This window comes from Mustela nivalis, assembly GCF_964662115.1.
Source record: "Mustela nivalis genome assembly, chromosome: 4".
NCBI lineage: Eukaryota > Metazoa > Chordata > Mammalia > Carnivora > Mustelidae > Mustela > Mustela nivalis.
Genome location: NC_139023.1, coordinates 7,860,961 through 7,933,049, shown reverse-complemented (window position 1 = coordinate 7,933,049; position 72,089 = coordinate 7,860,961). Strand labels below are relative to the sequence as shown.

Here is a 72,089-nt window from a genome sequence, read left to right as displayed (position 1 = left end):
CAGGGAGAAAGTCTCTCTCCTGGACTTTTATCCAGTATGAGCAAGGTGCCCAAAGCTAGAAGCCTCTGGAGGGACCCCAAAAAGGTTTGAGACTAGAAAATTTACAATGATACCAACACACAAACATAAACATCTTACTAAATCAAAATTGCTAACAAGCTTAGCTAAAGAGCTACAAAATATAATATTGTGTTGGAGTGGGGTGAATGGTGGTCACAAAGACTTCAGAATCTCTGGAAGCCTTTAAATGTTACCTTATCTAGAGAAAGGATCTTGGCAGATAGAATTCAGTTAAAGATTTGGAGATGAGGTAGTCTTAGCTTATCTGGGCGGGACTTAACTGTCTTCACTAGTGTCCTTATTAGAGAGAAACAGAAGGAGATTAAAGAAGAGAATGAAAAGAAGAGAATGAAAATGGTGACGTGGCCACAAGCCAAAGAGTGCTGGCAGCCTACAGTAGCAGAAAGAGGCAAGGAATGGATTCTTCTCTAGAGTCTCCAAAGGGAGCTCGACCCTGCCAACACCTTGATCTTAACCCAGTGAAACAGATTTTGGACATCAGTCCTCAACAATTATGAAAGAATGCATTTCTGTTGTTTTACGCTGTCCGATGTGTCATGGCAGCTATAGGAAATGAATGCATATGCCAGCTTATCGTCTGCAGCTGAACTCATACAAATAACGGCAAAGTTTACATCGAGAACCATGCGTCCTTGACAGCACTCAACTTCATAAAAGACCTTTTATGAATGTTACAGCCCAAAATAATTTATAATATGCATAGTGAGTGTTTTTTAATATATATGATATAGTGAAGAATGGAGCCTTTGGAATTAAAAAAAAAAAATTACTGGATTTTTGGGTCCCTAATTCCTCAGGACCGCTCTGTGGCATCTCCCCGAGTAATGGGGATCAAAGGCTATTTTATTATTTAACTGCAGTTCCATCACCCTCCCTCTTGAATACCAAATTCAGGAAATCAAGTACACAGCTGGAGAAAAAATACCTGTACTTTGTAGGTGAATAACTGTTTTTTTTTTTTTTGGTTTGTTTTTTTGTTTTGTTTTGTTTTGTTTTGTTTTGTTTTGTTTTGGTCTGGCTTCACCATTAACTTTTTTATAAAGACTTTGTCCAAGCTATAAAATGCATTTAGGTAATCCCGGTTAGACAGCTCAGGCTTTGACCATAACTCCGAATAGAGGTTTGCTTTCTGCAAAGCTGCTGTTTTCTCCAGGATTGGAAGTTTTAATGGATGGGAAATCTTGAGGATTGGAAGGTTTAATGTTCTCCCTGAAACACTTAGAAGATAAAATAATTGAACATGAGAGGCAGCGTGGTGCTGGGCAGCACATCCTGGATGAACAGTCTGTGAGTGTGGGTGCGCTCAGCTGGATGAGCTGAGCCCTGGCTGACTCCCTTGAATACAGTCCTCATCTATAAACCCAGGGGCTGGCAACCCGACTTTTAAAGATGCATTTTCCTTCTAAAAGTCTGTCTCTGGTGCATCCGGAAAATGTCCAGATCAGCTTGACATCACCTCTGGCTGGTGATAATGGATGATGTTTCCCTTACACGTTTTTGTACATCTTGGGATTTTCAACAATAAGAGATAGTCCCCTTAAAAATCAGAAAATAATAGGAATAAAGGGATGCCTTGAGTTACATTCAATTTGTGTCTCTATTCTAAAACAGAAGACTGAGCTCTGGTTTCCTTGCCTTGGTGTTTACCTGCCATCAAAGTATGGTGTGGTCTGAGTCCCAGACCTGGTCCAACAGTCATTTGAAGATGAACCTGGCCACATGAGGTGACTTTGCATGTCTCCTCTAGAGACTCACTGGGGCCGCAAAGCATACCTGACAGGATGGCTTATGGAGGTCTCCATCATGGTGAAATGGAGTGAACCAGCACTGAAACCACACTTTCTAATAAAACCTGTCATTTATACAGCAACGTCTTTTTACCTGAGACCAATTCTCACTCACCATTTGACTGGTGAGATGGCCCCAAGAAACTTGTTTAGACTCCAGATGAATTTTAAATAAGTACAAACCCTTCTTAGTCTTATGGAGCCCTTGCATGTGGTTCGGGCAGAGACAAGTCCACAAGGTTTGGCGGCTTACCTATGGAAGAGGCAATTTACCTTTCTAAAGACTCTCAGGTTTATCATCCTGAGCACCTTTTAAGTTCCCCTCCGAATAGAATGAAGTTAAGATTCCCCCAGCTGATAATTCAAAGTCCACATATTCAGCTTCTCCTGCTTTCTGTTCCTTTCCCTCTCACCAAGGTAGTCATGAAAAACAAACCTCAAACGTCTTCAAAAGCTGTCACAGATCACTGTTGTAGCATAAACTACCCTTAAAAGCCCTGTTGCCATGGGGATAGATTCCTATCATGTCTTTCTTTTCAACTAAAGCCTGACTAGAATATTTTTAGCACCGAGCAGTAAAGTCTGTTTATTAAAAGTTGGTATTAATTTGTGCAAACAAATTTCTGTAGGTTTGAATCAACTGTGAATCACACATACCCATGTTGGCTAGAAATTTTTTTTTTTTTTCGAATCTGAGTTTCTAGATCATTTTCATCATGTGAGTGATTTCTTTCCAAAACTAATTGGTAAAGGAAGTAGGGCAGGGTGAGAAGGGAAACAGCCAAGCAGAGTGAGGAAAAAAAGAAAAAAAAAAAAAAAGGTTAAGCATTTTTCTGGGAATCAGAGAAATCCCGATCATATAACAATGTTTTTTCACCCTGCTCTGAGCAAAACCAATTCCCTGACTCAGATGCTTGAGGAAAGAACTGGATTTGTGAGCCAGTAAATCATGACTGCCTCCGGCACTCGGTTCCCACAGCTGTAAATGTGGCCTCTGAGCAGCTCTGTGTTTTCTGGGCTGTACTCACAGGAGTCTGGAGGGCTCTGAGCATGTGCCTTCAGGGCAGCCTGGAGTCTCCGTCCTACAAAATTTATCTAGTGGGTACACCAACCCAGATAAAACTTTGTTAGAAAGGAGTAAGATCTTGGGTGGTATTATCTGCTGAAGAATTGAAAAATAGGACTGGTTAAGCGCAGCTCTAATGGTAGCTATAACAATAAAATGTGTTGTTTTTATATTTTACGATGCCTGAGCCTATCAATGCTTTACATCAACATCCATCACTTCTAGTCCTCATGACAACATTGCAGCACAAACAGTATTATTTCCTTTTTACAGACGAAATCAATGAGCTCACACGCGTGCCGTTCCTTCCCTCCTTTTTTTCTATTCAGAATATACAGGCGATAAGAGGTGAATTGCAGGGGCGCCTGGGTGGCTCAGTGGGTTAAGCCACTGCCTTCGGCTCAGGTTATGATCTCAGGGTCCTGGGATCGAGCGCCGCATCGGGCTCTCTGCTCAGCAGGGAGCCTGCTTCCTCTTCTCTCTCTCTCTGCCTGCCTCTCTGCCTACTTGTGATCTCTCTCTGCCAAATAAATAAATAAAATCTTTTAAAAAAAAAAAGAGGTGAATTGCAAGAAACCCGTTCCCATGATCAACACCTCTATTTTCGCCACGTAATTTAATATTTTTTTCTCAATTCCAAACCCCTTACATATTTTACTACTTTCTCCTTCTCAAGTAACTTAGGACACATTCTCCCAGGACTTATTCAGGAAACCATTCCCTAGTTTAATGCCCTTCACTAAATAAGAATCAGTGACCTAAACCAAATCCCTACATAACACAAATTCTTCTGTTTGTTCAAGGCCCACTCATTCCAAAAAGATGTCTGTTGAGCCTTCTCTGTGGCAGGCACAGAGACAGGCCCCACCCCCACGGGTCTCTCCTCTGTGCCCCTGGAAGTACCACCAGTCTTCTGGTCATCATGTCAGGAGCCTTAATGCTGACTTCCAGGAGCCAAACAATCAAGTCCAAAGCTGCCCTTCATACCTCCCCAGCAGGCCCTTGGGTTCTCCTCACAGAGTTAAACTAGTGGGATGCTTATTGAGCCATTGATCTTGTAAGTCAGTCACCAAGTAGCATTGCCGTCCAAAACAGCATTCAGAAGCAAAAAAGAGTTTTGAAGTAATTGGATTTCGCAAATCATGGGGAGGGAATACTGAACCATGTTTCTTTCTTGCTTTGGATTGTTTCCTTCTTTCTTTCTTTTTAAAAGATTTATTTAGTTATTTGACAGAAAGAGATCACAAGTAGGCAGAGAGGTGGGGGGGGGGGGGGAGGCAGGCTCCCTGCTCAGGGGCTCAATCCCAGGACCCCAGAATCATGATCTGAGCCAAAGGCAGAGGCTTAACCCACTGAGCCACCCAGGCGCCCCGACCATGTTTCTTAGCGCACCTTTTCTCAGAGCTGCATCTGTCGGCGGTTCTCTCTGCTGTGCCTCTCTTACCCAGACTCCCTGGAAAATTCCTTCCACGGCTTAACCCCATCCCACTCTCCTTCTCCTGCCTCACATTCTCTCTGTTCTTCACCACAGAGACCAAACAACCCAGAGATGCCAGGAGGGGGAGAAGACCCAGGTGAAGAGGAGAACAAAGGCCAAAGAAATGTAGACAAAATTTTATTCCTAACAGCCCACAGCCCATAGACAAATATTAGAGACAGGCAGAGTAGGACATTCCTTAAGGAACTCACAGCTGCCTTAACGTTAACGCTTTGCTAGCAACCTTCTTTGACAATAGCCAGACCTCCAGGATCCTATTAGTCTTCTTTCTTTTGGAAACTTCCTTTATCTCTAGCCTTTCCCATCCCAGCCAGCTTAGAAGTTACAACCCATGCTCTTCACAGTCCCAGTGCATGCAGGTTTTCCTGCCCGGGGGTCCTGTCCCTGCGCTTTAATAAAAACACTTTTTGCATGGAAAACGTCTCAAGAATTCTTTCTTGACCATTGGCCGCTGGCCCACCTCTCATTGTAGAAAACATCTCTGAGTTAATCACATCACCACATCATGAAAATACAGATTTTTGCCACCTTCTTATATGTCACATTCTGAAGAGGGACATTCCCATCTGTTTGATTTTTTTCTCTTCCTGGGATATAGCTATCTAGCTAGCTAGATAATAGAGGGATAGATCGATCTACTGATATGGACCGATCCCAAGAGGAGAAACACATGCTGATATTTAATATACTTACTATTAAATAGATTAATGGTAATATAATTATTATCTATAAACATAAGTGTATAATTATATTTAAACATACAAAATAAATATTTCTGTACTTATTCCCTATATCTTTATATAGATCTCTCCGTAGAGATGGAGATATATAGAATAGATAGAAATAGATATGTAGGGGTTCCTGGGTGGCTCAGGGGTTTAAGCCTCTGCTTTCAGCGCGGGTCATGGTCTCAGGGTCTGAGATCGAACTCCGCATCGGGCTCTCTGCTCAGCAGGGAGCCTGCTTCCCCCTCTCTCTCTGCCTGCCTCTCTGCCTACTTGTGATCTTGCTCTCTCTGTCAAAAAAAAAAAAAAAAGAAAAAGAAAAGAAATAGATATGTATACATACATAGACCTACAAATATAGAGAGAGGATCTGCTTCCAAATTCTATTTAACAACCTCTTCTCTCTCTCTCTCTCTCTCTCTCTCTCACACACACACACACACACACAGCCCTCTGGTATGTGGCCATGACAGGAAATAACGCCTCTTGAGATGCCACCTCTTTTCCAGCTTACAGGAGCAAGCCAGCTCTGCAGACCTGAGCACTCCATTTATGAAATGGCCTTCAGTAGATCATCAAATAAGTCACAAGTGTGAATAGAGGATGACCTGAAACTCCTTCCTAGTTCAAATAGCTAAGTATTCTGTGGGATGTCTGGGTGGCTCAGTCTGTTAAGCTTCTTCCTTTCGTATCAGGTCATGATTCCAGGGTCCTGGGATCAAGCCGCGCATCTGGCTCCCTGCTCAGTGAAGTCTACTTCTTCCTCTCCCCCTGCCTCTTCCCTGGTTTGTGCTCTCACTTTCTTTTATTCACTCCTCTCAAATAAATAAATAAAATCTTAAAAAAAAAAAAAAACTAAGTATACCCCTTTTATCACAAACAGTGGGTATATATGTCCAAATAGTATGACAAGCCACCAGGAAAAAAAAAAAAAAAAGCATGTATCAGAATAGCTATCTGCCCTCAGGCTCACTGCTTTTCAAAGCAAAACCCTCAAGGAACTCCATTATTACTTCCTGGGGGTACCTGTTAACAGGCAGAATCCTAACCTACAACTTCCTTTGCCTAAAAAAATCAAACTGTTGGCTGGCCATTTTAACAAGCTCTCCAGTTTATTCTTTTCCACACTAACATTTGAGAACCACTGGCTAGCTAGGCTCCAAGGAGAGTTAATTTACCTTCAAATCGCAAAATTTGAGATCATATATTCTTTCCTGTTTTCAGATCACAATGAATAAGGAAATAAAAAAGAGAAGGGAGTGGAAAAGAGAGGGAGGCAGGCAAAGAGGGCTGGGGACAGAAACACAATCACCAAAATTTGTCTTCCAGAAACTTCAGAACAGACAAAAGACCCCACAATGATGGAAATATGTTAAAGGGACACAAGTGTCAACTGAAAGAGCTCCCATGGCCAGAGTGGAAACAATATAAGCAATAAATAATTAGCATTGGACTAGAACACAAAGCATAAAATCAATATTCATAAATCCATACTAACATAAATAAATGCTAAAAGGAAAGAAGGAAGGAAGAGAAAGAAAGGGGGAAAAAATCTCCCATGCAGAAGAATTTCAAACAATTTGACATTCTACCCTCTAGTTGATGGAGCATAATTTCCCAGTCTTTATGTGTGGAATGCACATAGTAACTTCCTTCTACAAAACACATCATGAAAAAGGTAGGAAAAAAAAAAAAAGAGTCCCTTTACTGTGGAGAAAGCTGACCAACACTACCTAGGCCAGATGATCAAGGTCAACATCAAGACTGATAATTCAGGTTGATAGTATGTATCCCTGACATGATATAATAAAAATGTCTGTATACTTCCGTGGTTGTCTTCCTAATAACCCACAATCACAGTCTAATCATGAGAAAAACAATGGACATATCCCAACAGAGGGACATTTCACAAAATACTCCTTGAAGTATTCCAGGTCAACAACAAGGAAAGGCTGAAAAACTATCCCAAACAAGAGGAGCCTAAGAAACTGTGAGGACAAAATATAGTGTGGTATCCTGGATGGGAACCCGGCAAAAACTAAGGAAATCTGAATAAAGTATGGTCTTTGGTTAATAAGAACATTTTAATATTGGTTCATTAATTTTAACAACTATACCATGCTAACATAAGACGTTAATAATAAAAGAAACTGAGTGTGAGTGCATGAGAATTCTCTGGACTATTTTTGCAATTTCCTTATGAATCTGTTTTGTTCTAAGAAATAAAGTTTATTTTAAAAAGTGGGATTATGGACATTGGGGAGGGTATGTGTTTTGGTGAGTGCTGTGAAGTGTGTAAACCTGGTGATTCACAGACCTGTACCCCTGGGGATAAAAATATATGTTTATAAAAAATAAAAAATTATATTAAAAAAAAAAAAAAAGTGACTTAAATGCAGCCAGTGCGTGCAGGCCGGTTGCACGCCACGCTCTTCCTGCCCCCAGAACCAGGACCCTTTCCTGGGATTGTGGACATTTATGGAGTTGGAAGTGACCTTCTGGAACATCGAGCTAGTCTGCTGGCTGGCAAGGGTTTTGCTGTGATGGCTCTGGCTTATCATAACTATGAAGACCTCCCCAAAGGCCTGGAGATCCTCCACCTGGAGTACTTTGAAGAAGCTGTCAACTATCTGCTGGATCACCCTCAGGTAAAGGGTCCAGGAGTCGGGCTGCTTGGCAGCTCCAAAGGAGGTGACCTCTGCCTCTCCATGGCGTCGTTCCTGAAGGGCATCACCGCCAAGGTCTTAGTCAATGGCTCCGTGGCCAATGTTGGGGGAGCCTTACACTACAAAGATGAGATCTTGCCCCCTCTGGGCTTAGACCCAAATCGAGTAAGGCTGACCAAAGATGGCTTGGCAGACATTGTGGATGTCCTGAACAGCCCTTTGGAAGGAGCTGACCAGAAGAGTTTCATTCCCGTAGACAGAGCTGAGAGTGCCTTCCTGTTCCTTGTAGGTCAGGATGACCACAACTGGAAGAGTGAATTCTATGCTAATGAGGCCTCTAAGCGCTTGCAGGCCCATGGTAGGAAGAAGCCCGAGATCATCTGTTACCCTGAGACAGGACACTACATTGAGCCTCCTTACTTCCCCCTGTGCTGGGCTTCCCTACACACCTTGGTGGGTGGCCCTGTCATCTGGGGTGGGGAGCCCAGGGCTCATGCCACGGCCCAGGTGGATGCTTGGAAGCTGCTCCAGACTTTCTTCCACAAACACTTGGTGGGGAAAAGTTAGGGGGACTCTCCTGAAAATATAGCCCACTATATGAAGGTTAGGAGAGTGAGACTAACATACGCTAGCAGCAACAGCTAAAGACAGTTCACCTGGGGTGCCTGGGTGGCTCAGTGGGCTAAAGTTTTGGCTCGGGTCGTAATCCCAGAGTCCTGGGATTGAGCCCCACATCGGGCTCTCTGCTCGGCGGGGGGCCTGCTTCCCTTCCTCTCTGCCTGCTTGTGATCTCCCAAGAACCCTTAACCCTAGTCTCGTCATGAGAAAAGCTTCAAGCAAGACCAAATTAAGGGACATTCTGCAAAATACCTAACCACAATACTCACAACTGTCAAGGTCATTAAAAACAAAAAGTCTGAGAAACTGTCATAGCCAAGAAGAGCGTAAGGAGACCTGACTAACTGTAATATGATGTCCTAGAGGGGATCCTTGAACAGAAAAAGGACAATGGGGGAAACTAAGGAAACAGGACGGAATATGGAGTTTAGTTAATGCTAATATATCAGTATTGGCTCATTAGTTGTGACAAATGTGCCATACTAACAAAAGGGGAAAGTGGGTGCTGGGTATACAGAAACTGTAATTTTGCAACTTCTCTGTAAACTGAAAACTATTTTAAAATAAAAGGTTTGGGGCATCAAAAAAAAAAGTGACTCTAAATGCAGAGACATTTTAAGAATAGTTTAATTAATTAATTTTTGCCTTATTCTTAAAGAGCTCCTTCAGTAGGAACAAAGTAAGGATTTAATATTAGAAGGCAAGAAAGAAGCTTCTGAACAACAATAATACCTCCTCAACCTAAAAAGCAGGAAAGGATAATAAATTGAAAAAAATCAGATAAAAGTATGTCCTTTATATTAGACACCATATTGTAAGTGCATTTAAAATTAGCTATGCATAACATTTATTCCCTTGACATTTGTCTTCCAAAGAGTTCACCGTGTTTGAGTGTCAATTAAAAAATGATTCATGTGAAATTTTTATTAAACCAAATTTACTGTGAAATTACTGCCCAGAAAATACTTTATTCCAATTTTATTGAGTTCCTTCTTAATCACTGAGCCTTTTAGTTAGAGCTCTCAAGTATAGCAAATGCCTTAGAAAGCTGATTTTTAAGTTGCGATTACAATCCCCTAATGGAATCTCAGATCATTTTCCTTCGCTCAGATATGGCGCACAGTAGGCGCCTGGTGAAAGACTGAATGGACAAAATTGCTTTCATCATTTCATTTGGCAATTTCATTCTTCTCTTTGTCCATTTCATGCACTGATGTTTATCAACATCAACCCAAGGAAGTTGGGGATGGATTAATTTATTAAATATTTGGTGCAGACCAAGTGTGTACAAGGTGCTAGGAATGCCATTCCAGCCCGACATAGAGGCAGCCCCTGTCCTTTCTGGTGGGAGAGATAGAAACTTTGTGTCAAACAGCGACATAAAGACACCTGAACAAGATTATGGTCACCACGACAAAGGTTAACACACAGCTTATTACAAGTCTATATACAAGAAAGCTCAGCCTACAGGGACCTCAGGGAAGATGACCAGAAGAAGCAACACTGATATTGAGACTTAGAGAAAGGAGAAGGTAAGTGGTAGAAGGAGAATATTATGAGGGGAAGGAACGTTTCTCCCTGGGAATAGTAGGGCTTTGGGTAATTCCGTTGGGCTTAAGCTCTGTATCTACTTCCTTCTCTGCCCAGTGGGGACAGTAGTAGTGCCTGTGTCATAGACTTCGAATGAGCAATGAGCACTTTATTTATAAAGTGCTTAGCCCAGTACCTAGGACATTAGTAAGTGCTTAATAAATATTTTCTGGTGACCGTAACAGCCCAGAGCCACACTTCCCAAGTTTGAATCCTGGCTTGGCCACTTAACTAGCTGTGTGACCTTGGACAGGACCTTCCCTTCCTGTCCTTCTGTTTGCTTATCATGATACTACTATGTACCTGCCTGTAGGGTTGTTGGAGGATCCCATGAGTTCTTATGTGAAGCATGACACAATTCTTGGTACATAATATGGTACATGGACTAAGCTACATGAATGTTAGCTTCTATTAGGAATAAAGAAATCTCACAGCAGTCCAATGAGGCATTTAAGAAATTATTTTATGGCTTTTAGAGAGATTGAGACTCAAAAAAAGGTAAGTACAGGCCAAGGTTTACTTAGCTAACCAATTTCATGAACAAACTCAAGCACACAATTTTTTATTTTAACCTCACTCCATGAGGCCTCCCCAAGCCTGAGCAAAAAAATCGCCTTTTTGGAATCTCAAGGAAGAATGCTTGACATAATAATATGACTATCGGTAATAATGTCCTTTGGTTCTTTCCAAATCCACAAAGATGCATTTCCTGACAAGTGTCTGAGCCGTGAAGAAACAGATGCGAATTCTCGTCCCTCTGAATGACTTGTGTCAGGATATTTTAACGATAGCACTAATGAAAGTATCCTTATTAACAGAAAATACAGTCTCAGATTTGAATCCGAGCAGTAAGATGCGCGGAGGAAAAACACTTTGACCCCCTCTTCACCTCTTAAAGACAGACAAGAGCTTTTCTAGTCAAAAAATTAGTTGTCACAATCGCCCTATGGAATATGAATCTCCAGGGTCGAAATGCTGCTGGGAAAACACCAGCGCCCAGAGGGGACGCGCACACCCCAGGTCTGTCTGATTCCAAATCCCCTGGCCTGTTGGTCACGCCACTCCCGCCAAAACGTGCAGCCACCAGAGGTCATTTGCCATCGCTCTTTGATGAGAAAGGGGGCAAAGAGGTATAGGAGTGACTGGTGGAAGACACTAAAATCTCAGGAACTTATTAGGGATGCCTTTAGTATTCATTTAGTCTATCTCGGAAAGGGACCTGTGTGGTTTATGTTTTCATAGATCGAACAATTTCAGATCTGGGGGAGAAAAAGTCACTGAGGCCAAACAAATCCTTAATATTCAGCCTCATCTTTCTATTCTCTTTTGGCTCGGTTTCCATGACAACTCATATTTATTGGGCAATTCTGTGTGTATTCGCTGAAGGCAGGTGATTGCTTTTGCTCAGCCCAGGGGTTGGGGAAGGCAATCTAGAGAGAGGTCTTTTAGGAGAATGTATCTTGTTTTATTTTGTGGGAACTCTCAGGCTAAATTCTTTAAAAATGACTTGAATAAATTTCTTAAAACTTTGTGGTAGATTATCTGAAAGATGAATTAAACTAAAACCAAATCAGTTATAAGTGGAGGAGGAGGAGGAGGGAGAGAGATGAGAGGGGTGGGGAAGGGAAGGAGGAAGGGAGTAAACACAAGCACGGTGTGTGGACTTCCTCTGATAACACCGGCTCAATTATTTCTTCTTATTATTATTTTATTTATTTATTTGAGAGAGAGAGAGAGAGAAAGCACGAGCAGGGGGAGAAACGGGAAGTGGCAAGGGGAGAGGCAGGTCAAAGTGTTTTTCCTCCGCGCATCTTACTGCTCGGATTCAAATCTGAAAGTCCCATGTGGGACTCGAACCCGGGATCCTGAGATCATGACCTGAGCTGAAGGCAAACACTTAACCTGACTGAGCCACCCAGGTGCCCCAACACCAGGTCCATTCTGGCCAGTTTCATGCTTGCCTTCATACTCCCTGGGCATTTTGCCAACATCCACACCTCTTTCATCTTCCTGCATTTGGATTTCTGCTCCTGTCGCTGCAGCAAAGCAGAAGAGAGAGGCTGGATGACTTAATAGAGAAGCCAGGTGCTGACACGGCCACGGCCACTGGACAGCAGGGCCACGGATTTAGAAACACTACCTTCCCCTTCCTTGGAGCTTCCAAATCTCTGCTTCTTGGCCCGAGGGCTTTCTCTATCCTAAGCGAAGGTTTCTTTACTTCTCTGCCCAAAAGTACAGAGGATGTAATGCCATTTCCAGAGGGGACCTTCTGTCAGTGGAGGACCACTGACTGTGGATAAGAGATTCTATCTTGACCCAAATCCTGGTGGAACCCTTCTGAGGGGCATTCTATGGCGCTCTTCAAATGGACACAAGCAGGGTTAAGCTCAGCTGTCTACAGCAATAATTCCCTCACTGACATGCCCTTCTGGAGCTTCTCTCCATTCCTGCCTCGGCTGCCTCACGTCTGCACTTGTGTATCCTGAAGCTAGTTCCCAAGTAGACAGGTGCTCCCCAGCTCTCCTGTGAAAGTCTGCTTTTAGGTGAGTTGGACCTAAGGGGCTCAGGTATCCCCTTCTTGGAATCAATGTATCTGGGAAGTAATAGCACTAATTTAAATTATTAGTAGTATTCATAATTAAAGCAAAAGGAAGTTGAAGCTCTTTCTTTGGTTCCATCAGAGAAATAGAACCTCCCCCGGGGTTTCACACAGAGAGTTTCACTGTAGGGAATTAGAGGCCGACACAGCCATCGGAAGAACTGGGGAGTCAGAGGTCAGGAAAGCTATGACTAGAAGCATGTGATTCCCAAGAATACACCTGAAAAACTATGCAAAGCTTCTATCTGCCATCTAGCCAGACATTGGCTTACAACCGCCACCAGAGAAAGGCAGCTTTTCTTTTCTTGCACCTTGCAAATCTTGTGCGGGTCTGAAGAGTCTCATCTGGGACTGGAAGAAGAGAGGGCTCCTGGAAAACAGGATCCCAGGTCTCTGGCCTGCAATGCAGAGGGGAGTGTAGAAAAGGAGGTGGGAAAGCTGAGATTACAGCAGAAAAATCCGGCACACACAGGTAGAACACCCCGCAAGCCCCACCTCGGGCAGGGCCAGATAAACACTGACCAATTCTTGCTCTTTATTTTTTCTTTCCCAGACTCCACGAGGATCACCCCATCTCATATCATTTGATATCATCTAATCATGCAGAGAGGTGCCATGTCAACCAGTTACCTCAGAGGCTTCTGTAACAAGAAGCCTGTACTAAACCTACATACCCCATTGCCTTGACTTATCTGATGCCCCAAGCTGGGCTTGCAGCCAAGTATTGATAAAGCATCTTAGCCTTTACAAAGCCTCTTCTGGAATCAGCAATCATGTTCACCACCTTACCCCACAATGGCCTCCATGACCACTAATACCTGAACCCAGCTCATGTTCTCAGATTCTTTATTTGAGTCCGATCACTGTGTTGAGTATACAGTTGGGTGAAGACCCTCAGTCATCTACTAAGAGCTGACTCTTCCAAACGTTACTCTGAATGGGTTCCCTGCATGTGGGTTGGAAAGGCAACTTCCTATATCGTGTAGAGTAGAGATTATTGCTCTGACTGCTTGAAACATGACTTTTTCTTAGCTTTATCCCAGTGGCAAACGTTGCCACTGGTCACCCACTCCTGATTATGCCCTTTCTCTTTCCCCTTGGGTTTCTTTACAATGCACTTTCTTTGTTCTCCTCCAATCTCTGGTCACCTGCCTCAGAGTTCAGCCTCTGAGACCAGCAGAACACACAGGACAGGAGGATGCCCCCCAGACAACATGGGCAACCTTCCAAAACAACCCAAGGACCCACATGAGGCTGAAGTCCTGTGCCTCACCACCTGCCCACCATCTAAGTGAGAGAAACAGGAGGAGATAGAGGGCCTCTGAGAGCCTGATCTTTGTATTCTGAGGGGCCCAGGAAATTTCTGGATGGAGCTCCTTACCTTACTCATCTGGGCTAAATTTAAACCAGATTGGACATTTAATTAGTTTGTTTTCTCACTTACTAGCATATAAGCATTCAGGAGAGAAAAACTAATTAGTAATGAACCAAATTAATTTATTGGATTTTTTTTTTTCCTACACAACCAATCTGGAGCGTGAGTAGCATTTTTTTCTACTAAAACACTCAAATTTGCATTTCTTTTCAAGGACTTCATAGCACCTTAGAGAGCTAAGACTGCCACTCCACATTCCTAGCTTCAGAAATACCAATCACTTGTGATTTTACATCTTGGCAAAATCTGTAAGTTCAATCCTTGTGTATAATTTATATATTGCACCCACTAGCCAGACACTTTAGCTGAGATGTCCGGTAAACAATCTGAAACTCAGTGAATGCACGGCAGAGCCTGTCTTCTCTCCCTAACCTCAGCACTGGTCTCACTTTGCCCTTGCAATCGTGAGCGGGGCATTTCCACAGCCCAATCTCCCTTGCGCTCCCTTGCTCACAGCATCAAAGGCACCTCTGTCTCCTCTCTCTCTCTCATTGGTCCCCAACTGCTTCTAAGGCCAGATCTAATGCCACGTAGATCTCTCTATCCCCTTGTTGACATTATTACAGCACCCCAAGCTACTGGACATCAACATGCAGGATTCTCTTCACGACCCCAGCATCTTCAGTCCGTCTCCAACACTCTTGGATGATACCTCCTGAACCTATTATTTCATGATGGTTTTCTCCTGCTTCAGGCTCGTCTTTTTCTTGACATGGACTTGCTTTGAACTTCGGGTCTACTTTATTTGCTAGCTCCTCTACAAAGATGTTCCCAGAATCCCCAGTCTATTTTTTTTTAAACGGAAGCTGCCATCTCAACTGCTTTTTCCCCCAAGCCTCCACCCCTGCCCGCTCCTTCTCCTCGATCCAGATTTCAGCTCATCACATCAAGAGCCACCCCATCATTGTTGTGGAGCTCTCAGTCCTCTGCCTCTTCCTACGCTCACAGCCCCCAATTCAAAGATTACGAGATCATGTTGATTCTCTTACCAAAATGCCCTCAGTATATCACAGCCTTAATATTTATACCTCCCCAATCCAGCTCCTGTCATTTCTCCTGTCCTTCTGTTCTCAGCTTTCCAGTGTACCCTTGACAATGCCTGCAGAATCATCTTCCTAAATGACATATCTTACCTTGTCACTTGCTTGCCCAGAATGTGTTATCCTTCCTGTCCGGTAAAGTTCACGAATTCTTAGCATGTCATGGAAGGTGCAGTATTATCTTGTACTGTCCCTACCCAACAGCCTCCTCTTCAGGTGTACTCCCCTCAACACCTCATGCTCCACTCTACCACGCTAGGGTTGTCAGACTTAGCAAGTAAATACAAAATGCCCACATTGATAGCATGTTCGGAAATCCTTACACAAAAATGTTATTTTTTTTTGGTTACCTGAAATTCAGATTTGTCTTTCGCTTATACCTCAACATTGTCCCATACAGCCTTCTCCAAATGCACCCCCACTCACAAACCTGTGGGATCTTGTCATAACGGTTGTTCTCCTCAAGTGGAATTCTTTGCTCAACCCTCTCACTTACTGAATTTCCATCCCATCTAGAGCTCTCTAACCCATAGAGGACATCCAGCTCTTCTCCTTCCTGGGGCATAGACCTCATCTGCAGTGAGTTAAACGCAAGACCTCCCTCTCCTTTCCCCTAAGGTGCTATTTTTTTTTTAAAGATTTATTTATTTATTTGAGAGAAAGAGAGAGTGTGTGTGCATATGCATGCAGAGTAGAGGGGATGGGCAGAGGGAGAGAGAATCTTAAGCAGACCCCTTGCTGAGCACAGATTCTGATTCTGGGCTCGATCTCACCACCCTGAGATCACCATAAAGTGCTCTCTTTATTAAAGAGAGAAAGCTTTGTGATGTAACTCGAGTAATACATGTGGAAGACAGAAGGGCTTGTCTAGCATAACAATGCCAAGTTGTTCATTTTCAAAAATAGTGTAAAAATTTCACATTAAAAGGAACTCATTTCTTTGCGAGGGGCATGATAGAGAACAAATTCTCTTAGTGGCAAGGTTTGTTTATTTAGATACTTAATAAGGAAATATTGGAAATCCTCCCTCTCTCTCCACCTTGCCTAAGGAGAGGGTAGGAAAGAGCCAGCCAACCCTGAGACAAAGCCCATCCTTTCTTATGAAAAAACACAGACATTTTATGGCTAAGCTTCTAAGCTTGTGAGACCCCAGAAGGACCTGAGGAGACTGAGATCTGATCAAGGAGGAACAGAATCCAGGGGAAGTAGAAAAGAAGCCCTTAAGTACTGGAAAACCTCTGAAGTCCTGGGATGGCCCTGAATGAGGCCAACTTCCTCCCCACCAGTTCTTAGCTTGAACAGTCTGAGGACAACTGCCAGAATCTCTTCAGCGATGGAATGGGTCTGCAAGACAGTACACATTTGCTTTCAGGCAAAGTAGGCAAGTGTCCCACTCTCCTGGTCACAGGCTGGCCAGCCATCTCTTCAAGGTGGGCCGCTGAGCTTACTCGGAGCATCTCCATACAGGCAGTGGCCCAGCCAGAAAAGGGTTAGTTTGGTCTCAGCTTGAACTTTCCTTTAGAAATGTCTTCTTGCCTACACTTGCTACCACATCCCACTCAACCTTGCAGGCCGAGATAAAGGTCATCTTTCCTGAGTCTTCCCTAACCACTATAATCCCTAGTACAAACTACAAAGATATTCTTTGTACATGTAAAATTCTTATCCTCTCTACTAGAGAACAAAATTCATGGCGACATGGACTAAGTCTAGTCCAGGCACCCTTTACCCTGAGCACTTGTCACTATGCTATGCATATAGTCAATGTTGACGATTCCGAATGAATGAATTTATTCTGATTTTTCTTATAGCTACTTGTGTGTAAGTCTTTTCTCCTACTTGAAAAATATGCTCTCTTTTGTTCTGTGTGTGTGCCCATCGTCAGCTTTTGGTAATATTTAATTAATTGAATTAGGATCTGAAGGTTAGTTTACAACAATGATGAGTTTGATTTTAAACACATAACTGATGTCACAGAAGGTGATGATATTACCATGAAAAAAAAATACAAGATGCTGGCGTGCCTGGGTGGCTCAGTGGTTAAAGCCTCTGCCTTCAGCTCAGGTCATGATCTCAGGGTCCTGGGATCGAGTCCCGCTGAGCAGAGAGCCTGTCTCTTCCTCCTCTCTCTCTCTCTCTCTACCTGCCTCTCTGCCTACTTGTGATCTGTCAAATAAATTAAAGAAAAAAATCTTTAAAAAAAATATAAGATGCTGCTGTATAAGTATAATGTTCAATGTACTGGAAAAGCTTATAACACTGAAACCTCCTCTATAGTTTCTACAAAATGCTATTTCTTACTTCTCATGAAGGTAAACATCTGCCTAGCCCATGCCTGAATTGTCCCAAATTTTGGATTGGTGAGGTTTAAACTGATGAAGTTCCATTGAATTCAAGAGACTTAGGCAATGTGGAATTAATTTTAGTTATCAAAAAGAAATCTTAAATTTACATCAGTTTGTACAAACTTTACTAATTATAAAAGCTTTAGAAACAGCCATATACTTCCCAGGCTGTTTATCTCTTCATATCGTTCATATCTTTTGTGGTTTGAAAGATTATTTTGGCCCCATCAAATTAAATACTCTCCACTAAGATCACGATATGCCTATGTTAAGTTTGTGTGCATGCCATATCGCTCAATCTACATGTGTTTACTCAAAGTCCTTTTCTCCATTTTCAGATATTTTAACTTAAGGAAAAATAACTAAGGCTGGTAAACTTGGCTGAAGTCTGAGTTTTAAAAACAAACAAATAAACAAATCAGCTAGTTGCTACAGAATCTTCTCATTTGTCTTCTGGTTCGGTTGTTTACTTTTTAAAATATTTCAAAGATTTGTCAACCATAGTCTTAGTAATCATTTATTTAGCCAGTGGGTAGAGTCTAGAACAACATGTTTCTGTCTCTTTCCGTTTGAAATAGGCAATTTCGTTGTACTTTTCTTTCAAGATCTGAGATACCAAGGTTAAGAGGCAGGTGACAAGGATTTACCGGTAGTATGATTTGGCAGGAAACTCTAGCTTCCTGAGCCTTAGGTTTATCATCAAGGAAATGGGTATAATAATTATTACTGTGCAAACACACTGTGAACAGCAGTCCTGAGAGGCTACACCCAGTCCCCGACCCAAGTTATTTTTACAACTTCCAGTGATGGCAGTATGTGAGGAATGAAGTCCAACTCCATCTCCAAAAATAACGGACTTATCTCAGCACCATTTAAAAGTATTAGACCTTGAAGTATTTTCACCAGCATTGTAATAATTCTTCTTTAATTTTTCTCATTGGGTACTTTCAAGGAGGGAGAGAGAAAGAATCTAGGGAGAGAAACAAGGCAGTTTCATAGGGCCAGTCCCTGAGTTGGAATTCTTCACCCTAATGACTCATGGCTCATTCAGACAAGAGTAGAAAGATACACCTTTCCAGAGGGATTGTAAATCCTGAAAAATATAGAAGACTTCAGTGTATCAAGACAGTGACTTAACTTCAGAAAAAGTCTTCCTTGTCTTCTGTAACAGTATTTTAAGAACATCATCACCATAGTCACTACTATTATTGATCATAGTAATAATAACTAAAATTAAGTGGGCCCAGACCCAGAGAGTGTTTAAAATATTTTAGGTGCTGAGCTAAGTATTTTGCATGTGTTGCCTCATCGAATCCTTACAGTCCACTCTATTTATTGTTTATTTTTTTGTACTGATGAGAACGTTCATAGGGTGAAGCAACTGGCAAGGGCCTCACTATATGTGAGATACCAAAGAGTGAGGCCCAGATTTGTCTGAACGAAGACCTTGTGTTTGAAACCTGTGCATTTTAACAGTTCGAAAGCAAGTTTCCCACATCTCTGTGCTGTTGAGAGAATGATCAGGAGCATTGGTTTGGTTAAGAGTTCAGATATTTTGAAGTTCAGAGTTAGGAAGCAGAAGGGTAGAGATCCAATACCCAAGACTAGATTCTCTTTAAGAATAAAATAAACAAAACATGGGCACCTGGGTGGTTCAGTGGGTTAAAGCCTCTGCCTTCCGCTCAGGTCATGATCTCAGGGTCCTGGGATCGAGCCCCGCATCAGGCTCTCTGCTCAGCAGGGAGCCTGCTTTCCCCCTACACCCCTGCCTGCCTCTCTGCCAACTTGTAATCTCTGTCTGTCAAATAAATAAAATCTTTAAAAAAAAAAGAGTAAAATAAACAAAACCAACCAACCAACAAAAAAACACTGTGTACATGATTTTTTTTTTAAGAATTGATAGTTCTGTTTCATTAAGTAAACAAATGTTTTTAGGTGTTAAAAAAAGAATAATGCTAGAAACAGGTTTATCAAAATTAGTTTACACATTTCAGTATTTCAAAAATCATTTTACAGGGTAAGTCAAAGAAAGGTTCTTTCTCACTTATTACTAAAATCCAGCACATGAAAAATCGTCAGCCCCAGCTTGGCTCATAGAGTTTTGGAATATTTTATTATTCTGCACACATCTTACAAAAATAATTACACTTGCTGCAGTGAGTGATATTAAGGAGATCTGTGTTTGTGAAGAATTTTGTTTGTTTGACTTCTTTTAAATAGACCAAAGGAGAAGAAAAAAGGAGACTGCTCTTGAGGTACCTCTTTTGCACATTTACTTTTGTGTAACTTAAGCTTGAGAAAGCAAAGTAAAACACGGAGAAAGTCTCTAAAAAATGTCTGGTTACCATTGTTTTTATAATACAAGTTCTAACAGGAACTGTTGACTAAACATACCTGGAGATCCACGCTGAAATTTCCAATAGCAGAAACATTCCTCCTAATTTAGCTCCCCAAAATAATTGCTGACATAGTTTTTGAAGTTGTACAGTTTATTTAGTTTCCTAATACAGAATTTCAGACGACTTCAAACACCAATAGCTAAAAGGCCCTGGGGGAGAATTGGTTTACAGAAGTGCCAACTAGATGTTATTATAAGATACACATTCCCAGGACTTAGTAACGTTAGCAAACAGGCAAGAATAAAGTACTTGCACGTTATGTTCAGCATTAACGCTCAGCTTGCCAAAGATGATCACATGGGAACAGGTTCTTTTTCAGGAAGATTATTTGAAGCATAGATGATTCTTTGAAGAAGAACAGATGCCCAGATGTAGCACCTTATTCATTAACCATGACAAAAAAAAAAAAAAAAAGCATAAACCAAGATTTTCATACCAAAGAAACATGGTTATACTTTTTTGCTCTTAATAGTCACTACTAAAATAGGTAAATTATTTGGAGATCAAGGGAAATCTGCTAATCCTTTCAAAGAATGAGTTCTTCTGTGAGTCCTCCTCTTGCATTTTATGCTCCAAGCCTGTGGCATAGATTACAATTCTAATTAATGGTAACATCCTCTGGATATCATAACTTCTTGGGTATGCCTTGTTTTAAACTCCATGCTGTGAAAGATTATACTCACTGGAATATAAGCTTCATGAGGTCACAGATTGTTTTTAACCATATTCTTCACTGATAAAAGCCCAACACTAAGACACTTGGTACTTAGTAGGCACTTACTAAATATTTTTGAATGAATGACAAATAAGTGAAACCATATGATAATTGACTCTCTCTGCTTGATTTATTTCACTTAGCATAATCTCTTCCAGTCCTGTCCATGTTGCTACAAAAGTTGGGTATTCATCCTTTCTGATGGAGGCATCGTACTCCATAGTGTATATGGACCACATCTTCCTTATCCATTCGTCCGTTGAAGGGCATCTTGGTTCTTTCCACAGTTTGGTGACCGTGGTCATTGCTGCTATAAACATTGGGGTACATATGGCCCTTCTTTTCACTACATCTGTATTTTGGGGGTAAGTACCCAGTAGTGCAATTGCAGGGTCATAGGGAAACTCTATTTTTAATTTCTTGAGGAATCTCCACAGTTTTCCAAAGTGGCTGCACCAACTTGCATTCCCACCAACAGTGTAGGAGAGTTCCCCTTTCTCCCCATTCTCTCCAACACATGTTGTTTTCTGTCTTGTTAATTTTGGCCATTCTAACTGGTGTAAGGTGGTATCTCAGTGTGGTTTTAATTTGAATATCCCTGATGGCTAGTGATGATGAACATTTTTTCATGTGCCTGATAGCCATTTGTATGTCTTCATTGGAGAATTGTATGTTCATATCTTCTGCCCATTTTTAAATCTGATTGAATGAATGACAGCAATGCCTCAATGTGTTTAGGCTCTCATAACAAAATATATACAGAATATACTCAAATGAAGGTCTCATTGAGGCATCAGCTTGGTTTTAAATCCATGACACTGAAATGTGTCCTGGACTTCCTTCACAAAATTTTGCACTAACCAGAGCCTTGTCCAAAGAGCAAGATAATGTGACCCAGAGCATTTTACCCCATTCTCTGTGTAGCTCGCCTACTCCATAGGCAATGATACGAAGTGGGAAATGTGAGAGACCCACATAATCCTCTTCAGGAAGGAGATCCCATTCACTTAATAATATAATATCATTGGAACCAGGAACATCTCACCTGTCAGCTCATATGTTCATGTACTTGATCGTATCATGCCCAGAGCATTCTGGAATGAAGCAGAGAGCATTGATTTGTTCTTTTCTCTTAGTCTCTGCTCCTCCACTGCTAGAGCTTCCCAAGAAATTCTATAGAATCTAACAAGGATCCAAGAACTATCCAGCCTGCCCCAGGGGTAGAGACCTTTATTTCTCAATAACAGTCATCAGTTCAGATTGTAATATCCTTCAGGAGCCTTCTGCAATGCCTTCTAAGCTGGTTTAGTCATCCTCTTCTCGTATCTTATTTACCTGCAACCTCTCCCAGAGCAAGAAATTGAACTGAAATGATCAGTGAGTAGTTGCTTTTCCCACCAAACTGCAAGCTTCCTTGGGGCCATGTCTCATTCCTGCCTAGCATTTGTCATGGTGGGTGGCACAGTGCCTAGAACAGTAGGTATGCAGACAATGCTTGCTGAATTCCATGTTCCCTGCAACCATCCTTTAGAATGGCCATATGGTGAAGATAGAATACAGTTGATAGAAGTGTTCCTCTCCTACAATGGTAGACACTATTTGAAAAACATAACTTGACATTCTGTTTCATAGAAGATGTCATTTCTGATTTTAAAAACTCCAAGGATACCTGGATGGCTCAGTCTGTTGAGCATCTGCCAGGGTCCTGGGATGGAGCCCCACATCAGGCTCCCTCCTTCCTGGGGAGCCTGCCTCCGCCTATCCCTCTGCCCCTCCGCCTTCCTGTTCCCTGCTTATGCTCTCTCTCTCTCTCAAATAAATAAAATCTTAAAAGAGAGAGAGAAGATACTTCTCCACAATCTCATGATGCACCAGAGTTGGTCAGGACCTTTGTTCCAGGTTCCAGAAAATCCAAATAGAACTAGCTTAAGCCAGATGAAGTATTTAATGCAATGATAATATGTCTCATAGAGCCCACAGACAGGAATAGAATGAAGCTAGTACTAGAATTACACGTAACAGGGACTCAGACTGTCAGAAAACTTGAGTCTTGTCTCTGTTCTCCTCTGACCAGCTTCTTTTGCTTTTCTGGGACACGTGAAGCAAAACATGGCCACAATAGCTTCAAAATCCACATTTTTATGTCCTAAGAACCCAGAAAGATTAACTTCTGTTCAGGTTCACAGTCCCCTTGGGAATGATTCCAATTAACCCGACTTCATGAAGTACTCCCCTTAGACGAACCAAATGCTATAGGTGGGGGTCCAAAAATACGGCCATGCTGTTGGGCAGTTTTTTTTTCTTAATTTTTTTATTAAATAAAATATATTATTTGCTGCAGGGGAACAGATCTGTGAGTTGTCAGGCTTACACACTTCACAGCACTCACCATAGCACATACCCTCCCCAGCTGTGCAGACAATCCTACAGGTGTCCACCACACTTCCAAATTCATTAGTTTCTAAGAAAAACCTATAACCAAAATAGATTATTTCAAATGCATGAATTGTAATCTCTATAAAATATAAAAATGTTTTAAACAATAATCTGAAAATTTATTTCTCTTAATAATTCATGGTACTGATAAAAAAACTTCCAAATAAATATGCTCACTTTGTTTTAAAAATAAATTTACTTTATTATATGATAATGTTGACAGTTTACATAAACAGCATCATTTAGAATATACAAAACAATTATAAAATACATTTTTAAAAAATATGAAAATCTTTGAAGTTCTTTGTTGATATCAGACCTACCAAATTTTAAGAAACGCCATTTACATTTTAGGATCAAAACAAAATTCCCGAGCCTGACTTGGTTTGAGAGATTCCACTGGTCAACCAACATCAGTTCCAGGAAGGAGAAACATTTTCAGCATTTTGTTTTGTTTTAAAATGCTGTTACAACCATTTGTTTCAAGCACTTTGGTATCAAAGTACACCGAGAAAAAGCAAGGGCATAGATTAGCCCAAAAGACGACTTTTGGAAACAAAGCATATGCAGCAGGAATCCGTTGGATATAGTCCTGTTTCAAGGATGGTTATTAAGTCAGAAGGAAAAACAGATTTAGAAGATAACTAGTTGTTTGGCTTAGCGCTTTATATATTCCAGCTATTTCTGTGAAGATAACCTCATTCTCACTCAAAACAGAATATGTGCTAGAAAGTGACATCCAACTTCATCTTCAGTCTGAATTCCCCTCTTCACTTTGTGTATGAAGTCTATGCTGCAGAGTAAAATCTGTTAGGATTCTGGAATAAAACCTGCTTAGCTAGCTTCACAACAGCGTAAGTACAGCAAGTGGGGGACACCTTCCATCGGTTTTCATAAATCACCCACCCAGTCAGTGTAGAGATTTTCATATTCTGTGGAATACTGGCTAAATATAGATTTAGCTTTTTTTATTTTTAATTTAAGAGTCTTTATTAAATATATTATGGAGTTGAAGGAACATTTGGCAAGATGGTCCCAAGTAACAGATGCTCACGGTCATGATTTCCTTGCATCAACAGTCACTTGAGAGCAATCAAAGGTACTGTTTTTTGAAAGAACAAAAATGAGGCTATGGTCACAGACAGTGTGTGCCTGGACTCTGCTGTGGTGTCACTGACCATTGCCCAGGAATAAACAACCTCTTCTTCCAGTGCTATAATTTATCCCTTAGTTAGCGTGAACACTTACTGGGCTTAAAGATGCTCAGGCATTTACTTTCCATCTTTATTCATTACCCTAGCTATGGGGGCAAATCTGTTTGCTTTACTAATGTAAGAATTTATTCATGCCGCAGAGAATTTATAAAGGAGCAAAGGAATATAAAAGAAGTCAGTGCTGCAGAAAACATGATGGTAATATTAACATATACAGCCAGGACTCTCCAACCTGAGTTTCTCCAGGAAAATATCCCCAGCATCTCAGTATCATGGCAAAACATAATGTAGTATAAAGTCTTGGGTTATATCAGTGAGTTGGGTTGTACCCACTCTGATCAACAAAAATCATAGTTAAGAACCCAAACTGAAGTTGGGTAACTCTTGGTTCCAATTTCAGCTCCACCAATTCCTACCTCTGTAAATCTGGGTTGCGTTCATTTAACTTCTTTGTGTCTTTTCCCATATATGGGAAATGAGGTTCATAGGAGATATTCATAGGTTCTTAAAAGGATTAAAGGAAATGAGATACTTTAAACTCTTGGTCCACAGTATATGCTGGATAAATGGCAGCTTTATTTTTAATGCAGTTCCTAAAATCTAAACTCCTTCTCACTCTCCTTTTTTGTTTGACTGGTAATACTGGTAACAAAACTTTAAGTGGACGTTTATTAAAATTTCTTAACTGAGTGCTTTTTCCCAATTACGAACAATAATAAAATTACTTATTATTATAAAAATAGTAAAAAACACAGATTAACATTACAGACAAAAAGTAAATACATCATTTAAAATTCATTTCTCCTGGCTCTTTTCCTGAGACACATTCTGTCCATTTTCTAATGAGCAAGGCATCCTGAAGCTTGCCACCAGCCTGGAGGTAACTTCATAGCCTGCAGGAATAAGGGGAAAGACAGCAAGCTGGTTAAGAGAAATGTACTATAGAAATTAAAAAAGAAAAATCTAGAGCCAGCATTTTTGTCTTCAGTTCATTAATGATTACTGTCATCCTGTAATAAGCTAAGAGAACATTATGATTTCTCGACAAGCAGTTGCTGTACCCCATGCATCTGCTGGGGTTTCTGGGAAAAGAGATTCTTTCTACTGCTACCTGAGCTATGGAGAGTCACTGCTCTCTCTTGCTGGAGGTGATCAAGGAAGCACGTGGCTCAGTGCTACCACTATGACTTAAGAGGAACTAGCCAAGGGTGAAGCCAACTCTTTGATATGTGAGCAGAAAAAGAGAAATGATGGTTCCTGGTGTGAGGGCCTCTTGTTCATCCAAGTGTGCAGACTATCTTCGCTCTGGACTGCCAGTTCACGTGAGCCAAAACACGTCCTTCATTTTAAATCAGTCAGATTGGATTTGCCTCTATCACAGCCAAACTATCCCAGCTCACCAATGGTATTAGCCCTCTACCTTTTGTACCCTAGGAGCCTTTCTCTGCCCACCTCCCTCCCCAACTCTGCACTCCAAGGGGAGGGGCCTGACACATCCCAAGGGCGCCCATGCCTCCACCTGGGTGCTGCTTGGGTTTGGCTAATGGGAGGTACTTTATGGAGACCTGAAGGCAGGAGGTGAGAAAGTTCTGCCTTTCCTCCTCTTCCTTGTTTTGGTTCCAGCAGTGCTTCCATCCTCAGATGTAGCTCCTACAGAGTATAGGCCCTCTGGTGGCCAGCCTCTGAGTGCCAAAGTAACCTTCCCCAGCCCTTCCAGGCATGGGAGGGAGCAGCCTCCTGCCAGTGTTAAAATTCCAGGAGCCTTGAAGTTCCTGTGGTTTCCCCAACCCTGCCCTCCCAGTCCCTCACCAAAATCTCCTTCTTGGATCCAGGTGGGATCCTAATTGATGTAACATTTAAAGAGCTTAGAACAGTGTCCGGCATAGCATAAATGCTCAGTAAATGTGGTTATTATTAAAACACAGTTATTAATTTTTAATGTGAGATTATTAAACCAAAATACCTCTTCCTTGCACCCAAAAACGAGGAAGAAAAAGTATAAACTAAGTACCACAACCATGCAGAATTAGAAAAGAGGATGATCTCAGAACACCAGAAAAAGTGTAGGAAAGTCCTCATACCACATGCCCCTCAATGCGGTAACATGCAAAAGAGAGACATGAGAAGGTCTTTTATTCAGCTTCGGAGTCTATGAGAAAAATCAATTTACTTTTAGCTGTTTCTAAGCACAATCAATTTCCAATGATTGATTTATTAAACAAATTAAGCCCCGTTTCACCAGGTAACAGTTACCTGAAGAGCACCCCATCTACAAAACTCATCACACTTACCATTAAGCAATACTAGTCTCTTGAGTATCTTCATTTATTGGAATTATATCTTTACCCAGAGTTTCCATTTCTTCTTCCTTCTTCCTTCTTTTACGACGCTTCCGAAGAGGACTTGGAAAACAAAGTGTCAGACATTAGCACAAGCCTGTTAGTTCATGGGAACATATAATCAACCATCAAGAGGGCCTATGATCTTATTTCTAGATGGCTAAAAATTTGTAGGTTCCTTTTTTCTTAAATATGTTGGGTTCTCTCTCAACCTATCTCTCTCCAGGCCCAAATGATAGTCACAGTTGGCCAACATGTGAATAGAGTAGAGTTACCTAAATAGAAATACTATGGTACCTAGTTGTTGATGAAGCTTGGTTAGCACAAGCAAAATTTCCGGGACCAGTTATTTTACTATAAGCACTATTTAGTGCATGAGTAAGAAATAGTACAAATTGTAAAGAGACATAAGAAAACCAAGAGAGTGAGAGTGGCCTCTGGATATGTTAATTACACTTACCGATACATTAAGAAAAAAAAAGTGTGAGATACTCTGGTCTGCAGTCCAGTTTCTTAAAGCATAATTCCACATCGATGTGCTAAAATAGGTCATTTCTCAGCTCTGCCCCAAAACTGGTGTTATAAAAATTCCTTTTTGCCATCAGGCAAGTAAAAGAAATTTTTTAAATAACTTTCCATTTTATAGCTAAAAGGAATCATACAGATTATCTGGTTTAATCATCCTGTTTTACAGAAAATAAAATGCCAGATTAAATATGTTCAGAAGGGGTTCCTGGGTAGCTCAGTCTGTTGAATGTCTGCCTTACATACACAATGGAGTATTGTTAACGACAGCTGCTATACCATACTGACATCCCAGGGACTTCTTTATCTTACAACTGGAAGTATATACCTTTGATCACCTTCACACCTTTGGTCCCCCTTTTTTTTTTCAATCAAGCAGAGAAAGACAACTATCATATGATCTCCCTGATATGAGGAAGTGGTGATGGAACATGGAGGCTTAAGTGGGTAGGAGAAGAATAAATGAAACAAGATGGGATTGGGAGGGAGACAAACCATAAGTGACTCTTAATCTCACAAAACAAACTGAGGGTTGCTGGGGGGAGGGGGTTTGGGAGAAGGGGGTGGGATTATGGACATTGGGGAGGGTATGTGCTTTGGTGAGTGCTGTGAAGTGTGTAAACCTGGTGATTCACAGACCTGTACCCCTGGGGATAAAAATATATGTTTATAAAAAATAAAAAGTTAAAAAAAAAAAAAAGAAATTTAAACACACTTTATTTATAATTAAAATACTTATGCTCAGTAACATGACAAAAACTATGCATTGTGTGTTTTATCATAAGTAGATACTTCAACAAAAATAATGGCAAACCTCAAAATGTGATTTATTTAAATCATAGCAAAATGGAAAGAAGAAAGAAGAAGGAAGGAAAGAAGACAGAGCAACATACAATTTCTCAGATTTACTTAAAAGTAAATTTAAAAAATACTTACTGACAGCATGCGCAGACACCGACCACCAAAATGATAAAAATGACCATAACTGCTATCAAACAAATCACCAAAATCTGCCCTCTATCTCCTCTGAGGTAAAACAAGTCAACTCTCTCACATCTCGCCCCAGTGTAGCCTTCATCGCAGCTGGAAAAACAACACAACAAGGTAAACAGTGCAAGACTTTGAAGAATCTCTACCATTTCTTATTTGAAGAAACTAATACTGTTGTCATTAACTGGAATTAAAAGGCGCAGTTCCTTTAATGTTTTGGTTTTTTTTTTTTTCAAATTAAGCTGTATCCCGCTGTTTTCACAAGTAATTTCACTTTCTTTGCTTGGCTGAAAACCTGTCATCACTTGAACATTAACAATATGGCTAATATAAATAAACAGAGATGACAGCAATTACCAAAACTTAGTTTAAAGATTTAGATTCCGAGCTTGAAAGAGGGGCTGGTAAAATGCCCTTCGTAGCCTTCCCAAGCACTTAAATAATACTATGACAAAGAATTCAAAATCCCCAGGACTTCCCATTCCATTGTAGGGCCCTCAACATGTCCCAGTTCTCTTGCAAATCATTTAAAAATTACACTATTTAATATGATCCAACATGGTAATGGGTGTGAAATTTCATAGACCAATGCCTAACACGTAGAAGCTCGATAAATGTGATTCAACAGGATTCCTCTCTCTCTCTCTCTAACGTCCACCCACCAGTTGTGATTCTGCTACTCAACGTGGCCACAGATGAGGTGAGGCTCCACATCACCTCTCCAACCACATCCTTCCAAAACACAGTGAGTCTTATCCTCTCCAGCTCCTTTATCTGATGCTCGAGGGATGCCATGTCCTCCGCTGTCCTGTAAGTGGCCCCTTTCTCTGTGGTTGTCATAAAGTGCAGTGACCAGACAGCAACAAATCTCCTAGGGTGATGTTCACTTTCCTCAGTCTATCAACTCTTTATCAACATAGACTTAGGATATACCCCAATAGAGCAGTTTCCCTTTGACCAACCCAAGACTTGTCTGAGCAACGCTCAAGAAGCTAAAGGCTCAGTGATTTGGGGACTGTCTAAAGTATTCTCTGAATCACGTTAGATGCTTCAAATGTGCATAAGAAGTTTGTTGGAAGACTATTCCCAACTGAAAATTTATGTTGTGAAATTTAGTCCCTTAGCATTAACAATGCAAATTCAACCTTTCAGACTCATTCAAAACAAAAGAGATGGTGGTGGCATATACAATCATATAAACCTCAAAAAGATGAAATTCTGCTTCTTAAACAGATTTCTCTGTAACCTAGGTTGGTTTTCTTGGCTTTGTTTATTTTGTTCTGTTTTTATCTTTTAAACAAAGGATCTATTTGCCAGGCCATTCTATAGGTTATGTTTGATAGGAGCAAGGTAATTAATTCCCACAAAGCCTATCTTGCGCAAGTAAAGAGATCCTTTAACGCCAACATTATAACTGATATAATGCTTGAAACAACTGCAACAAAAACTAGCTCAGCCACGGCCATCAATTGAAAGGTGAGGCTCAATGCAAGCAAAAGAGAAAAGATATCTAATGGCATCTATTGCAAAAGGACCCCAAGGATGTATGAGGGAAAATTGCTTCCTGCAAGATAGCCAGGCATCTTTGTCACAAGGTCAAAATCACAGGAAGAGAGCTTAGAAATATCTGAAATATCAAAAGTCTCTTACACATAGGAAAGGCACTGGAGGGGAAAATCACATTTAATTACATGTGTGAGAGGGATATTTTTTAAAGAGGTTTTTTTTTAAGGTCATAATTAAGGTCTTACAAATATAGTCTCTTCCAATTAGCTTGTTTCTCTAACAAATTTACTGAATATGGCATTTTTAAACAATAACTTGCCCATAAAATACACAGCAATTACCTGCTGCTCTTTCAGAATGTTTTTCTAATGATAAGTTCTGGGTTCAGTGGCTTAATCAAGCTTTAATTGAATTTCTCAGTAAGCAGTACTACCTGCAAGCTATAACCTGATAAGGTCATGCAAGAAGGTCAAACATGTCCATAGCCAAGTTATATAGTGGCTCTTATGCTAGTCCCTTCTCAGCAAACCAGTAACATATCAGCTAATGGTGATTTTAGTGGAAGAGAATCAAGAGGGCCAGATCCTAGTAGATGTTTATTAAATGCTGAATAACTGAATACATGAGTTTGTATTTAATAAGCATCTTACAAAATGTAAAATAATTTTTAAAGATTCCCATGACCCTTCAGGATTCTGGCAAACCAGATTTAAGATCACTGTTCTGAAATAATCAACAGACACTATTGTAAGAGACTTGTTAACTATTACATCAGTTGATCCTTACAACATCTTTTGAGATAGCTGCCATTTATTAATAACAGAGATATAGAGAAATTACATGAGTGGGACTGGGATTCAAACTCAGGAAGTTTGACTCTTGAGTTTTTGCCCCAAGCACATGCAACCCTGCTTAAATAAACTGTGCTGCATAAATAAATAAAAGGTATGTGTCTGGAAACAAATCATCCCCATTCTAAGAAAATACTGAGAAGACTCAAGGGATTTGAGTTATTGGAAACACACCATTTTTTTTTTAAATGTAAAAACAGGAGTCCACAATTCTTGTAATTCCAAGCAAAAGGAGGTACCTCTGGTTTTTCAGGATAGCAGAGTCCCCTATGGCAAGAGGGTTTTGTCTAAATCTATACTATGTCAAGTCACTCAGAAGGTCAAGTCACATCAAATATGTTCCACTCATCTCAGTGGTACAATTTATGGAACGTCTACTCTGTGCTGGGTACTATAATAAGGATTTTTTTTAACAGATTGCTTTATTTTCAACACCTGAGAGGGCAATATTACTATGTCCTTTTGTAGTAGATAAACTGAGGCCCAGGAAAGGTAACAGACCCACTACTAACAGTGCTTATAATTAGTGCAGACAAAAATCTTAACTTAGGTCTACCTGAATCAAAAATCCGTGTCCTGACTCCTATATTCTTCTGCTTCCCATTGATTCTATAGCTTTTTACCACTAAGAAGCTGTTCTTGGCCCAGAGGAAGTTGTTCTTAGTTTTGACAGCATAACTTTAGATGGACCATGCTAGAGGGCCTTATTTACTTATTCACTGGTCATTTCCTGAACACCTATTAAATTCTGGCGCTGTGCTTGGCCCTCGAACACAAAAAATGAATAAGCCACAACACCCACCTTTAGGTGCTCACAGACTCAGAAGGGACTCTCAAAGAAACCAACAGCCATGCTCCAGAGGAAAAGAGTTTTCGTAGGAGGGTGACTGGATCTCAGGGAAAGGACATCTAACAGACCTGAGTATGTGTCTGAGAAAGGAAACTCAATGCCAAAGCTGGGGTCCGGGAGGAGCTGATGTCCGAGTTACACCTAAAACATCAGTAATGATAAGCTCTCCGGACTGTGGGAGCTTGTGTGATAAAGCATGAAAAGGAATGTAGGATTTCAGAGGAACATTTGGGCATACAGTGAGAGATATGGCTAGGAAGGTGAGCCAGGATCAGAAGAGCTTGCAGAGGCCATGGAAATGAGTTTTAACCTCACACTGAAGGATATGATCTGTGTTTTGATCTTGGGCAGGTAGATTACACATTGTAGTTTTCATTTTGGAACGTAGGAATATTAAAGAACAATAAATTTGCAGACCTAGGGATAAGTTGGAAAAATGTACTGGGTTAAAGAGCATTAATATTTTTAAAACTTGGGACACCTGGATGGCTCAGTCGTTTAAGTGTCCAACTCTTGATTATGGCTTAGGTCGCGATCTCAGGGTTTTGAGATTGAGCCCCGGGTAGGATTCTGCACTGGGCGTGGAGCCTGCTTAAGATTCTCAACTCTACCCTCCCCCCCATCAAGAGCCATGCTTGTGTGAGCATGCATACCCTCTCTCTCTAAAAGAAATAAAAAAAAATAATAAAAATAAATATTTTTTAAAACTCAATATAGTCTCTTAAGCCAGTGAGCAATTAGAGGAAATTAAAAAAATAAAATAAAAAAAAAAGGAAAGAAAGAAAGCAGCTCTCTTCTTTCCCAACACACACACACACACACATTTTTTTAAATTTCCTTACATTAGCAATTCTTACTCCCTTGTCAGTATCAACCAGTGTATTTATTTTTTAATTAAATTTAATTTTAATTAAATTTTGATGGCATCCATGACCCTTACATGTTTCACTAAATTAGGGTTTGGAATCTCTGTTCTGAGACACTTATGGGGAAATAAAAAAAAGTAGACTGTAGGAAATCCACGTAAAAACATACACAGTCTATGAACTTCCGCCAATATTATACTTAACAATCACGTTGCTCATCCATCAGGAGAGGTCTCAAAAGACACTGAGAGGGACATCTCTTTAGAAGAAAATAATTTTTTTTTTTTTTTTTCAAAAAAGTGGTTTGTGCCTGAATAAAATCAAACTGGGCCTCAGTCTCCCACGAGGTGGAGGGAGCAGTGTCCTCCCAGCCGCCTCCTAAGGATCAGCCTTGCCAACCTGCGCTTCCCAACAGGCTCACTGCCCGGCCCCGAGTGGACGCCTACGAGAGTAGCTTTTCATCCGCAGAAAATCCTCCGTATTGACGTTGACTACGAACTGCCTCGCACGGGCCGGAGTTCGCTTCCAGAGGGACGGAGGCTAAAGCGCTCAGGCTGGGCAGAGGCTCTGCCTGGACGCGGACCGGAGCCCATCCGGGCTCGGTTCAGGAGGAAAGTGTCCCCAGTTTCTCCCCGAGGAGCCGCCCCAAGGGGCCCGAGGCACGTGGCAGGGGTTGGGGGCGGGGGCGGGGGCGGCCAGGACCGGGGAAAGGGGACCCGACCTAGGCTTGGGGGCTCGGCCTCCCTGTCCCCGCACGCCCCGGCCCGCACCTGCCCCTGCGGCGGCTGCGCCCCACTTACACGCACGACGGCGTCTGCTCGGCCACCACGAAGCGACATCGCCCTTTGATGCAGTAGTGCTTGTACTGCTTGGGGCAGCGCGCGAAGTGGCCCCTCCGCTGGGACTGCGCGGTGGTAGCTGCCAAGTGAGAAAAGGCGGCGTCAGTGCACTGGCTTCGCGGACACCCGTGGGTCGAGAACCCGTTGCCCTCTGCGCGGAACCGAGGGTCGAGAACCCGTTCCCCTCTGCGCGGACACCCGTGGGTCGAGAACCCGTTCCCCTCTGCGCGGAACCGACTCCAGCTTCTCGGTTCTCCTTCTCTGCGCGCTGGGATACAAGCCAGACTTGCGTGGTCCCCAGATAGCTCTAGAGATAGGGTCTTGGGGATCTTGGTGGGAATGTTGCATATTTTAATTAAGATTTATGTCCAGCCTGGCTCTCAGAAACCTTGGCTTTGCTTAAAGGGGAAAGCATAGTCGCGATGAGAGAAGGCTACTCTTTCTGTGAAGGCTACAGAAACTTTTTTTTTTCCATTAAAGAAAAAAAGACCTTTTTTTTTTTATCTCCTCTCCCCTCTCCTCTCCCCTGTCCACCCTCCCCCTCCCTTCCCTTTCCTTTCCTTTTTTTCCTTAAACATGCACATAACACTTACCAAGCTGGATGCTGGTTATATATATAACCAGCTATATATATTAATATATTATATATTTTAATTAATTATATATTTATATTTTATTTATTTATATATTATATATTGATATATTTATATATATTAATTAATTAATATATATATAACCAGTATCCAGCTGGGTAAGTATAATATAATAATATATATATGTTAACAATGCATATAACAATATAAATTATATAACAATATATATATGTAAATTTAATGCTTATAACAGCCTTGTGAGGTAAGCATCATCCTAATCTCACATTAACAAATGAACAAAGAACAACACATGAAGGCTAAGTCACCTTCCAAGATCACATTCTAGTTAAAGGGCAGAAGCGAGACCCAGATGCAGTGCGTCTTGCCCCAGAGTCCTTGACTGCCGGACTCTGGCACTCAGCCAAGCCAGCTGTTCAGCAGGTAGCTGTCATGTGCTCTCAGCCTGATGCACCCAGAAGTCATGCTTGCCTGAATGAGAGATTCTCCCTCATTTAACCCCTGAATGATTTCTCTTGCTCTGAAGAAAGAGGAAAATACTGGAAGCTTCATTTGCAGGATTTGATCCTGCTCCGTATTCCTTGTCTTACCTTTTAGAGTTTTCCTTGCCTAAATTTTTAAACTGGGACAGTAATATGTAAAAGTTTCTCCCCTGCTTGCATGTAGAAGGTTTTAATAGATAAGGATTGACAAAAGAAACAGTACAGAGATAGTGACTTGTGGCCCATGAGCTGATCCACACCAGACGCGTGCCCACACCCAGAACTACAGCCAACAAGCGAGCTCTGACCCAGGGTTGGACTTTTCCACAGTCATGGTGTGACCAGCAGCACACAGGACTCGGACACCTGTGGGGCCAGAAAGACCACGATGTTCACTTCAGAAGGTCACTTCACACAAGCTTTGGTGTGGCACCTACCATCCCGATGACATTCATAGTAACGACTCCTAAAACTTCTTAATTAATATGATAAAAATGAGTACATATAATTGCCCAGGGCCACCAGGAAGAGGAATTGCCAAGAACTTTGAATGATCTATAACCAGCAAATTCCTGTGATGCTAGGTCACAAAGTTTCAGGGGGTGGCAGAACGTTGCTGAGGAACCGGCTGACCTGGTTTTGGTTGGTGACTTGGTTACCAGCTATGCTGACAGCTTGTGCATGCCAGACATTTGCTCCCACGCATGCCAGTCAATGGGATTCTTACTGAAATTTCTTCCAGAAATAACTGCAAAGTGTCTCAAAAACAAAGATCTGTATGTTTTGGCAAATAAACTTATCAGTCAACTTCCATTCGTACTTTCTATTTCCAGAGCCCTGTAGTAAGCCCTGGAAAACATCAAAAGAGTAAAGCCTATCTCGTCTCTGGGTAAGGTTACGAAGCTGTTTGAGCCTCAGTTTCCCCACATGGACACTGAAGATGATACCATCTACAGTGGAGGGCTGCTGTGGATCTCGAATAAGAACTCATGCAGAACTTCCTAGCAGAGGACCCCAGACCATCAAGTTCTCTGTAACTGAGTTGATTCTAGAATCTTGAAAATCTTGGCAATTCTAAGAGAACTTGTATCATTACAAAGAGTGTTTATCTAATAAAAGAGAAAGTTCTGGAAAATATGGATTGCTTTTTTAGGAGGAGGTAAGCAAGCTGAGCACTTGTGGAGAATGTTGGAAACAAAAGCTCAGAGTCAGGAATACGCAAGCCTGATCCGGCTGCAGGAAGGAGGCAGATTTAATGGAGATGTAGGTGACCTGCTGGAGAACAGCTGAGGATAGCTGTGAATGGAAGTTAGAGACCTCACATCAGTAGGCTGAGGTGTTTACACTTCAAATACAAGACAGGAGAGAGCTGAAGAAGGTTCTTATAGATTAAATTAAATGGTATATGTACGAACTATGCTCTTTGAGTTTAGCATTGTATCAGTGCATTCGTAGGAAGCTGAAGATTGGATTCGAGTAGGAAGAGGCTGGGAGCAAGGAGAAAACCACTGCCTGAGCCATGTAAACACGTGACGTGGGCCTGCAGCAGGGGCACGGAGGTCTAGGAGATGGATTTAAGAAGCTGTAAGACTTAGTGATAGATCTGCTATGGTCCAGAAAGGTCCTTCCTTCTTTGCAACGCAAACCTGACATTAAGCTAAGCTATGTGGCTTTGTTTCCTGAGCTTTCCTACTTCCTCTAGTTGTTGTGCTCCTTTAAATGTAGCCAGCCTTTTAATAAAGCCCCTACACAGCAAGATACCAAAAAGTGCCTTGACCAGCAGCTGCTGGGTGCAGTGACCTGACCGGCCTCGGCCCATCCAAGCAGCACAGACCCAGGCCAGGGAAATGGTTGCCAGGCCCTGTCTGAATTATTCACAGAGCTCTCTCCTTTGCCAAATAAACACGATCTTAAATATCCCAGCATTATTCGGGTTTAAAAGCCCTTCCATGCCACCAAGCAGAAAACGTCCAGTGATTTCTCTATGGAACTTTAAAAACTGGAGAAAACTACATCGCACATACGGCGCGGCCCTCCGCCCACCTCCCCAAACTGATGGGATCATCGTTTCTCTCTGATGGAAATGGGAAGGCTTATCAGCATAACCCTTTCTAAAGGGCCCCCTCAAATCCAGGTGCCTTCATCTGTTACTCATCAAGGTCACATTATCTGAAAATTGAACAACTGTGAAATTTAACATTTTCTGCCTATCTTGAGACCTGATGACATTGAGCAACGGATGGCAAGGCCTACCCTTCCACTGCAGAGATGTTTATCAAGAAGTTAATCCTATGACAAAAGAATAATTCGTCCCATGTATTGTGTTTCTTTGTTGAGAAGCAAATGACCTGGTCTTGAAAACCTAATGTGAAAACTCCCCTCACACTGGAGGTGGTGGCAACTAATTGATCTTTTTTCCCTCCCACCTTACTCTTTTCCAATCCACATTTCCAAAACCAAAACATTCTATGGGAGTAAGTCGGTCGGTCCCACATACTGAAAAATGTCAGCACAAACTCTCAAGCGGCTGGGCGCCGCAGGTAACATACCTCGGTCTCTTCTTGGGATGCCAAGTTCCAAAGATTCTAAAGACAATTAGGTAAGAAACTATGAGGGTTCCTGCAGGTAGGTGTATGACAATATCTAATTCTACGTAAGAACATCTTTGTTTCCATCATATGGGCAGACAGACAAGAAGTGGTTGTCTTCCTTGGGTCCTATGAACATTTAGATGAGATGTGATAGATTCATCTTGGGTCAGACTTCAGTGGAGGAAGAGCACACACAATCAAATGATGTAGTTTAGGGATGGAATTTTTCTCATTTTGATGGATGCTTTGATTAAACAACACAGTTCCCTGATCCTTCTTAGAGATAATTCTTATTCTCAAACCCAATCAGGCCTTGGGATGTTTTATGTTTAAAACTCCTCAGAATTGATACATTAGCTTTACTTTTCATAAAACGTTCACTTAGTTCTTCCAGGTGTGCTCATTATAAATCTATTTAATGATTTTATAAATTATATCAATATCATCAGCTTTTCTAAAATCAGCTTCACGGGTAATATGTTTTATGTAATTCTCATTACAGTGTGATAACCGCATAGTATCTCTAACCCCCTAGGCAAATACGCAGTTAAATCTCTGTGCAAGAGATTTAAAAGGCAGGCCTAAATTTTGAGATGAAATTCCCATCCGTGTTAACAATGAGAGAGAGGGAGTAAAATAAACCTATAAATTTTTCTTCCCCCACCCCAATAGATATTCGACCTTAAAAAAGGAGCAGCTAGTGGACAGAGAAGTTTAAGTTTGCAGAGACATATCTTCCTAGTCTATGAAGTAGAGGCTAAGCCTTTAATCTTCTAGTCCTTGACTTCCTGGCAACTTCCCAATAGGGGTTTCCTCCCTTTACAACCTTCTTAAGTCGGGAGGTGAGGAAGAAAGTTTTATATTTTCTAAGTTAATTTTCCTTCTTATCTTGCCAACTATCTCCTGGAGACAGGGGAATATAAATCCATACTGCCCTTGAAGAAGTGCAAAATTTGAAAATCTCTCTTATCTGAGGACTCCTATTTGTGTTACATCCAATGCCGTTTTCCATAGAAATGCAAGAGTTGGTGACTCCAGGTAAAGAAAAAAAGGTCTCACAGATGTATTTGTTAACCTTCCAGTGTTACTAGAATGTGCTTTTGAAGGGGGTTAATCAGAACAGATCGGCATGTCTTTTAACCCGGAGGGTAGGCCAAGGATTTCTTAGCTTACAGGGGAGGGCCTTCACTTAGAGCTCCCTTTCTCATTCTATCCCTTTAAAGGAAGAAAAAAATAACTTAGTGTTGGTGTGTGAGTGTATTTGTTCATTTAAAATTATTCAGCAGGGGGGCACATAAAGAAAACTGGACAAGAAGAAAACTTGTATTTCTTTTGTTTTTTGAGAGTACGTGTTATGGGATTCCAGTGTATATAACGCCTCCTTTGCTTGGTCTCTTTCCTGGTTCTTTCCTGTATCCCCCAGAATCTAAATTTTACAATGCTTTGGGACTCCGTGCTTTCTCATCTCTTCTCTTTACACTCCCTTTCTGAGCATTTCCTGGCTTTGAATGCCTTTATGGTAACAATCCCAAATTTATGTTTCCATCCCAGATGTCTTCCTTCGGTGTCCCACAGCACAATGAACATCTCCACCTGGTTGTCTAACTGACATTTGAAATTGACACTCCCCAAATGGAACACCTGATTTCCCCCCTCATATCTGGTCTTTCCTCATCTAAGTAAACGAAACCTACTTTCTTTCTATGATTCAGGCCACATATCCTAGAGTCACTTCGATGTCTATCTCTTTTACTCTACATTCAATTCGTCAGAAAATTCCATTGGTTGTACTTAAAATATATTCACTTTTCCTTCCATCTCTACTCCCTTGGTCTAAGCGTGACATTTATCTCTAGACCAGAAGTAGTCTCCATGGCAACAATTTCTAACTAGTCTCCCTGCTTCTGTCTTTCCCCGCTCATCTGCACACAGACACTGAATGATGTTATTAAAACTCAGAGCTGAAGTTTTTATAATCCCCAGCAAGGCTCTCCATGACATTAGCCTTTGCCTCTCTTTCCCCATTACCTCTACAACCTCATCCTTGACCATGTTGTTCCTTATTGCATCCAGGGTACCTAGAAAAGGGTCTGCTGCATTGCTGGTACACAGAAGCATTGGTAGGAATGAATATTTTCCTTCCTCAAGACAGAAAAGGACAAAATAAAAATGAAATGCTTAGAGATTGGGGCTATTTGAAAATAAAATTATAAAATCATTTAGAAACGAGAACAACTCCTAAAGATCATCTGATTTATTTCTTAATTTTCCAGGTTGCAAACGAGTGTCTCAAAGCTTAAGTGACTTGCCCAAGGTCACACAGACAATATAGACACTATGCTCCTGCTCCACATTAATTCCTTTTCAAGAACAGTTTTTCCCTTTCGGGCTTTACTTTCAAGGATTATTTTCCAGAATTTTCTTTGCATATTCAGCATTGTGATCTTACCACGTGATTCCAGCAGTTTAGCAAGGTGAATAACAATTATACATTCTAGACCCAATCTCTCCACATTTGTGGTAGGCTACCCCACTTACTGTGTGACTTTAAGCAAGCCAACAATCTTCTGCACGGTAAAGAAACAATTAATAGACCGAAAAGGCAACCTATAGCTGCTATGGGAAATACTACAGAGAAAAAAAAAAATACTGATAAACAGAACTACCATATGATCCAGCATTCCAACCTCTGAGTATTTAACCAAAAATATTGAAATAAGAATCCAAAGACATACTCATACTCCCATGTTTATTGCAGCACTATACACAACAGCCAAGATGTGGAAATAACCTAAAGATCCATCAAAATATGAATGAATGTGGTTTATGCAAACAGTGGAATATTATTCAGCCTTAAAAAAGCAGAAATTCTTGCCATCTGCAACAACACAGATGGACCTTGGGAGCATTATGCTAAGGTAAGTAAGCCAGTTATAGAAAAACAAACACATGATTCTACTTATAAAAGGTATTTAAATAGCCAAATCCACAGAAGCTGAGAGCAGAACGGTGGTTTCCGGGGTCTGGGGGTTGTGGGGCGGGGGAATGAGAAGTCGCTGTTTAATGGGTACAAAGTTTGGGTTATGCAAGATGAATAATTTCAAGAGATATACTGTACAACATCCTGCCTATAGTTAACAATCTTATACTCTACACTTCAAATTTTGTTAAAAGTGTAGATCTCATATTTAAATATTCTTACTAAAGTTTAAAAAAAAATAGGCAACACATTTAAGATAATGATGAGGCAGGTTTTTTAATACTCTCAATCACTGGATGACAGAATAATCTCCCAAAAGAAATGTGAAAATGCCATCACTGAAGCTATTTAAAACTCAACTGAAGATAAAATTTGCCTTATTCTTCTCTCTACATGAGTGACAAGACCCACACAAGCATGACCTAAGATACCAATGGATTCCACAGTATGTGGGCACTTTCCAGACCACCTACTAGTATGGAGAAAGAAAGAAGAAGATTGGGCTGGAACTGATGACTCACAACAGGACAACTTGCTCAGTATGTTCCTAGCTCAGTTATGACTTCTCCAGGGTGCTAGGAAAGGAGCACTTAACAACAAGTCACTACCCTCCCAGCTCCAAAAAGTTTCCAGGGAATACAGGAGGCTCTCTCCAACCTACTTTTAGAATTGGCCTTTGTTTTATTTTAAAACAGAAACAACCCCAGAAGACCAGACCATTCAGTCTATAAAAAGGACAGACTAGGGGTCATCAAACTATGGTCCAATGGCCAAATCTGGCCCACAGCTTATTTCTCTAAATAAAGTTTTATTAAAATAGATCTAAAGTTGCTCATTTACAATGTGTCTATGGCTGCTTTCACAATACAATGGCCAAGCTGAGTAGCTGTAAAAAGGCTGCATGGCCCACAAGACCTAAAATATTTATTATTTGATCTCTTATCAAGACTCATTCTTTCTTTGGACTAATGGCTTTGAGAATACTGAATCAAGCATCTCTAAGGTAAAAAATATGTAAAAGTCATTGCCTTTCTCCCTTCTTTTAAGTTGTGGAATAGAAAAAAAATAATCTGAATAGAATATGCCAACTTTTTATGAATCTATTCCAAGATATTCCATGCTAGAGTCTGGAGGACACACATGTGACACCTAAAATAGTATAATTATTAAAAATGGAAACCCTGGAATCAGAAAGACCTGAGTGTGAATCCCAGATTTGCAATTTACCGGCTCTGTGACTTTTGGCAAGTTACTTAATCTTTTTGGGCTTCACTTTGAAATAAAGTCAAAAATACTATCCAGCTCAGTGGACCCTTGTGAGGAACAAAGGCATTACTATACATACAGCACTTGGCAGAGAGCCTGGGACATTCATATGTGCTCAAAAAACTACCTAGTTTTATGATTACATGAGTATTAAAAATTAAAATTAAGGAAATCAGCTTTCCAAGATTGCACATGAGGCTGATAAAATACAAATGTATCACTTGTTAAGCATTACCTGCGCAGTTTTCCCCAGGATCTTGACAGAGAAGGCCATCCTTTTCAGGACTCCTGGTTGAATTCCCATCTGCCACAACACAGTGGAGGATCACTAGACCTTCAAGTTCAAAACAGAACCAAAACAAGCATGAAAAGTTGAAAATCTCCTTAATGCAAAGTACTCTACCAAAGTCATGACCCGTTTATGAAAATAACAAGCCTGTGACTTTCATTTCCAAGGCATTCTCCCACAGCAAGGGCCTGGCGTGGGAGTGGGTACACAGACCAGCAAGTCTAATTTTTTCACCCTCAAGGACAAGAACAGAATTTTCAAGCCAACATCACTTACGTGTAACTATGCATCTTGAGTGAAGAGACTTGGCCATAGTTTATGATGGAAACATCACAGAAGCAGAGGAATAGAAAGGGTTCTCAGCTGCTGCACAGATACACGGATAAATCTCCAGGGAGAATGGAGGACACGTACCCTCTCCATTCCATACAGATTCAACGTTTCTCAGGTACTAATTATTGTTCGTACTTCCTTCTTGAGATATGTGAACTAGATATTCAATTTGTGGAAACTATTTGAAAATTGCACCTTCCCTCAGCTGGGTACTCCTGTTGCTGAGAAGGACAAACCTCATGGAAAGGATGGTGGAGAGCGGAATACTGTGTGTTGGTTAGAACAGTTTAAAATACAATGGGTAGTTCTTGTGTGGACCTGATTCAAGAAAATCAACTGTAAAAAGTTACTAATGAGCAAATCTGAGAAATTTGACCCTGACTAGACATTGGATAATATTAAGGAATTACTACAGATAATTTTAAGGGTGACAATCATATTGTGGTTCAGGATAAAAAACAGAACCCATATGTCTTAAAGATATAAATTTAAATACTTATTAATGAAATTAATGTTTCCAAGATTTACTTTAATATAATCCAACAAGGGGCAAAGAGTACAAGATGCTGAGAGACACTTACAGATGTGACAAGATTGGCCACATAATAAGAAGATGGAGAGGGCAAAAGGTAAGGGAGGGCAGATGTGGAGAGATGAGATGGCTTGGGAGTTAGCTAGACCTGAGTTCATGACCTGGTTTTGCCACTTTAGAGTCATGTACCTTGTGCCAATTTCATAACCTCTCAATTTCCTCATTGGCAAAATGGAGATAATTATTATCTCCTCTTCAGAGAATTACTGTGAGAATTCAATCAGGTAAGTATACAAAACAACACATTGTTGGCATGTAATCAATGCTCACTTAAATTACTCATTATTATGTACCTGGCAGGAATCGGATAACTTGCCCACTGGGTATATTGACATTTATCCACCTAGCCAATGGTTTCTAAACTGTGCATGTTCTATAATTCAGCTCAGTTCAGCAAACATCCATGAGCATCCAGAAAAACACAGGTGGACAGGACAGACTCTACCCTCAAAGGGCTCCGAAGCTAGTAAGACAGGCAATCAGCTAACCAATTAGCCGTAACACGAAGTGAGACTGTTGCGCCTGAAGACAATAGTATTTGGCAAGTTCAAAGGCCAAAGAGTTTTCAAAAAGAATCTTTCAATATGGAGACTCTTTGCTAGCTATCTAATTAGAAAAGTTTCAAAAAATTTTAAAAAGGTGGTAATTAACATTGGAAATAGTGAATAGAAATAGAAACTCAAATCCACTGATATTGGGTAAATTAGCACTTCTTTACTGGAGTACAAATTAGTACTGTATGTGCTAAAAGCAGAAATACCAAAAAAATGCAATTATTTCATTTCTAGTAATTATTCAGAAGGAAATAATCCAAGATGCATAAAAAGATGTAACTGAAAAATTCTCTACATGACACGGGTTCTAAAAACTTGGAAATTCCCTAAGTATTTATAAAGATAGAGTTGACTAAATACACGGAACTATTTTCATGCAATAAAATGCTATTCAAGCATAATTCAAATAGTAATAGAACATTTTGATATATTCCTGAGAGAGAGAGACTAGAGAATAATAATGTAGTGGGATTTGTGTGTTTGTCTGCATCAGTGTGTGATAATAGTATAAAATAGGCCCATATAGATAGATAATCAAAAAGTTGGGAAATGGCAAGATTTCATTTCTTTTGATGGCTGCATAGTATTCCATTGTGTATATATACCACATCTTCTTGATCCATTCATCTGTTGTTTATAAAAAATAAAAAATTAAAAATAAAAGTTGGGTAAGTAAGTAGAGAGTTGTTCACATTGGTTAGGAGACTTTTATCTTAATTTTCCTTATTTGCACTTTCTAATTTTCTAGTAGCACATTTTATTTGTTGCAACAATAAAAAAGGGAATGTCTTCCCAATAGAAATTTACCCCAAAGATAGAGAGGTAGTGAAATGAAGAGCCATCTGTATCTCAGTGTTCATAGCAGCAATAGCCACAGTTGCCAAACTGGAAAGAACCAAGATGCTTGGTTCTTGGTTCTTCAACAAAGGAATGAATAAAGAAGATATGGTCCATATATACTATGGAGTATTATGCCTCCATCAGAAAGGACGAATCCCCAACTTTTGTAGCAACATGGATGGGACTGGAAGAGATTATGCTGAGTGAAATAAGTCAAGCAGAGAAAGTCAATTATCATATGGTTTCACTTATTTCTGGAACATAAGGAGTAACACGGAGGACATGGGGAGACAGAGAGGAGAAGGGAGTTGGGGGAAATTGGAGGGGGAGATGAACCATGAGAGAATATGGACTCTGAAAAACAATCTGAGGGTTTTGGAGGGGTGGTGAATCTGATGGTGGGTGTTAAGGAGGGCACGTATTGCATGGAGCATTGGGTGTGGTGCATAAACAATGAATTCTGGAACACTGGAAAGAAATTTAAAGAATAAATAAAAATTAAAAAAAAAAAAAACAAGTATCAGGGGCACCTGGGTGGTTCAGTGGGTTAAGCCTCTGCCTTCGGCTTTGGTCACGATCTCAGGATCCTGGGATCGAGCCCCACATCGGGATCTCTGTTCAGCAAGGAGCCTGCTTCCTCCTCTCTCTTTGCCTGCCTCTCTGCCTATTTGTGATCTCTGTCAAATAAATAAATAAAAATCTTAAATATATATATATATATATATATATATATATATATATCAGTATTTTGGTTCAAAAAAAAATACACACACACAATATGGCCACCAAATTTCTAGATTTTTCGTATCTTTTATCCCAACAATGCCACTCTCCTTTCACACTTATAATAAACCAGAAACATAAAATCATTTTGGGCTTTCCAAGCATGCTGATTATATATTTACTCTTCTTTGTAATCCTGGTAACTAACACAGAACACAAATGTTGAAAAAAGGAACAGATCAGTCTATAAAAGAACAAAACAACTTTCAGATTAAAAAAATCTTAGTATCTCTTTCTAGTGGAAAATATCAATCAATTTCTTTATTATTATAAAATAGGTTTAATTCATTTTTAAATTCCCATACATGAGCTTTCTCCATGGGCAGAATCAGTAGGACTTAATTCTGGAGTTACTCTAACAGTGGGAATTTTACAAAACACTCTAAATCTTAAAGAGATTCCATATCCACAAACTGGGGATGACAATATATTTTTCAAGAGGATATTGTGGAAATAAAATTAGGTAACACAAAAAGGCATGTGGCTTGACATCTAGTATACAATTTTAAGTCCACTCACACTCCTTTCTATCACTTATCATCTAACCCATCATTCTCCACTTCCACCTAACAGAGGGAGTTCTGATTGCCCTGAACCCCTGCGCAGGGCCTTCAAGCACACTGGCTGGCTGGTGCCTGCGCCCAGACTCTGTTCCGCTATGAATCACTCCACATGCCAGCATTAGCTGGTGAACGGACGCCACTGGGAGCGCCCCAGATGGGAACCCTAGGGAGGAGGCTCTCTCAGGCAAACCAAGGCACTGGGGTAGCCCGCGCTCTTCTCCCCACCCACAAACGTCAGGTTATAGTCACAACCTGGTGGCCGTGAACCAAATCCAGCCTGAAGAACCATTTTCTTGATCTGCATGGCTTTAAACAATTGAATCATGACAGCTCATATTAAACCTGGATTTTTCTGCTTCCACTGAAAAAGCAGAAATTCTGGCAACATGGTGTGAAACAGCTTCCCGGCAACAACTGGGTGCAACTAAGCAGCAGGTGACCCCTTTAATGCCCCAGACCATCAGGCTTGCTGTGCTCATTTACTTGACCTGCCTAGACCCTGACAGGAATTTCAAGTTGTGATCTGTATGGAGCAACTCAGGAATCGCAGAAATGCTTACAAAACCATTTACTCAATACTGAAGACTGCTTCACAGAGGAAAGGCATTCCTGTTCCATCCATAATTCAACAAATATTATTGAGTACCATGATACAAGACACCGAAGGCTCAAAGATAACAGATACTGTCACTGACCTTAAGGAGCTCACATTCTGGTAAGGAAGGTAGACACACAGATCTTTAAGGTGTAGTGTAGTAAAGACAACAGCAGAGGTGACACAGGATGGAGAGTCAACTCTACTTAGCTGCAAAGACTTGAAAAAGAGAAGATGAGAATTGTGGGGAGTTTTTAATGAGGAAGAAATGATTTTTAACACATCAGTTAGTGACTTCTAGAAGATAAAAATTGTGTAGGCAAGGTAACATAATCATTGATGTTATTTGTTTCTGCAGTAGATAATATTTATATGATGATAATAATGCAAATACTGATCATTGAAATTATTATATATCAAAAATGATAAAAAAAAAATCAGGGCCGGTAATTAGTTCCACATATACCATGTGGGGAAACTGCGGTGATGAATCAGTATCTATGCTGTGCCAGTTCTTAAATGTTTAGACTATCACCCCTATAGCAATATACTGAAATTATGAGGGTAGAGGAACTCAGTAGGTAAAATCTAAACTTGACAAGTCAATAAATAGCATTACAAGCAAGGTATTTAGATATAGATATTTAGATGGAGATAAATACATAAATACAGAAGAAACACTTAAAATATTCAGAAGTGGTTGCTTCTAAGAGGTGGAGAGGAGGGAAATCATGGTGCCAAGATCTGCTATTTGTTGTTATAAACCTTTTAGCACTATTGGATTTTTAAAAATCTATGTCTATTTATTACTTTATCAAAAATAAAATTAATTTTTAAGAAAATGGTAAATAAAGTTGTAATTAGCCAAGGCATTCTAAATAAAAGGGGCAGCTTGTAAAAGGACACAGTGGAAGTCATACAACTTGTCTAGCTTGTCTGGAGGGTGAGTAGGGATTGTGATGGAGAGGAGGCTGGGGCAAAAATAAATATGACCATCTTAATTACTCTGGATTCTGTTAGGCACCCAGTTTGGGGTCATTGAAATGCTTTAAGTGAGAAACAACATAATCTTTTCATTTGGTTTGTTCTGTGTGTGTGTGTTTGTTTGTTTGAAAAGGTTACTTGAATACCAGCATAGATTATTCAGACACATGTAAACCAAGCGGGTGGCACTGGGTATGGGGAAGAAGAAATGAACACGAGATATTCACAAAGTAAAATTTATAAGACTTGGTGGCTAGTGGGACAGAGTGGGAAGTGAGAAAAAAGAAGTCTAGAATGACTCCAGAGTTTGGAGCTTGAATGGCTGTGTGGATTGTGGTGCCAATCACAGACATATGGGACAGAAAATAAACATTAGGGAGAAATATTAGTGGCATGGGAAGTAGGCAAATGATCTCAGATTACTTTTCAAAGATGTCCAACTGCAAAGGGAAGGGAAAGACTAGTGAACAGATTAAAAAAAAAAAAAAAAGGAGGGGACTTGTTTTTGTTTTTAATATAGAGAAAATTGATAGAAAGAAGCCAAAGGTATAGGAAAGAGGCAAAGGATGGGCTACCAGTAGAGGCAGAAAAGGTTACAAATCATAGTCTGAAAGGCAGGGCCTCTTCTGCAGTTTTTGATCCTTTGTAGTCAAAGTTAGTAACTTTGCAAATATCACTTCATTTTCAGTGAATGAAAGGTCATTAGAAAATAAGGGCTTAAAGGTATTTTACATTCTATACATCTCATGTCATTGTTCAAAGGAATCTGGCTCAAACTGAATGCAAAACACCCAAAGGTTTCTCAACTTTTACACTATTGACATTTGGGCTGGATAATTCCATGTTAAGAGAAGCTGTGCATCATAGAATAATGATTAGCCCTGGCTTTTACCCTCCAAATGCTGGTAACATCCTAACCCCACCTCTCCCTGTAGTTCTGAGTTGTCACAATCGAAAATATCTCCCACCATTGCCAAATATCCCTGAGAGGAAAACTGACCTGGTTGAGAACCACTGCAATTCTCTCCAAACTGTTTTAATATTTTTTGTCCAAAATATACCTTTCATTTTGAATGTGTTGCTTTATTATAAATCAATTAAACAGCCTCAAAACCTTAAATTTTCACTTCTTAAAGAATTTCTATGGGAAAGGTTCATTATCTTGTGGAAAGATCACCAAACTCAGTCATTAATTCACTGTGTGACCTTGAATTAATTAACAATCTATCCTGAACTTTTTCCTTAAGAAAACTTAGAATCACAAGTTTCCTGCCCATTCCATAATCTGGTTTATGAAAATCAAATGAAATAATATAATAAAATAATTTATTCAAAAACATGTTATTAAAATGATCATTATCTTCATCAGAGAACGTATGGATTATACTTTAGAGAAAATGAAAGAAAATATGGTACCTAGATGTGGAAAACAATAAGATTTTCATCAGAAGAGTCACAATTTTATTAAATTTCAGAATTAGTAAAAACCTTCGAGGAATTAAAATATCCTACCAACCAATTCTCAACTTCCTGAAATCATCCTCTGGAAAAGTTCCTCAACCCTGCCTTCTAATTTCAGCACAGAGTCTTCTCTCTCCTCCAAGCCGTTCCATTTCAGTGAGACCTTCCATCCATTCTTTCAATTGCAGCCATTTCATTCAAAAAGATTATGGAGCTTTTATTTCTAAGGCTCTATAAGTGATGCTTTACATTAAGCTAGCTTTTTGCCTTCCCATAACTTTACTCCACTCACTGGGATCATCTGGAATAAGTCTAATCTCTCTTTCCCATGACAGATTTTCATTATTTGAAGCCAGATATCAAGACTTTCTGAAAGGATTCCTCTTCTTCGGGCTGAGCATCCTGGTTCCTTCAACCACATTTTACCTGTCATCATCAAGACCCTCATAATCCTTGCCATGGTCCCCTAAATGTAAGGTCAAACCAACGTGCCTTTTCACATGGTTCTGGCAAAGACGGAATAGACTGGGGCTCTCGTCCCCCACACTGTAGGCGCTGTATTTCTGGTAATGCAGCCCCGTAGCACATCAGCCATTTTTGGCTGTCTGATTAAATACTGAGGTTTCCGTCTGTTTTTAATAAAAGGAAACTCTTACATCTCTTGTGCTACTGGAAAGCAGTGTAATGATGGGATTATTTGTTCTTTTTCATTGTAGCTCTGTTTTGCTTCACTTTTGTTTTTTACTTAAAAAAATGATTTTAGACTTTTTAGAGTTCCCTTTACAATGTGTATTCGGTTTCACCTATCAGTAAAATATTTCATAATCTTTTTGTTTTCTTATTCTTTCATTCAACCTATTTCATGTGACCTGCATAATTTCTGAGAGATGATTAAAGCAATAAAAACAAAATAAAAATGTTAGATTCGTTGTGTCTGCTAAGTGATGAGAAATTGAGTCTATATTTCTGGTGCTAGTTAATAAATATCAACCATACTCATAAAACTGAAGACAAAAAGGAAAAGAAATCCAATTCTACTTTCATGAGTCAAAGTTCCATTTATGAGATGTTCACATTAAAAATTACAGAATGTATTAAAAGTATTATCCCTGTCAGTCAGCATGGAGAATGAAGTCATTGGGAACAATATGAGCATTGAAAGAGACCCAGTCTGACAAGGAGCATGACCCACTGTCTCATAGTTAACTGCTAAATGCTGAGGTAAGTTGTACACCAGCTGGGTCAACTATTTAAAAGATCAAATGTGACCAACATCAACAGTTATGTAGGTTGTATTTGCCTCATCTCTGAGCTGAATTTTCCATTTTTACAGCCAAGGGCATTTTTTAATTTTAAAAATAAAAATAAATATAACATTATCAAAAAAATAGCCATTCATCTGTATTCTGATGACTTAGGAATCTTCAATTTCTTAGCTTCTATTTGTATCTATCAAATCCAGGGATTTCTTATGATATTGTACCCATCTCATTTTAGGATTTGAACCACACCCTACACCCCGTTAGAAAATCCAACTGTAAATCAAAGGAGAATTTATTAATCTATGATTATAAGCAGAAATTGGGAGAACATCTCATAGTCAAATCCCTAAAATTCTGTTTATATAGAAGAAAGCAGTGTCGATTAATGGGAAAAAGATAAAGTGGGAGTCAGATGGCACCAGATTTGAATCCTGGTTGTACATTCTAATCACCAGTTTTGCGATTATGATTAAGTGACTCAACATTGAACTTAAGGGTCCCCATATGTAAACTGAGGCCCATACTGAGTAAACAACATGGTAGATCTAGCTATATGCTTTAAAAAAGAGAAAAAATAAGGTATGAATTATTAACCTTGGTAATGCCTGGCACAGGGTAGGTCCTCAACCCAATAGCAGCTATGAAAGAGCTGAAGCAAAAAAAAAGACTCTAATTCCTCTGGTAAAACAGTAGATTATCATTCCCCTAAATGGATATTGACAAATTTCTACATATATGCTGTGATTTGATCCATATGTAAAATATGTCTATGAAACAAAATATGAAAGCTAAATATGTATACATATACATATACATATACATATACATGTACACACCACATTCCTATAGTGTGCTTATATGTATGTACTTAGTGAGGCAAAACAACATGTTGGCCTTTCTATAGGCTGCTTCTCTCCAGAGTTTTTAAAAGACATTGGAAGTGAATGCGCCTCAGCTGATGAACAGAAATATAGCATCTTGTATGGTTCTTTGTATTCTCAGGACAGTTCTGCCAGTGACTCAGCATACTGAGTATGTCTGCCAGGGCTACTGATTCAGTGGGTTGGTTAAATGATTCAGTGATACAAACACAGTAGACCAAGTCAGATCTTGGATGGTGCTGTCTGACAACCAAGGGGATTGTAAATCATAGCTCCAATTTTAGAAAAATAAAGTTAAAAAAGGTTTAAAAATTTTAATCAACATTTGGAATAAAAAAACTATAAGGATCTGGGGGATTTTTTTCATTGTATCTCCATTGTCAAGAAGAGAAACAGAACCCTGAGTATACATACTATACAGAGAGCATTTTCTAAGTCTGAAAAGAGATTACATCTAACATGCAGTTGGAGGGGCTCATGGGTGGCTCGGTCAGTTAAGCATCTGGCTCTTAATTTCAGCTCAGATCGTCATCTCAGGGTAATGAGATCAAGCCTCCAGTCAGCTGAGAGGGTGCTTAAGATTCTCTTGGGTGCCTTCTAACCCTCCCCTACTGCTCATGTTCACTCTCTCTCTCCCTCATACTCTCTCTCAAAAAAGAAAAAAGAAAAAAAAAGAAGAAGAAACATGCAGTTGAAAAAAATATTGGGGATTGGAATGATGTTTATCATTGTGGGCTTGTGATTGACTGAGACAAAAACTAAAAGAGGTGAAGTTTGACATTAGCATTCTCTTCCATCTATTCTTGTTAACTTTTTTTCCATCTTTTTTTCATTGCTGTTTTGCCTTCCTATAAACCAGTATCTTTGTACTTCCTTGACATTCCCCCAAATAGAAGATAACTTTTAAACATAATTTCCTTTCCAAATGCGTTTGCTTTCAAAGCAGATGTGCAAGGAGAGAAATTAAGTAACTCAAATACTCTAAACTTAAGTGCTTCAACCTGGGTCTTCTAGAAAGCAGAACCTGAGATATATATGAAGGGATTATCACTTTATTTAGGAGGTCCAAGCTCTGGAGTCACAAGAATGAGGAGGAAAAAAAAAAAAAAGAAAAGAAAAGAAATGAAGCAAAGAAGGCAAAGCAATGCAATGTATGTACCCATCTCGCAGATGCAGCTCCAGAGTACGTCACAAAGAGACACCAAACTTTGCTCGGACCACATGTCCACTCATACAGAAGCTATATAAAGCATTTTAAATAAACAAACAAACAAAAAAACTCTTCATCTTAAAGTAGTTCGTGGAAGAAAGAATGAAGGAGAAATACATCTGCCGCAATCACTTTCATCACCCGTTTCCTAGACAAAATTCCAAGTAAGGGGTGATAATTGCCTCAACCTCTGGCCCTTTGCTGAATGAGAGGCCAGAACTTGTGCCCTGGACATGGTGTTTTCCATGTCCAAAACAAGGGACAACTCACTATAGGTAGGGAGCTGGGCAAAGACAAAGGAAATAGTCAAAGGGCTCTTCAGAGGGGTATATTGTTTGTGGCCTGACCCAAGGAATATTTGAGGCATCAGGACATCTCATGGACAACCATGTTCTAAGAGAAGGAGGAACCCTTCAAAGGTCTCTCAAATCATATCATCTGAAAAACTGCCCATACTGTCAAACTTAAGATAGGCTTCTGGATTTTCAGGACTAGGAAAGGAAGTAGAGTCAGGACAGAAAAAACAAAAAAAAATAAGGGGTTCTTCATAGTTTATGTTCATTCAAAATCAGGAAAGTAACATATGAACTCTTTCCTCTCCACATGTAAAATTTTATCCCAAAAGGTAGAAACAGTATCTTGGTGTTTAAGAAAAGCTAAGAAGGATGGATAACACTTTTTTAACTTATAAAAGTACTCCAGGGGGGCGCCTGGGTGGCTCAATGGGTTAAAACCTCTGACTTCAGCTTGGGTCATGATCTCCGGGTCCTGGGATCAAGCCCTGCATCGGGCTCTCTGCTCAGCGGGGAGCCTGCTTCCTCCTCTCTCTCTGCCTGCCTCTCTGCCTACTTGTGATCTCTGTCTGTCAGATAAATAAATAAAGTATTAAAAAAAAAAAAAGTATTCCAGGGACACCTGGGTAGCTCAGTCGATTAAGCCTCTGCCTTTGGCTCAGGTCATGATCCCAGGGTCTTGGGATCCTCCTGCATCGGGCTCCTTGCTCAGAGGGGAGCCTGTTTCTCTCTCTGCCTCTGCCTGACACTCTGCCTGCCTGTACTCTCTGTCTCTCTCTTTCTCTGACAAATTAAAAAAAAAAAAATCTTGGGCGCCTGGGTGGCTCAGTTGGTTAAGCAGCTGCCTTCGGCTCAGGTCATGATCCCAGCGTCCTGGGATCGAGTCCCACATCAGGCTCCTTGCTCGGTGGGGAGCCTGCTTCTCCCTCTGCCTCTGCCTGCCATTCTGTCTGCCTGTGCTCGCTCTCTCCCCCCCTCTCTCTCTGATAAATAAATAAAATCTTTAAAAAAAAAAAATCTTAAAAAAAAAAAAAAGTACTCTACAATCTTAAATTTTTAAAGCCCAGAGAGGTAAGTATTTTAGCCACCTGTGATACATAAACTACTTCATATATCTGAAAATTGTCAACACGGCAATAATGTCTTTGCCAGTAAATCAACCTCTTTTTTTTTCTCACCATGACCATTATTAAATCTGTAACAACAATGACTAAATTGAATGGGAATTCCATAATAACCTAGAGCTAGTTTCTTAGAAATCATCAGTTGTCAATTGACTTTCTGATTCCCATTCCTTTATGATAAGACCATTCCAGACAGTCAGACATTACAATACTTTAAATGAAAAGCTCTGGGCTCACTGAATTTCCATAATAGTTCATAGACAGGAGGAGAAAGGAACCAACCAAAAGAACAATTTGTTATCAGGGAGGATTATCCGATTGCAAAATGAGGAGAGACTGTGGAGTTGGCCTCTGGATTTAGTGATAACACAGTCTCTGACCCATGAGGTAACAGTCATCAAACTTTAATAATGGTAAGGGAAAGAACATAGAACTTAAGAGTAGATGCTTACCCAACCTGAAAAAGCCCCAGAATTTAGGCTCTTAAAATGAGCTAGGGAAAGCCAATCCAACTTAACATTAATCCATTATTATCTTTATCAACAAAATGATTTGCAGAGAGCAGAATTAGAAAGAAAGGGGGGAGGAAAGAAAGAAAGAAAGAAAGAAAGAAAGAAAGAAAGAAAGAAAGAAAGAAAGAAAGAAAGAAAGACAAGGTAGCATATTTTAAATGTCAGGTATATAGAAAATGGAGACTATTGGAATCCCAAAAAGAAGCAATGTGTTGAGCTGGAAAAACCATAGGGAAAAGTTTCACAGAGGTTGGGAACAAAACTGGGTCAAAGGCGTTGACACAGAAATGAGCCTAATGTGTTTTGAAGATACTGAGTCAAGCTGCCCAGCTGCAGTGAAGAATTCTGGAGGGTATTAAGAACAAGGGCCTTCTTGATGTGTCTGGTGTGACTGTGAAATGATTCAATTGATTTTCCTGTGTGACCTATGAAAGTAAGACACATGGAGACATGGTCACACCACATATTTCCAGCTGAAGCTCTGAAGTGTCATTTGCCACATCCAAAAGACAGATTCCCAGTAAAGAATCTGACTAGTCTAGAAAACCACTTAAAAAGTATTTAACAGTGGTGAATACTGTTGGGTAGAAATCACTAAGAGAGAAGGGGATGCATTTACTTTGTCAGGCTCCTGCAAAGGCAATCAGAACTGTAGCTTATTTTGGGGTGTAGTTTCATCTCGCATCTAAATCACATATTCAGTCACTCTTCTTGCCCTCCATTTCAGGACAATTGTCATGTATCTAAAAGTGATCAGAGAATTTTCTCATAGAAGCTTTCTATCAAAGGATGGCAATGTTGAAAATATGTCTCCTGAAATAACCAAAAATCACATTTGAAGCCTTTGTCAATATCATTTATCAATTATAGTTATGCCAGGGTTTTTTTCCAATTCATAATTGAATCCTCACTGATAAGTTATTATCCTAATAAATGGTAAAATAAAAGGTCAAACCTGAGCTTGGGGCATGGGATTAGTACTAAATCCCAAGATATCCTCTTATCACATCATGTGAGGAATATGTTATATCCACATGACATTACTGGTGATGTTAACCTTGATGTCTCATTCATGAGAAGACCAGGTCACTGTATACAGTTTAAGAAGGAAAAACCTCAAATTACTTTTCAAATTTTTTTACCATTGGTTGACAAGTTCTCAAGGGTCCTGCCTATTTTCTTTCCAGAGAAGTCAGTTGACAGTGGCTTACTTTGAAACCCTGTTCTTCCAAACTCCAAAGCCTTCCCAAATAGCAATGACATCATGCTGTTTGTAGAGATGCAAGAACCCTCAATGGTCATTTGGCACACCTCCTATCTAACTCAAGAATCACCTTACACAACTTCCATAAGTGCCACCAGACCATAAACTTGTCTAGGCATGGAAAGCTCACCACATCCCAAGCCGCTGATCCCATTTTTTTCAAAGTTCCACCTGGGAGAAAATTAAGGTGAGAGTGGCCTTCCTGGAATTTTAGTTCATCAATCCAAGTTGTGCCCTCTGAACTATACAGAGGAAACCTATTTTGAGACAAAGAGGGTTTTCAATGACTTGAAGTTGACTCTTATAAACCAAAATTTTCTCTTTTCTGCCCACCACTCCAACTTCTATCCTCTCAGTCGTGTGTGTGTGTGTGTGTGTGTGTGTGTGTGTCTTCTTCAGTTACCACCAATGTCTTATCACTGGCTTTTTAAGAACACCATTGATTTCCTGTAATTCACCCACCAGTGACCTCTTCCTGAGCCTCAGCCCCCTCCTTCAGCAGTATTTGATATGGTTGCCCTTCCCAAATCTTCCACCTAAAATCCACCCCTATTCTCAGCTTCCTGACTCGTCCTTCCCTCTTTACTCAACTCTTCCAGCTCTTTTTCCAACTCCCACACCACATATTTGGGTGCCACCAATACTCTACTCTCAGATTTCTATTTTTTTTTTTCAAATGTTTTCATTGTGGTAAAACACTCATGACACAAAATTTCCTATCTTCACTATCTTTAAATGCTCCGCTCAGTAGTATTAAGCACAGTCATACCATTGTACAATCACCACACCATCCAGCTCTAGACCTTTTCATCTTGAAAAACTGAAACACTATACCCACTAAACAGTGACTCCTCATTCCCTCCTCTCCCACCTCCTGGCAACCACCGTCCTACTTTCTATCCCTATGATGTTGCCTTTGTATTCTTTTCCATAATGCCATTTTATGTCACAAAACACCCATGGTCTGAGCATTTAAATAAATATTTACTTAGAATTTATCACTAGGCACTGTGGTAGATTCTGAAATTACAATCAGCTAAATGACTACTTTCTATTTTCAGCCCTATTTTCTAACCAGGTGATTGTCCAAACAGACTAGCCATTAGGACCTCCTGTAGGGCTTTTTTTGGGCCAAACTTTTTATTTTGTGATAATTTTAGATTTATAGAACAGCTGCAAAATACAAAGCATTCCTGTACCCTCCTCACCCTCTTTTTTTTCCTCTAATGCCTCCATTGTACATTACCGTGGCACGATCAAAACAAAGAACCAATATTGGCACATTACTGTTGACTTAAATTTAAGACTTTATTCTAACTCCACAAATTCCCATTAAAGTGCTTTCCCTGGGTCAGGATTTCTAGTCTCCTCTGGTCTGTGATGGGTTCCCAGTCTTTCTGTGTTGGCATTTTTTGTTTTTGTTGTTGTTGTTTGTTTTTTTTTAATGATATCATTGACAAATTTGAAGTGTCTGGTCAGGTGTCTTATAGAATGTCCTTCAATTTTGGGTTTGTCTGATATTTTTATAATGTTTGGACTGGGTTTATGGGTTTTAGGAGCAAACTCTACAGAAGGGAAGTGTTCCCCTCATCACACTACAGGGGGGGTGCATGACATCATTGGTGACTTTGACCTTGGCCACTTCGTTAAGGTAGTGTGTGCCAGATTTTTAAACTGTAAAGTTACCATTTCTTTTCCCTTTGGAAACCAGCCTACACCCAAAAGGACCTTCTATATGGGGGAATATCAATATATATTATTTGCAATTACTCTGAAAGGAAAATTGGCTTTTTCTCTTGGAAGGCCTTTAAAAATTTAGATTGATGGGGACATCTCAACCAGACTTCAGTAGGTCTGGGGAGAGGCCTGATAATTTGTACTTTTTACATTTCTTGGGATAGCAATCAGATTTGGGGTCTACTGTCCGAGTTGAAGTCAACCTCCATATTTCCAAATGCTCAAAAGACATTTGGATATCTCAAAAGCATTTTATATTACAGCCAAAATAAAAAAAAAAAAAAAGCAGCTTTCTTTTACATACGACAGCATAAATTCTTTTTCTCTCTCAGGTTAAGAGTCTTGGAGACAGTTTTAATTCCTCTTTCCCCTTTCTTACCTACACATGACTTGTTTTTAGACCCCCCAAAAATCTCACTTAGAAGCATTTATTGGATTTATTCTTTTCTTTTTATGGCCTGGTCCAAACCTTTTAGGCTACTTCCTAGCCTAGAACAGCAGCTTTCTTTTTACTTGCTCTCATTTGTCTGTCCTCATCTGCACATGAAAACCTATCTTAAAAACCAGTGCTTTCCTTGGGGCACCAGGATGTCTCAGTCAGTTAAGTGTTGGACTCTTGATTTTGGCTCAGTTCATGATCTCAGGGTTGTGAGATGGAGCCCCTGTCAGGTTCTGTGCTGGGTATGGAGCCTGCTTATAATTTTCTCTCCTTCCTCTATGCGTCCACTCTCTCACCCCTGCTCTCTCTAAAGAAAACAAAACAAAACAAAACAAGCCACTGCGTCCCCTGTATTCATTCCCTATTGAAAATGCTACAATAGCTGCCCATTATCCATTATGATTACACTCCCGAGAAGGAGGCCTTCTGACATGAGTTAGGGATAAAATGACGTCTTCGAGGTTAACGAATGGAGCTGTCATTGGAAGGGGCTGGTGGAGGAGAAGGGGGAGTCACTGAAAATAAAGCTCATTAAATTTGTTCCCTTCTGTTTTTCTCTGTGGCCAGGAGTTAATTCTCTTGAATTAGTCCTCTTGGATTAGTCTCTTTCTCCAAATGCAATTGGTGCTCTAAACGGGCCTGGAGCTACCTCGTGATCATGAGCCACCCCCAGCCTTGGGAAGCCTAGCAGCACATGGTTAGAAGCCATGAAGCAAACCACTGGGGTCAGCTTTAAGCAAGGTCACCCCTAAGCAAAGGTGAGGCCAGCTCTTCACCAAGCTACAGGGCACACAGTAAAATGGAATCTGGATATTTCCCCAGTAATCGAACAACTCCACGGGTAGATCAGATAACTTTTTAAAGTAAAGTCTTTACCTATAACTAAATGCATGGATTTATCTAAATTAGAAAATGTCCTGGCTCTAATTCCTAGGAAATCCTGAGAAGATGACATTGCATCAAGAATTCAGGATCCTGACTAATGTTCTCATTCTGGAAACCAGGTCCTGACCCAGTCAGTTTTCCCCTCGATACCACACAAAATTAACTCTTTGTTCTAGGCATGTGGGTCTGCTCACTCTCTGACACACACACAAAGGAAAGGTCATTATTAACTTGTCCACCTTCTAATCTTTCTCCCATTGTTTTCTCCATTGTTAGTTAGAAAAACTAACTCAAGTCCTTATTTCCCTGATTTTTTTTTTCCCTAATCACTCCAGCCCATAACTTCTCCTTCTGAGGTCATATTTAGTTTTCACTATGTAATTTAAACTGTTAGGTATTCAACTACTATACAATGTTTCATTTATGATAAACATTTTGCCCAATATAATGCAAATTCTTTTTGGAAAGACAATGACATACTTAGACAATTTTCCTTAATGCTAAACACAGTATTAGACACACTTTTATAATAGTATTAGACAAACTGTAAAATAGCAAACAATTTTAGATATGTCTTCCTTATTGTTATTTGTTTTAGAAATAAAGACTATTTACCAACAGCCCACCCCCAACACTATGCCATGGGAGAAGGAGCCTTGTGTTTGGATAAGTTCATGTTTTGCTGGTGGTGGCAGTCAATACCAAAATTTCATGAACAAATCTCATTCTCTCAAGTCAACCTACTCAGTAAAACCAGGCATAGCTACCATCTAAGTGAAGAACTGCCTAAAATAAGTCATTTTTTTACAAATTCAGACATTAAAGATGGAATATAAAGAGTTAATGGGAAATATGAGGGTTCTTTAATTTGACTATGGAAGCTGGTGTGTGTGTGTGTGTGCCTGTATGCAAAGTTTACATCATGATCTTTGTGACTGACCATGAGAAGCTACTGGTCTAGGAGGACGCCTATGCTACATGCACTGAGATTCATTTATTGGACAAATATTTAGTGAGCACTTATCATGTAGGAGCACTGTTCTAGGCCCTGGGAATACAGCTGTAAATAAATCAGGCAAAAATTTCTGCCGTCATGGTACTTATATTCTAACGAAGCAGTTAAAGGCATTATTGAAAGCATGGTTATGAGGGAGCAAATTCCTGCCTTTTTCCATTTGCTTCCAGTGGTGAATATTACAGCAATTTCCTTTGCTCAAAGCACAAAAACACCAACACTCCAACTGGTGTAAGGAATGCAATCATTCTGTTTCACCTTTTTAGTCAATACCTATGAAATAATTTTAATTATCTACATAGTTATGAAAGTAAGAATATTAATAACACATTGAACATTTATTAGCCAATTCCGCTAAAATCTTTTCCTGAATTATCTCATTTCATCCTCAAAACAATCCTGTGTCACCAAAGATAGGCATTATTATCATTGATACCATTCTCTAGATGAGACGACACAGCACGAGGAGATTAAATAACTTTCTCGATGCTACAGTATTCAATGATTAAATAACTTTCTCGATGCTACAATATTGTGAAACAACAACCTTTATGCATGGCTGTCTACTCTTTATAATCTGAAAAAAAATTATTTTGTCATAAGAAACAATTTCTGTTTATTTTCCATTTTTCTGATTTTTAGAAACAAATTTTGACAGTGTGTTATCATTCATTTTTCCACAGTGACAGACTTATTTCTTTTTAATTAGATAATTATTTATTTAACTCAAATAAATGAGATAACCCCATTTTGATAAGATTACCTAAAACATTAGAATTATAACCTAAATATTTTAGTTTTCTCACCTAGTGCAAGCTGACTTTTGTGTCTGGTCCAACCTTAAGATGTTGGTCTTGGGTGTCAATGCCAGGCAAATGCTATAGAGCTTTTCATTGCATAAAACTAGGATCAAAATTGGCAGATGAGGAAGAATCTATAGAGACATTTTTAGAAAGCAGATATGCATTTTGCTTTTGCAGAATTATTTTTTACATTTGTTCCTTTCTAACAAAACCAGTCAAATAGAACTCTTTTGAGAATTTGTATCTATTTCCTCTTTCACAACTAGTGGGAGCAGGAATTTGAGAAATAAAGGCAAGAGAAAGTTTTTCTATCAATTAATAGACCCTGGTTATAATAAGAAAGTACCCAGAAACAAAATATCCACAGTTTAAAAAATATGCTGATTATAATTAGTGATTTCTTCTGTACTTTCATGTTATCTATTATAATAGCTCATGTTTATCCAGAATTTACCATGTTCCAGGAACATTTTAAGTGCTTTGTGCTGTAACTAAGCTAGTCCATACAATAGACTTGGTTCTATTTCTATGGGCTTTTATAGATGAAGAGACTGAGGCCAAAGGGTTTTAAGAGATTTGCCCACCATCAAGGAGTTACTAAGTCACAGCACCAAGAGGTCATGAATAGACATAGCCTAGCTCAGAGTCTACACTCTTGACCACAGCATCATACCACTTCAGGATATGCTGTTTAGCCATCATCAGTCAAGAACATCATCTCACCAACTGTTCACTATTGGTTGGGATAGCCTGTGCCTAGGATATAAGAAAGCAGGTTTCCTGGCTGGGATGAAGAACCAGGAATCCAAGAACCTACAGCATATCCAGAGCTGGGGATGCCACAGATATATAGGTCAGCATCGGGGAAAGCAAAGCTGGTAGGAATAGCTAGGATGAACTTCAGTGCTTTTTTCAATAAGTCAGAAGAAGTGGGTCACTCTTCAGTGCCATGATATGTCATTGCACTGCACGTCAGTGACCCGTCTCCTCTTGTCTACCTCATTCAACAACAAGTATTTATCTACTATGTTCCAGGCTTTATGGCCTCATCTTCAGAGCTCATGCTCACAAAGCGAGAACCTTAGACAAGTTATTTAATGCCTTTGTGTTTCCTATCCTCCTAATAAGTGGGAATGATAATAATGTGTAACCTGAGTGTTCTATGGATAGTGTTATATGGATACAATGAGTTATCAGGTTCTTAGAACAGTGCCTGGCATGCATACGACAGAACTGCTCTCTTATGATTTGGGGTGTAAAGATCAATGAGAAGATGATATTAAAATGCTTTTTTCAACTGTAAAGGTCCCCCAAATGCAAAGGTTATATTGAGATTCCATAGGAAAGGTTAAGCAGGCATCTGCTTGTGTCATCAGCAATATCTTGTGTCAGTCACCCTAGGAGATGGGACCAATTAAGTTTCAGAAACTCAGAATGACATCCCGGTGGGGAGGTGGTCATGAAAAAGTCAAGTCTCCATCTCCTACAACTGCCTCATTCAGCCCTGAAGAATGATGACAATTTTTTGGTAGTTGTACTAGGCTTCCTGGAGTAAGAAGCAGAAGGAAGCTGTCTTCTCCTGCTCTGGAAAGACCTGGACCATGTGACTCACCACAGGGCAGGGGACCACCAAGAAATCCAGACCATCGATGACTATGAAATATTTACATATAATGTTAGATTAGTTAGGGATTTCTCAACATTAACATGTCAGACTGCAGTCAGCCTCGACAGCCAACCTGTCTCAACTTCTATAGCATCCACCATAGGTTTGATTCCATTTAATACTGAATAGAAACCATGAACAAAGCAACTTGGTTACTCCCAGCTAATGAAACGTGTGTAATAGAAAAAGTTATAATCATCATTAAGGAGGGCATGTGATGTAAGGAGCACTGAGTATTATATAAGACGGATGAATCACTGGCCTCTATCTCTAAAACTAATAATACATTTATATTTTAGTTAATTACATTTAAATTTTTAAAAAAGAAAGAAGAATGGCTAAAAAAACAAAGAGAAAGAAAAACTTATAACCAAACAAGTCAGCAAGTTACCTCACACTTTACAGAATTCAAAGGTCATTTTTTAACGACCTGTTGGAGAATGCCCTTTCTGCACCCATTAAGCATTTATTTTAAAGCCCCTATTCTGACTGAGGAGATGTGCCCTTGAAGCAAACACTGAGAGACAAGGAGCACTCCAAATCCCCCATACAGAACATAAGAAACAGAAGTAAACTTACTACTTGCAAAACGAAAGTCCTTTGATGAAAGGATCTCTAGCATTACTGGAAGCAAGTCCCAAGTGAAAAAAGATGAAGAAGCAGATCTCTCTACATCTCTGAATTGTGTGCATGTGTTGCCAGCAAGAAACAGAACTGTTTTCTTTATCCAATCTGCTGTTTTTTTTAATGACTGGATACTGTCAAAAATTTACATTCAGTCAGTCAACTAACAGCTTTTGAGGTCCTACTATGTGCCAGGCAGTCTTTGTGCATCCCCCAGCCAAAAAACTAAATAAGGCTAAATGAATGAATAAATCCAAGCCTTTGCAGTGAGGGAAATACTAAATTAATAACCCATCCTGTTATACTATCAACTCAGGCACTTTTAAACTAAAAAAAGGCTGAACACAAACATTGCTATAGCTCGGTTACACTTTTCATCACCATTTTGGAATCCATGCCTTTACTCTCCCAGTCAAGTAAATAACACACTACATATCCTCAAAAAAAAAAGTAAAGAATGAAGAAAAGTACTCCGTGGCTATTGGAATTTACCTCACTGATAATTAAAGTAGGTTATTGCCTAAGTGAACTGAGTTAAGATTAAATACACTCTCTCCAACCATTAAAAAAAAAACAACTCTCATTTCTTTAAATTTAACAATTAGAGATTCATTTAAGCTACCAAATTTCCTTCCTTAAGATAAAAATATGTCTGGGAAGACTAGCTAATAATAGCATTACAAAGCATACCCATTTTAATCAGATCGCTTTCTTCTTAGATTTTACTTCGGTGCTCTCCTGACCCCGACTGCTCCCCCCACCCACTCACAGATTCTTTGGGGATCCAGGGATCCGTCATGGTCATTTTGGAAGGGTTTCAAGATCATGGCTTAGGCTTAACTGCATGCAGCCTGGACCCTGGCTTGTCTGGACCCTCCTGGAAGTTGCTAATCCTAATGGAGAGTTTACAAGTACGGTCCATTGTTCATAGAGCTGATTAAAAGTAGAGCGTGTTGCCTGTCCCCTCTGACTGTCCCCCCGACTGTCCTCCTCATGACATTCATGTCTGTGTCCCAGCATGAGCCAACTACAATAAAAGGGTGGAAAAAACCAAGATGAGGTTCTTGCACTGGGCTCTCTGAGGACTCACGGGCACCCAGGCACTGGGGTGAGCAGTGTCTGCAGAGACCCTGAGACAGACATGGGGACTGTCTGTCCTCAGGGCCTTTGACTTCAGCACAGACATGGGCAGCCCAAAGCATCCGCAGGGGCACCTTCAGCTGGGTGTAACAAGGCATGCTTGCAAGTGGTGGGATCTTCCAGGATTATTTGGGAATTTCCACACAATGACTGAGAATGGAGAAAAAGCAAAAATCAATTTGTAACAGCTGCTTAAGTGCAAAACCTGGGATTTTGAAAAAGGAAAAAACACTCCTAATGTTCTTCTAAGCCAGAAGTATAACTGGAGAGGCAAAGCCTAAAATCGTTCAGCTTTTGGGGTTTCAGTGACTTCATTTGTACAATGGGAATTTTACTTGCTGTCACCCACCTGCTTGGTGACTTGGAAGCTGGATCCGTAGTATGATCACACTCATATTCTCAGGCAGAACTTAAACCGACCCACAAATATTAATGTTTTCAATTTTAATGAGGAGGAGAATATATTTTTAGTCTTAAAACTCACTCATTTCTTAAAAGGTAGCACTTTTTTACCTTTTTCACTGGTTATGATTTCCATTTCAGTTTTATACTGCCACTGGGTGAGAGGGAGAAATTTAATACAGAATCAAACCTGTACCCCTGGGGATAAAAATATATGTTTATAAAAAAAATAAAAAATTAAAATACAAAAAAAAAAGATAATCTGATTTCTTTGAGATAGAAAAAAAAGATACTTTAAGCAGTTATTGCCTTTTTATTTGTTTAAGATTTTATTTATTCATTAGAGAGAGTAGGAGCAGAGAGTAGAGGCAGAGGGAGAAGCAGACTCCCTGCTGAGCAGAGAACCTGATGCTGGGCTGGATCCCAGGACCCCAGGATCATGACCTGAGCGGAAGGCAGATGCTTAGCTGACTGAGCCTCCCAGGTGCCCCTAAAGAGAGAGAGAGAAAGAGAGAGAGAACAGGCAAGTGTGCAGGACCTGGGAGAAGGGCAGAGGGCAAGGGAGAGAAAATCTCAAGCAGATTCCCTGCTGAGCCCAGAACAGGAAGCTGGGCTAGATCTCACAACAATGAGATCATGACCTGAGCTGAAATCCAGAGTTGGATGCCTAACCAGCTGAGCCACCCAGGGGCCCCAAAGTTATTGTGTCGTTACCGTATTTCTCAAAGAAATAAGCATCCATGGTTCTCTCTATTATGATAAATTCTGCATGAAACAAAGATCCCATTACAAAGTAAATGAAAGTTAGAAAGTGCTCAAAAATTTCTGTTGAACTTCCCAGTGGAAATGTTAGCTAAAGATGAGTACAATGTCAAGTTGCTGAGGGCCTTGGGCCATCTAAAGCAGCTCCCTCATTTTACAAATGAGAGAAACACTGTTCATAAATTAGACATCTCAATCACAGATCGGCAGAGCTGGAACCAGGTCTCATGTCTGCTCCATGCCTGATCTCAAGGCACTCCCTTCTCCCACTGAACCCCTCCCCTGCCACACACACAAACACACACACACGCACACATTAGTGCATCATATAGTACATTGCTCACATTTTCTTCAAAAAGTAACTAACATTTAACATATGATTTAACTCAGGAATGAGACTGAAAAGTCAAGCGCGTGTGAGAGAAATAGAGCCACTTTATGGGACCACTGATGCCAACAGATTACAACCTTCGGGATTTTGCCTGCAGTGGGGCTCTTAGGGGATCTGGAGACTGAATTCAGTTCCCTAAGCCAAACATTCAACAGGGCAGTTGCCCAATCAGGTTACCGTGAGTGTGCCACGGAACTGGGTTGGAATTTTGTTTTGTCTTTTCCTTTCTGCCTTGTGACAAGGTTTGAGAAAAACATAAAGCATTACGTGATAGTAAAAGGGAGAGGATCTCTATCAACCTGGAATCATCACTTCTACCACGACATTTCTGCTGCCACAGTGCCCTTATCTAGGCCTTAATTATTCTTAGTCCATGGATTATATCTGAGACAACCAGGTCCTCTGGCCCCCAGCTCCGTCCCTCGCCCCCACTGCACCCTGTATCTTTGGCCTCTCCTGCCTATTTCAAATCCTACCCAAGCGTCAAGGCACCCACTCATGTCCTTCACGCAACTTCTCCCGCTGCTCCATTCTCCCTGGTGAGCTAGTCCTTCTCTGTCTGGTTTTATGAATGTTGCTCTTACTGTTTCATATTGGTTAGTCTTGAATTCCCACATTCAGAATAACATCTTTTTCCTTTTTTTTTTTTAAGGTATTATTCATTTGGGCTAGAGAGATAGAGCAGGAGTGGAGGGGAGAGGCAGAAGCAGACTCCCCGCTGAGCAGGGATCCTGACCTCAGGACCCTCGAGATCATGACCTGAGCCAAAGCAGGGGCTTAACCAACTGAGCCACCCAGGGGGGACCTCAGCATAATATCCTTCAGGCAGGCCTCATGTCTAGGAATCTCTTGAGCCCTCTTCCCAGCCCTACCCCATCTGCGCTAACATCTTGCTGACTAGAGCAGATTTTCAATCAATACTCTGTTGGAAAATCCAGACGAGGTGGAGGAAGAAAACAGCTGCTTCCTCCCAGTAATGCAGCCCAGAGCATCAGCACTGTCTCTGGACCCAACGCTCTCTACCTATGGCTCTTTGTCGGCCTCCGCGTGATGCCCCCACCTACTAGTTGTCACTCCCTTCTTTCTCCCGCGCTGGGTTCCTTCAATCAGTCCCTTCTCCGTAATCATGGCGCGAAGTCAGATCCACTTCCAGCCAAGGTCATGACACATTTTAGCCACCTCTCCTACTGCAAGGCCCAAAGCCAGATGAAAGTGTCCGCAAAGTTTTCACCTCTTTCCCCACCACGGGAGAAATCCAGTCGTTCCCAGGCTTGAAGGTAGAGGTGATCTCTTGGAGACACTTAAAGCTGCGGAGACGCCCCTCCCCGCTCCCACATCAACCCCTCAAGCCCAGGTGCCCCTACCCTCAGCTCACCTAAAACTACAAAATATTGCTTCTCCCTTCCCCTCCCTGCCTCAAAATGATCATGATGTGGAAGGGATGTCTTGATGTAGTAGGATGTGCCCACCTGCGTGCCTTCCTTGGTCCCTTCCCACATCCAGCGGCAAGAACTGTCCCCGCACCTGCGGTCCCGCGCGCTCTGCCAACACGGCCTCCGAGGAAGCGCGGCGAGCCTCGAGCGGGTCCGGGGGTCCTGCTCCTCCAGCCCCCCACTCCGCCCTCGGGCCGGGCCGCACCCAGAGCTCCCGAACCGAGCAGCCCAAGTGTGCTTTGTCTCAGTGAAGGAAAGTTTTCTCTCCCCCATGTCATCCTAAAATGGGAAAGAAGAGGTTCCAAGTGAAACATCTCCGCATTGCTTAGCCAGCGCGCTCCGTGAAACAGGCCATGTCCCTTTCCCTCTCAGCAGCCGGGACTGAGGTCGCAGGAGCTGTCTTCCACTCTCCTCCGGCCCCTCCCCACTGTCCTGACAAGGGCCGGGGGTCTTAATCCATTCCTGCCCCTCTAAGAGTCGCCCCCCTATCTCTCGCACACCCAAGGCCCACACACGCCCGCCGATTGCTCTCCACCGTCCTGGGCAGTCCCGGGCCCCGTCTTCAGCCACCTGTTCCCTCCCTCCTGCCGCCCCCAGCGGTCCTTCTCCGTCCAGGCTCCCCTGCCATCCCGTCACTCGCGGGCACTTGCGCCCGCAGCCGGGCCGCGGGGTCCCGCCAACAGGTGCAGCCCTGGGTGCCAAGAGCCGAAACCTGCACCTCGCGCCCGCCCAGGGGTCGGAGAGCTCCGCCTGGGCTCCGACAGCGCCCAGCGCGCCCTGGGGGCCCAGACGTGCGCGCGGAGCAGGCTCGCGCTCCCTGCCACTCCGCCGCCGACTTTCCTGCGGGGACTCCGGCGTCCGGCGCTCCACTTACCCAGGGCGAGGGCCAGGAGCAGTGGCAGGGAGCCGGCGCCGCTGCCCGGGGCGGCCCGGTCCATCAACCCCACGCTGCGGGGCCGGGCAGCCCCTGGACGAGTCCCCCTCGTCCTGCGCCCCTTCCCCGGCCGCGGGCGCCCGAGGGCGGGCCTGGAAACTACTGTGTCCGGCCGGCCGGAAACGAAACTACTTCTCGGCCGGGCACCCGGGCCTGGGCCGGCAACACCCGGGGCGCGGGCGGCTCCGGGAGTGCAGCCCGGGCGGAGGGAGCCTCCTATTTATCCTCGCTCTGCCTGCACACACCCCAGCCTCGAGGCGCGGGACTCGGTCGGGGTAGCCTCCACGCTGCTCCCACCCAAGTTGCCCCACACCCACACCCACACTCAGGGACGTGCTCAGCTGCCCTCGGGCCAGCTCACCCGCTCCCCCTGCTGGGGCGCACCTGACTCTCCGCTCCCCTCCCCTTCGGGGACCGAGCCAGGTACTTCGGTAGCGGAGGGAATACCCCCGAGGGCGGTTAGGGCCGGGCCTGCGGGCGGTGCTTCGGGCTCTAAGCTCCTCTCAGCTCCTGCAGGGCGCTGGGGGAGCCTCAAGCCCCACGCGTGCCCTGAATTCTAGCTTCCCTCATTTCAACCAACTGTTGGTGTCTCCGAGGGACCGGAGCCAACACTCCGTGTGATTAACCTCAGGGCTTTGACAACTTACAAGCCTTTCCTTTACCTACATCATCTGTTGCATATCTGGGAGTTTAGCTCCCCAAGAGCTACGTTAACAATTTCATTTGTTTTCTTATGTATCCATGTACTCCTTGATTCGCTGCATTCTCCTTTATTTCAAAAACTCACGTACTGCATTGGTTCTATAAAAATAGGGAGAATGCGTTTTGCCTGTGGCTTGCCAAGCACTCTCCCTCCTTCATCTCACCCCCTCTTCATGGAGAGGGGGCATCCAAGGGCTCTGCACCAAGCATTTTCTGGAACACAAGGGCACCCTCACAGCTTTCAAAGATGGGAAGCAACATCCAATGTTACCTTATGTAATTAATATATATGCCTCTAAAATAACTAAAGGTTATTTAGTTGTTTAGAATATGGACCACCTGTTTTCATGCTGGTCCATATCCCTCTTGCAAGATCACTATGTGATCACGCCCCCCCCCAGTCCAGACTTGTGTTTATATAGTATCCAAAAGTCCAATAAACATTCATTAACATATGAAATGCAGTTCAAATGTCTGTCCCTTCCTCTCCATTGTTTAAACTAAGCAAATTATGATGCACTTTTCTTCCACAAGTGACATTTCATTTCAAAACCAATTCATATTATTTTAGTGCCCCAGGCAACTGATACATCCAGGAGAATAAAAATCAGCTGTTAATTTCCCGAATCCCGTTCTAGCCCTCACATGACAGCTCATAAAACATTGATATGGTAGGCACGGGGTTCAGAGAAATCTAAGGCTGTGGGATAGAAGGTTACAACAGTCCAAATAAAAACGGCAGGGGCAGAGAAGGCAAGGGGTCTGACATCATCTCCCCTCCTCTCCCTTTTCTGATATTCTCTCCTCCCTCCAGTGCCCCATGCTAAAGCATCTTTCTCTCTGAGATGGTACCCTATCAAGGAGCTGTCCTGCTCTCCGCAGCAGAACATCACTGTCTTCTTTTTCCATAGATACTAATAAAAAATAAAGCACACTTAGACAATAAATAAATAAATGAGTCTAAATGTTTGTTGGGTATCGTAAAGTGCCGGGATGTGATGTAAGTGTTCATCGTTTATGCCATTCAAATGGTAAATTAACTTTTTCAGGCCACTAGAGTCTGAACCAGTGTAATTTAATATAGAGATTAAATTAATAGCCTTTCCTAAGGGCTTTATTTAATGCCAGAAATAAAATATGTATTCTGGAGAATATGGCTTCCCAATTTCCTGGCACTGGAATCTCAAGGTCAAGCCACTTCCTTTATCCTTCCTTCCTTCCTTCCTACCCCTTTCCTCTTCCTCCTCCTCTTCCTCATCTCCCTCACTCTCTCTCAATTCATTCACTCATGGAGGAAAGTAAATCTTTGATCCAATTACAAACTTTGGGAGAATCTGACCTTTCTGTGGCCTCCTTCAGGGAACTGGGGTGTGTCTCAAGGCTTTAGATTTTAAGCTGAGCTGTTACTAAGGAAAGAGTGGGTCAAAACTGCACCAAAGTCACAAGGGAGGACTGGCATCCCCACTCTCCCCAGACAAGGGATTTCTTGAGGGCGTGTTCCGTGTGCCAGCTTTAGGCAGGTAAAACCAGCCCTCCCTAATCTGGTATGAAGCTTGAGTGGATTCCTTTGGAAGGTCTTTGTAACATGCCTCTCCTCCCACAGAAAGCGGCCTCCCGCTGGAACACACCTCCCCGCCTCTGGACAGGACACTGTAAGCTTGTGGTTATTTCTGGGACACAACACATAAGCAGACACGCATGTGGCAGAAAAGAAAATTTCAGAATGTATTCATTCTAGGTCAGCTTGCATTCTCCAACCTGTTGCTTTAAGGCACTCAGTAGCACAGGAAGACTTCCTAGTGGTCATTAACATTCTCTAATTCCCTAAGAGTGAGTGAATGAAAAGAGACAAGGAAGGGTGAAAAGCTCTTTAAAACATAATATTTTGGGGCACTGGAGTGGCTCAGTGGGTTAAAGCCTCTCCCTTCGGCTCAGGTCATGGTCTCCGGGTCCTGGGATCAAGCCCCGCATCAGGCTCTCTGTTCCATGGAGAGCCTGCTTCCTCCTCTCTCTCTGCCTGCCTCTCTGCCTACTTGTGATCCCTGTCTGATAAATAAAAAATCTTTTTTTAAAAGTTTTAAAAATAATATTTTGGAATAATGATAATATTTTGCATTGTAGATTATTAAAAATTAAAAGCACGATGTATGTAGAGAGCTTTCAAATATTCCACTTGAAGTCCCTGAGCTCATCTCTAAGGAAAACCAGTGAAAAATCACTTCCTGAAAGCTGTTCAGGTGATTTCATTTTACACTAGTTTTTCTGGGAGGAGGGGATTATTGTTTTTGGTTTTGGTCCCCCCCCCCCTTGTCTGTTTTATTATACCTTCTTCTTCAGTCTCTCAGGGATCCTTTTTTAAATTAAGTTTGTTATTTTTATTGCAGTGTCGAGAACAGACAGGCTTCTATTAGTCTCAGGCGTACGGCAGAGTGATGAGACACTTCCATACACCACCCTGGGCCCATCGTGACGAGCGTACCCTCAAACCCTATCACTTAATTCATCCACCCCCCACCCACCTTTCCGAAGGATCCTTTTTGTGTTTAATATATATGCCTCAATCTGTTTGACTTGCCATATTTTTTCAGTGGCAGCTGAATACAAATTCAATGATCTAAGCTATAATCTTCTCTACGATATTATACCTAGAGTTTTAGTTCATCATAGTGATTGTTTCCTTTACCCATATTCACATCTACGCCAAAAAGATAACATCTGGGCTTTTGTGTTGGCTTCGTGTAAGGCTAAGTAGGCAAACACCTAAGTGGCATAATTTTAATGCTCTAATATGGCAAGGGCCTGGATATCCCAACCCCATAAACCTGCCATCATGGCTTCACCCCTTCCTCCGTGGTCCCAGCCACTCCTCCGGGTAAGACAACAGAGGTGGAATATTATGTACAACTGGCTTGGGAGTCTGTTTATTCTGTTCAGATTGGGGCTGGGTCACCAGACGCGTGGGTCACAAATGACTCATCTGTCTGAGCCCAGTGTCCTCATCGATAAAATGCGATGGTACTGATTTGCAGTGTTTATGGTTCGCAAAGATATATCTCTCTAAGGCAAAAATCTCACATAATAGAAATTATTCAGTGCAAATAGCTGTCCTATTACTATTAAAACCTATTTATAGGTACATAGAAAGTAGGAACTGGTTTCCTTCACTATCACTCTCACCCTAAGAGTTGTAGTGGACGGAAGGACACAGCACCCAGAAAAGCCCTGCTGGGAGAGAAACACTGAACCTAAAGTTGAGGGGCTCTGGGTACTCTCTGCCTCTCCATACTCCCTTAGACTCTTCTGACCTGCTTCTCCCTCCTTTTCATCCCTCCTCTCTCTTTCAACTCTACGGAGAGACCAAGATGACATATAACCCAGGGTGTGATATTTATTAACCAGTAAACAGAAAGTACTGTTTTGAAGGTTTACATAAATGAACTCTGTAGTTTTCCAAAGTCCAGAAAAATAAATTAATCTTTTAAGTCGAACAAATTAATCTTCAATGAGCTTATAAAAAAGTCAGTAGAATACGAATCTTCCAGGCTTTAGATGCTCAGTCCCTCTCCTCCCTCCAACCCCTTAGGAAAGTAACAGGAGAGAGTAAGGAGTCAGAAGCAGCGAAACGGGGAAGGAGAGGGGACTTATGTCTGAAATAATTCTTTAAAAAGATCTTTCATGGAAGCAGAATGGCATTTTCAAGGGGTGGTTTAGTACAGAAGGTGATATTTATCCTTATACCATGAACGTTTCTCACTTTTCCTTCATTTTAAGGTAAAACATCAGGATATTTGTTATTAACCTCAATATAATTTTAGTGGCTCTTCTGATTCCTACAAACAATTCAGTTATGTCCTAACCTCCTAATCCTTGGAGTTTAAGTTTTTTCAGAGATAACCGTGTGTGTTCTTTTAATGATGGCTTTGAATTGCTTTTATATTTCTCATAGTCCCAGGATGGAGACTCATGTTATGTCTAGCTCCGTGCTCAGTGGGGGGCCAGCTTCTCTCTCTCCCTCTACCCTTTCCCCCACCCATGGTGTCCCTCTCTCTCTTTCCCAAATAAATAAAAAAGCCTTTAAAAGAATACTCACAAGTGACTTAGCAGGAAATATTTCATGCCTGCAGAATATTCTGTCATTTTTGTCTTCTGCTCCTGGTATATTGAAATTTTTTTATTGTCTCTTCTTTTTTTTTTTAAAGATTTTATTTATTTAATTTGACAGACAGAGATCATAAGTAGGCAGAGAGGCAGGCAGAGAGAGAGAGGAGGAAGCAGGCTCCCTGCTGAGCAGAGAGCCTGATGCGGGACTCAATCCCAGGACCCTGAGATCATGACCTGAGCTGAAGGCAGTGGCTTAACCCACTGAGCCACCCAGGCACCCTTTATTGTCTCTTCATGAAAGAATACATGTGTGAATCCATATCACATTAATTTGTTGTTTTGTAAGACATTATTTACCATCAGAGAAAATGATACTCTTGCTAACCTTGGTTCTAGGCTGAAATCTTAATCAGATGACATGTATGGAAATGCTTTGACAATATATATATATATTTTTTTAAGATTTTATTTATTTATTTGGTAGACAGAGATCACAAGTTGGCAGAGAGGCAGGTAGAGAGAGGGGGAAGTAGGGTCCCTGATCACAGAACCCTGGGATCAGGACCTGAGCCGAAGGCAGAGGCTTTAACCCACTGAGCCACCCA

At 41.0% G+C, this 72,089-nt stretch overlaps 1 protein-coding gene and 1 pseudogene across 4 annotated transcripts; one reads left to right on the top strand and one right to left on the bottom strand.

Annotated features, from left to right (window-relative positions):
- The first annotated feature begins 7,562 nt into the window (after positions 1-7,562).
- Positions 7,563-8,473, top strand: LOC309862792 (acyl-coenzyme A thioesterase 1 pseudogene; annotated as a pseudogene). The gene has a single exon. The product of its transcript is annotated as an acyl-coenzyme A thioesterase 1 pseudogene (transcript).
- Positions 8,474-23,177: 14,704 nt separating this feature from the next.
- BTC (betacellulin) lies at positions 23,178-67,042 on the bottom strand. Of its 3 annotated transcripts, none has more exons than XM_082727043.1 (6): positions 66,622-67,042; positions 41,146-41,244; positions 32,942-33,059; positions 28,015-28,161; positions 26,506-26,616; positions 23,178-25,107 (listed from the first exon to the last, which is right to left on the bottom strand). In XM_082727043.1, exons 1-5 carry the CDS (start codon positions 66,683-66,685, stop codon positions 26,508-26,510), a joined length of 537 nt encoding a protein of 178 aa, XP_082583169.1. In that variant the 5' UTR covers positions 66,686-67,042; the 3' UTR covers positions 23,178-25,107; positions 26,506-26,507. The 3 variants fall into 3 exon arrangements, with proteins under 3 accessions (XP_082583169.1, XP_082583170.1, XP_082583171.1); XM_082727044.1 differs by lacking the exon at positions 66,622-67,042 and adding an exon at positions 41,476-41,609; XM_082727045.1 differs by lacking the exon at positions 28,015-28,161.
- Between the last annotated feature and the right edge of the window lie 5,047 nt (positions 67,043-72,089).

What these genes read in the sequence shown, in the direction of transcription:
- BTC (XM_082727043.1), bottom strand. Translation starts at nt 66,685, where the DNA reads ATGGACCGGGCCGCCCCGGGCAGCGGCGCCGGCTCCCTGCCACTGCTC. An exon ending in GAGCAGACGCCGTCGTGCGT is followed by an intron (nt 28,162 to 32,941) that starts GTAAGTGGGGCG and finishes TTGTTTTTCCAG; the next exon opens with CTGCGATGAAGGCTACACTG. An exon ending in GGTGTCTGCGCATGCTGTCA is followed by an intron (nt 26,617 to 28,014) that starts GTAAGTATTTTT and finishes TTGTTTTCCAAG; the next exon opens with TCCTCTTCGGAAGCGTCGTA.